We start from the raw sequence: 72,089 nt of genomic DNA, 5'->3' as shown, positions 1-72,089 counted from the left end.
CTGATCTTGCTGTTTCTATCATGTTTGAGTATTATATTCTCTAATATTGGCTCGAGATTTAATCTCTGATAGGAAAGATAAAAAGTAGTCATAAACATCTTCGTCTCATCGTTTGTGATTCGACAATATCTTGTTTCGCTACCATACCATTAAGATTATTGTGAGGTGATTGATATTTCTAGGCTTTTCTTCGGGAATATAAGTCAGGTATATCAATTGCTTCATGTTCACCTTGATTTATCTAAAGACGGAACAAAACTCGTAGGTATTTCTGTGGGAGACATATTTATCTATTCCTGTAGATTTTTCTGTGCAAGACAGATTTATCAAGTCTTCGACTTTGAGTCGTAGCAACTCTTGGTTGTGGGTGAGATCAGCTAAGTGAATCAAGTGCGTAGTATCCTGCTGGGATCAGAGACATAATGAGCGCAATTGTACCTTGAATCAGTGTGAGATTGATTAGGGTTTAACTATAGTCCAGTCCGAAGTTCATTGGTAGTAGGATAGTTTCTGTAGCGGCTTAATACAGTATGGTGTTCAAATCTGGACTAGGTCCCGGGGTTTTTCTGCATTTGCGGTTTTTCTCATTAACAAAATTCTGGTGTCTGTGTTATTTCTTTTCCGCATTATATTTTGTTATATAATGGAAATATCACAGGTTGTGCGTTGAATCGATCAATTGGTAAATCCAAATCTTTGGTTGTTGATTGAAATTGATTGATACTTGAACATTGGTCTTTGGTACCGTTCAAGTTATTTCTCTTATATTCAATCGGGCTCGTAAATTCCTATTTGCTGATTGCAGATTGAATTGAGAGATAGAGATATAAAACTCTTTGATATACTTTTCTCTAGATTGAGTCTAACTATCTAGTTGATTCTCTTTAAAGTATAATGGAGTTTGTATATTCAGATTGCCAAACGAAATATTAGGTGTGGTTGTTAGACCATCGATTTTTCAGTTAGTATCGGAGCAGGCCTAATAAGTCTGTGTTTGTAGCAATCTGATTTCTGTAGACCTAAGAAGTATCTCACAAATTACGTACATAGAGATGTCTTCCAAAGTTTCTGATTATGCCAAAAATCTTGGGTTTTACTCAAAGGATAACTCCTTAGCAAATTCTTCCGAGTCCAGAGAGAAAAACGAGAAATTTGATATCGTATCAGCATCTGAAATGGAACTCACTAGATCATTAAAAAAAATTGTTGATATCATTGATTTCCAAGGTTCTGAAATCAAGACTCTTGAAGAGAAGAATGATCATCTCATTGACGAATTCGAGAAATCGCTTGAAAGAGAATGTGAACTCTATTGCTTTATTGAATCTCTCTCTAACAATATCGAAATTGGCTCAAGAAACTACTCTACAGCGTGAAAAGATTAGTATACTTGAAGATACTGTTAGAGAGGACTCGATTAGAGAAAAACTTTTAATCAAGGCCCATTCATCATAAATAAATGGTCATCGTGTTGAAAAAAAGAAACTTGTTGCATCTCTTCGATGTGCCCAAGAACAGCGTAACACCTTGAAAAAGTAAAGCTCTGTTTTGATGATTAAGTCATCCTTTGTACCTTCCTCCGATACTCCCAGCGTGAAAAAAATTCCCTCCAAGGAATTACCCACTGTGAATCACTTGTAAAATTCGCATGTGCCGGAAAAGGTGATGAATCAAGGCAATTATGTTTCTAATCCACGATGTTGTTCCTTTTGTGGGAAAAACAATCACTTTGCTCTTCATTGTTTTACTAGAAAGAAACAAATCTCACATTTCATTATTTGATTTTTTCTAATGTCAATGGAGTAAATCGTTTGACGACATCTACAATGAATTTCCTTCCTACAGAAAACCAAAATTCTTATAAGAATGATCTTTTTTCAAGAAATCGTCACAGGTTGCAAGTTTCTCTTAATGGTATAAACTCTTGTGCCACAAATGAACACCTTCCATGTTATTATAAGAATAATTCTGGCAAGTCTAAATCGAGAAGATAGAAATCCCTCAACTCTTCTCCTCTGGAACCGATCTCTAGAGGTCCTAGACTTAGTCTTCAGAAAAATCCTTCTGATGGACTTTTAAAAGGGATTATCACTAATTCCTTTGGGTTAAGTTACAATCAATGGAGAAAGGGGAATACTCAATACAAACACACAAAATATTTGTACAACTCGTCTCCCATAATTCACAATCAGAATACTTCTCACTTCTTTACCTGATTCCAGGTAATTTCGTCTTTGTATCTATCTTGAGAGTTGCAAGGATGATGATGTGGGAGTCTCAAGAATAGTTGTATGTTTTTATGCGTCTTTACGTTAATTTTATTAGATCCTGCTGATCGTATCTCGGGCTCTAATTTGAAAAGAAATTTTCTAAACTATTGAGCCATGATTAACAAGTATTGTACTTTCTCTAGTTGGATTTTTTTTATCCTTTCCTCTTCTGTCACCGGTCCATGAACTCCTGCGTCCCCTTCATATGAGTTCATAGGGTTTCCATAATGAGATTTTCCTTCTCCTGTTTACAAACACACACATATATATATATATATATATATATATATATATATTCTATATTGTGTTATTCCATCCCTAACAAAAACTTATATGGAGAACTCCTCAAAATCTCAAGAGATTGTGAGTCTTGACATGGAGGAGGACACTCAAGGACGTGATTCGATTCAAGAACTTGTTCTGAAGAAGATGCTTGCAAGGAAAGAGCACAACTCCTGGATTGATGAATCTGTCAAGGATTTAACTCGTTTTCAGGGTGATTCAAAGGTCGAGTTTGAAAATCTTCAACTGCAAATAAATCATCTCTTGGATGGTCAGGCCAGAATCCTTGCTAATCAACAGATCTTGATAAGGAATCAGAAAAAACTCATCATGGACTGCGTTAAAGCTAGACAACTTGCTCGTGTTGTTGATCGTAAAGTTAATGTTCTAACTCATGATCACGGGGTTTCCATGGTCAAGAAAATCAAGGAAATCAGCGACACCTTCTATGATGGATTCATTGAAAGGCATAAAGTTATCAAAGAGAACTTCTTATGAATATTTATTCTTGTGTTTTTAAGAAGGATAATTAGGGTTTGGAATAGCCATTATTGTGAGTACACATAGCTATTGCCAACGTTTTCATCTTGCAATGTTTTTAGATTTATTTATTTAAGTTCTAATGTTTATTTGGATGATGATTTTTGCAGTATTAATCTTTATGGTTTTATATATTACAAATTGTTATGGGATATGTTGTTTACGTCCGTGAACCTTGACTGTCCCATACTTGTTCAAAAGCTAGATCTATTATATGTCGGTATGAAAGTATTGATAAAACATAATAATGAACTTTTGACTACAAAGGTTAAGCCTTTTATGTCATTATGCAAATATTGATGGAAGAAAGGATGAGCTTTTGTTTACAAAGATTAAGTCTATTATATGTCTTGCAAATAGTGATGAAAAATAGAATGAATCTTTGATTATTCCGCAGTATTGGTCTTTCCCTAATCCACATCTTTGTGCGTATAATGTGATGCTCTGTAAGTTCTCTTATGTTGAGCATAACCAATTGAAGTGATCATTTTATGAAAAAGCGTGGGTCTAACAACCTCACCCAATATTTCGCTAAGCAATCTGTATGGACTAACTCCAATATACTTTCAATAGAATTAACTAGATAGTCAGACTCAATCTTAAGAAAACTATATCAAAGAGTTATATCTCAATCTCCCAATTCAATCCGCAATCAAACAAATAATAATTTCCGATCCCGATTGAATATAAGAGAGATAACTTGAATGGTACCAAAGACCAATGTTCAAGGATCAATCAATTTCAATCAACAACCAAAGGTTGGATTTACCAATTGATCGATTCAACACACAACCTGTGATATTTCAATTATATAACAAAATACAATGCGAAAAAGAAATAACACGGACACCAGAAGTTTTGTTAACGAGGAAACCGCAAATACAGAAAAACCCAGGACCTAGTCCAGATTGAACACCGCACTGTATTAAGCCGCTACAGACACTAGCCTACAACAAACTAACTTCGGTCTGGACTGTAATTGAACACTAATCAATCTCACACTGATTCAAGGTACAGTTGCGTTCCTTATGTCTCTGATCCCAACAGGATACTAACACTTGATTCCCTTAGCTTATCTCACCCAAAACTAAGAGTTGCTATGACCCAAAGTCGAAGACTTGATAAACAAATCTGTATCACACGGAAAAGTCTACAGGAATAGATAAATCTATCTCCCACAGGAATACCTACGAGTTTTGTGATGTGATTTCAAATTGAGTTGTAGTAAAAAGCTCGTTGAGACTTTTGAAAGCAAAGATTTTAGATTTAATGAAATTTAAAAACAAACAAAACTTAATTCAAGATTATTAGGAATAATCAAGACACTGATTCCACTATCACACATGAATAAATTATGGAAAATAATCCAAAACTCTATTTATCTTTTAAGTCCCTTATTTCTTAATTCACAATTAATCAAACATATTCTCAAATATTAATTGTATTCCCCAAGCATAGACTATCAATTGATTAAACAAAGTATAATCTATCAAATTGAATCACAAGTAATTAAGAAAATTATATAAACATTTAAAAACTCTGCAAGAGCAGTGATTGAGTGAATTATAATTAAAAATTAGAGAAAATGAAATAATTACCCATTATTCATGCGTGAATAACTTCCTCATTGCCTTGGTTGTGGGAGAATTAGCTCATCATCATGTTGGAAACACACTCAAAATTTATTTTTATTGCTCAAAGGGTGTTTACAAAGATGAAATGGAGAAAAACTATTAAAAACCGGGTTTGCAATAGTTATAAGTGTTACAAACTGAAAAGAACGATAGAACAGAGTACTGTCGCTGATTCTCGACCCTCGCCTGTGTGTCGTTTCCACTGTTTAGAAACGACTGTTGTTGCACGCCTAATGTTCTTGGTGTTCTTCACAGCAGCAGAAATGGTGATTCTTCTGCAACTCGACTTTCACAGCTCTGTAATCTCCCCCAAACTCTCGTCACCCTTACTGGCTCCCGTAGATCCTTTATATACCCAACAGTGACAAGAATCTTCGCTCATTACTCCGAAAAATCGTTCCATAGCTCGGCAGTAAATAAAAAATAATCTCGGACAATTTTCTTTCCTTTCTCGCCTCTTCATGCGTCTGCAACTGTATGATTCGTGCAAAATATTGCTGCACATTTCTTCAGCATTCCAACATGATCCAAACACAAGCAAAACACGTCTATCCTTGTTGTAATCCATTGTTATCTCCTCCGGTCACGTACTCTCCTGTGTAAGATACAAAGATTATACGGCCCAAATAAACACATATGAACACCCATACCAACTTTGTTTGGACAAATCCCGTTCATCCCGGTCAAAACCAGTGATTGAGTCTCAATGAAACTCCTCAAAAATCCAACAGAAAATAACGCAATGAACTGCATTATTTTCCAGCCAAAACAACTTCAAAGGAGGAAGGAGATGGGTGCCCTTATCCAACATCCAGGGTGCCGAATAAAACAATGGGTGCTAAAGATGAATATGGGCTACACATAGACGTGGGTGCTCCTTAGCAAAAGTGGGGGTCCGTATAGAAATTGTCCTCCGGGGGTGCTCCGAGCAACTTTCCGGACCGCAATTTCCAACAATATTTATTTCTGAAAAATACCTACAAACACACAAAACACCATAATAAGTACGAAATTGAGTACAAACATTGTGTCTATCATTTTGTTTCATCTTTTGATAAATCAAGGTGAACAAGAACCAATTGATATATCGGACTTATATTCCCGAAGAAAAGCCTAAAAATATCAATCACCTCACAATAATATTAATCAATGGTAGCGAAACAAGATATTGTGGAATCACAAATGAAGCGACGAAGATGTTTGTGACTACTTTTTATCTTGCCTATCGGAGATTAAATCTCGAGCCAATCTTAGAGAAGATAGTACTCAAACACGATAGAAACAACAAGATCATATGACACAACTATAGAGAAAATAGTTGGGTCTGTCTTCACAATCCCAATGGAGTCTTTAAGTCGTTAACCTACATGGTTTCTTGAAAACCTAAGGTTAAAGAAGAATCGACTCTAGCTTATACAACTAGTATCACACAGGAGGTGTGGGGATTAGGTTTCCCAGTTGTTAGAGTTTTCCTTTATATAGTCTTCAAATCAGGGTTTGCAATCTAAGTTACCTTGGTAAGAAAGCATTCAATATCCACCATTAGATGAAAACCTGATTAGATTCAAGCTAATATCTTTCAACCGTTAGGTCGAACTTAGCTTGTTATACACAAATGAAATGTAACTTTATTTAGGTTTGAGTAACCGTACCTAAACATGTACACTTAGTTGGTTCAACAATAGTTAACCAATGATTAGCCATATGAACACTTTCATATCAACCTTATTCATCTTCACCACAACTAGTTCAAATGACTCAAATGAACTAGTTAGAGAGTTGTTCAATTTCTTATATCTTATAGAAGTATACAAGACACAATCGAAGCAAAATCGGTTTTGATTCACTCAGATCGATTCATGAATATTATAGCCACGGTTTGCAAAGATTGCATTCCTTAATATATAAATGTTTTAGTTCATGAACAAACCGATTTTAGAAAGTAACTTACCTAAGTATGCGAATGGGTACGCGTACTTAAGTAACCGTATTGAGTTTTTTTTCACTTTCAAACTCCAGCAGAAATTCACGGACGTGAACTTTCCGCCAGTATGCATACGGGTACACATACTCACCCGAATTTCCGACAACCGCCACTACGCGTACGGGTACGCATACTTTCGGTTCCTAGTTTTGGACTTTTACACAAATGTGAGAACACTCTACGTTTATATACAAAGATGGTTACATGTTCTAAACTCTCATTTCAATAATTGAAACTTTCTTAGAGGATGTTATATAGTTGTTATTCATAAACTATTTTTCATCAAAGCGATTTTCAAGTTATTGAAATAATCAACATGACTTTCGTCACGAGTAAAGATGAACTTGGCCAAAGCGAAAGCTTACCAACACATATTTCGAGAAATAGATAAGTGAGATAAACTCGGCTCGAAATAGCAAATGTGTATAATCGAAGTCTATATAGCAATACGGCTTTTGTCTCAAAATAGGAGATTGTGTAGATATACTTTTGAGTGATAGATAAGTTGAAGTCTCTACATACCTTTTGTCGATGAAGTTCCACAAGTTCCTTGAGTAGTTCTTCGTCTTCATATGATGAACGTCGTGGAGTCTAGAGCTCAACTACACTTACTATACTAGTCCGAGACTTATCTATAAGTAGACTAGAAATCATGACTTATAGTTTTGGAAACTAAACTTGACAAACACGCTTGAGATAGCAACGCTTGCGAGTTCTACCGAGCAGTGCTCTAAAAATCTCCCATTTTGTCAATTTTAGTAACAAAACTATCAATTCATATGGAATACAAAATAAATAAACTTTGTAGCTTCTCATCCAAATGCTTGATCTCCTTGGTGCTTCAACATTACTCGAAATCTTCGTCATTTCCAAGTACTCCAATGATTCTAAAGGTATTGAATTCAGCATCATCGTTGTTGAAGTTCCGTATCCATAACAATGAGAAAACAATAGCTCTCGATCATTGAAATACAGTGTCATAGTATTATTACACAGCATCAAAGATCAATTGTATCACAACTTTGACAACAATACTATCGTGATATGTATCACTCCCCCTTAGTCAATATTTCATATCACATGAAAACCACTCCCCCTTACATAATGATCCGAAAACCATATGCATTTGTAGTTTGAACTACACTTTAATTCTCCCCCTTTTTGTCAATAAAATTGGAAAAGGTACGAAAATTTGTAGGATCCTAATGAAATTTCCATAGAGATACTTCATGACCAAAAGAAAATCACATATAAACTTTTTTAGATGCAATCATATAGCCGAAACTAAATGCATTCATCAAGGAGTTCATAAAGATACAAGATAACTCCTATAATATTCCACAACAGCACTCCCCACAAAGATTTGGAAATTAAGCACAAGTTCAATTAACAACTCTCCCCCATGTAATGTCATTATCGAAAGAACAGCAAGAGCGACCTTACTTTCACAAGAAAAGAAGGATTTCTTTGGACATTAACAAATCACATAAGAATATGAATTTGTATCCAAAAATCTCAATTAAATTAACCACAAGAGAACCCATTCAATCGGAAATGCTCACATAAGAAAACTTAAGGAGCCGCACAATATTTACATAAAAATATGGATCAGGGAAGATCAATACTGCGGAATAAACAAAGATTCATTATATTCTTCATCACTATTTGCACAATGACATATAATAGACTTAATCTTTGTAAAGAAAAGCTCATCCTATCGTCCATCAATATTTTCATAATGACACATAATAGGCTTATCTTTTGTTTGTCAAAATTTCATTCAATCTTTTATCAATACTTGCATACCGACATATGAAAGACTTAACTTTTGACCACGTGTGAGAAAATCATAGTTCACGGACGAAAACTGATAGACACATTTTTGTGTCTGATTTAATCTCAATTGTATATTTTGTTAGTGCTCGATTTTCTATTTACTATGGATTTTTGTGTCTTTGTAGGTGTTTTTGAAGAAATAAACTTTTGCGGGGAAATTGGCTCGAAAAGTAGCATTTGGACTCCCTGGGGAAAATTATTAAAGGCAGCCAGAAGACGTACCACACGCACTGGAAGTATGTTGGACACGCCCCGAAGAAGTGTTATATTTACACCCAAGAGAAATGATAAAGGCACCCCCAGACGATAAGTGGCATCTCACTGCTATTTACACCCCTCTTTACTATTTGCACCCACTTCTATGGGCACCCCCCAAGTTGTTATGGGGAACATCTTCAACGTTTGAACTTTAGTTTTTGGCGGGAAGTTCATTTTCAACAGCGATGTTTTTCTCGAATTATTTTGGACAAGATATTACGGGATTTCTGTTGGATATGGACTGGAAGAGTCGTATACATCAAAACAGGGTTGACAAGAGAGTTCGTTATAGAAAGAAAATTTATCTCTGCGTATATCACGAAACATGGAAAATGCTGTTGAAAGTCCGAGACTTTCAAGGGAGAATTCAAATAAGATTTTTGTGGGTTCGTTAACGGATTTGGGTTTCTCTAGGCCTGTTGACCATAACATGGGAGGAAATTGGGCCGGATAATGGTTTCTCGACAAAACAGAGTTGGGAGTTTTACTCGGGTTTTATTGGAGATTTTGGAGAAGACGTGGAGTAAAAGAAGAGATAAGCTCTCTGTATTTGATTCTATATTTGGAAATAGTTTGGATGAGAATCTGAAGACGCGAAGACGAAGAAGATAGAGGGAGATTTCAGTATACAGAACCGAGAATATTCCGATGTTGGTTTTGTTATTTATGGAAGATACGTGGGACCTTAGGGAAAATAATATGTACTGCGATTTGTTTCTATACATTCTTGAGAGTTTTGACAACTAAGAAACCGCGTAGAGAGATTGCAGGAGATTTCCTCGCAACTTGCCGTGGGGGAAAAACAAGGATTTACTCACAAGATATTCGATCCTGTTATGCATAAATAAAGTTGGTTGAGGTTCAGAAAGGAGTCGAGAGTTGGAGGCAATAAACGGAGACTTTAGGGACCGAGCAGAGGTGTTACGTGTAGCTGCAGGTGGAGTTGCAGGGAAGCTGCAGGCGAGATTGCCGGAGAATAAGAAGAACACGAAAAACAGATCACAGTTCATAAGAAAACAATCATCTTTTCTTTGTAACAACCAACCAACAGTAACAGTGACGTCGGTAATAGTAATACAGCGTTGCGAAATTCTATATATTATATTTTCTTCAATAAAACACCTATTCAACCATGAGTTATTATTTTGAGCGTGTTTTTGACATGAAGAGATAAACCCCAACGCTGGGACGACGGAGGAAACCTTATTTCACAATCCTTTGGTAACTATAATTGATTTTCTATGACTTTTGCATTGTTTTTAATCGATGTATTACTTTTATTAATTAGGTGTGACTTCGTTTGATGATGTATGCTTAGACTTAGAGCTTTTGATGCATCATTCTTGTGATCTACAATTAATATTTTACAAAATCTACTATTGGCAAAGAAAAGAGTCAACAAAAGAGCTAGAATTGTTATGAATCATTATATGAACCAATTGAATGTGATTAGTGGTGAAATCCTAAGTCCCAGTACCTCTCGATATTGTGATACTCTTTTATATATTTTCTATTTTTAAGTCTGAAATCAATCTCAACAAGTCCGAGTTGAACGAACTTTACTATCACTTTCAAAACTACATCAATTTTTGGCGCCGCCGACGCGGACTTTTATTTAGGTTTTAGGTTTTAGATTTGTTTTTATTTTCTTTTTATTTTATTTTTTTTTACTTTTTGTTCCTTTTTACGCCTTTGGTATTTTTGATTTTTTTACAGATTTGGAGCGAAGCTAAAAGAAAAGAGAAATTGCTATAAAAGAAAAGGAAAGCCAAAGAAGGAAAGAAAAGAGGAATCCAAAAGGAGTAAAGAAGAAGATTTTGTATATAGTTTATTTTATTTTTAGACTTTATCTCCTTTTATTTTTAGAAACTGGTTTAATTGTTGTAATCTTTTCTTTTTGGAATTTTTGAACTTTATTTTTGGGACGTTGGACTTTATTTTATTTTTAAAACCCCAAGGAAGGGTTAAAAATTAAATAAACTGTTTGCAGGGAAGGACGACAGTTACGATACTGTCTCGGCCCCTCGGGTTCGTACACTGACATAGGAGTCGGTGGCTTGAGTCGACTTCAACGGTTCATCGCCCGTCTGGTACGGGGGGTAAGACTCTATCCACCCACGAATCCCCTGTCAGTGGGTTTTATTTGACAACACAAACCCGTGCAAAAATAGAATGTCGAACTGGTATTACGATAGCCAATACAATGAATATCCGACTGAGTTTCAAAATGGACATTACAACTTTGACCATAGTGTGAATAGTAGTTGGGAACATCCACCTTTTCAAGGTTATGACTCATACCATGGTGAGCCTAATTACTATACACACACGGACCGGTTATACGATCAAGAAAATAAGGAATATGATAGTACTAGTTCCTTGTCTTTGGACAATATAATGAAAATGTTGAAAACTAGTCCTTATTATGATCCTTCTAAACCTGTTATTCCTCTAGAAGAGTCTCTCAAACAATTAAATGAGAATACAAATAGGTTTGTGTTAGAAATGAATAAACAAAATGCACCCATAAGTGAACCTTCTATACACGATACCATAAGGAAGTCATGTGAGTCGAGTCATGATAACATAAGGAAGTCATGTGAGGCGATTCAAAAGCTTTTGTTAGAGGACCAGGAAAGAACTGCTCAAAATAATATTAATTTCCAATATAGTGTTTCCAATAGTACCTTTGAAAATGATGATAATTATTTGCATAATCAAGATGACGAGGTTAGAATTTGTAACACGATGATTATGATGATGATAATGTTGATGAAGAATTCGAAATTTGTAGGCATAGTGATCAGGAATTTGTTACTCCAACTGAGCTTTATAGTGATCATGTTATTTCTAGTTCAAATCCAAATAATTTTAATAATTATTCACCTATTCAAAAGGACGAGGATTTGACTAGAGATACCCCCATTTTAGACGATGTAGTATTTCCTGTTTACGAAGCCGATAATGGTTTAGAGGAACGAGTTTATTCTGAGAATAATGTTTTAGAGTCTAGTGATTTAGAAACAATAGTCTTAGATGAAGAAGATGAACTCGTAGAGCATTTAAATATGTGTGAGGAGGCATCACCTGAGTATAACCTAGAAGAAGCAATTTACCATTTTCAGGATTTTGATGATCTAGAAATTAGGGAAATTATAGCTAGTCTATCTAGAGACACCCAAAACTCTAAGTTTGGGGGTGATTATCATTCATGTGCCTTACCTTTAGCTCTTACAGAGATCCCTCACTTGGTACTTGACATATATACCTCTACCATTTTATAAGATCATCTTCAGACACGTTTTCCTGAACCTAGTGATGTCCAGGAAGAAGTTCAGTTTTTAGAAACCCATCCTCTGGTTGATGTGGTTTTCCCAGGCGACAATACCCAAATTGATTTTGTTTTCCCACCAAATATTTTTCAACTAACTGTGGGAACGTATAAGTTTCAAATGTGCCAGTTATTAAGTTCTGAGACTAAACCTAAACACTTTAGGAAAATAGAAACGACACATTTGCTTAAGAATGACCACCACTTTCATTGCGGTTAACTGTTTGAGTCAAATATGATTGACTATGAGGATCCTCAATTATTCAGGTTATTATTATGTGATTCTAAATTATTATTTGAGTTTTTGCAGACTTTACAACCTGATATTTCAGTCTTACTTATGAGGAGGTGCAGCCCGTGAAAATATTTTATTTAGACCCTTTTATTAAACCTGAATCACAGCTAGATGTAGTTGTCTTAAACAGGAAGCTAGATAAGGTTGTGCTTTATTTGTTAATTTTATTGGCATGTTGCAGATTCCTTTTACTTGTGATAACTCTATTTGGTTTTGATGACCCACAATTGTTCCGGCTATTACTTTATGATTCCATTAGGTGATTAATCATCTATTAGTCTGGCTGAAGACGTTAAACTTAGCACTTCTTGGGAGGTGACCCAATCTCATGAAACACGGTAATATATTTCCTTAACTCTTAACTCTTTGCTTCAAATGGTAACAGTTTGTCCTTGTTCATGTTTTTAATTTTATCTTTAGAACATTGAGGACAATTTAGATTTAAGTTTGGGGGTATGGGAGAAACTTTTTAGTTGCATTAATAAATAAACTCCAGAGCCTAGTAATTTACGCCTATTAAGGATGGCACTAACCAATCTAAGTGGATGTAAGCATCTTGGTTGTAGGAGTTGAGGAACCAATCTGATTAGATGGAAACATCTAAAGAGTCTATTCATAAAAACACAGAGCTCAGGTGTTAGAAATAACATGATAGTTTCACCATAACTCGTTGAGTCCTTTTCAATTCTGTTTTTGATTTGTTTTCTTTTTAAAATATGTTTCTCTAAGTGATTAGGCGGGGCTCACGAATCAAGTTGTTACCACTGTTATGGTGAAATAGAGTGATTGAGATACAAAAAAAAAAAAGATGAAAAAGATGAAAAAGAAAAAATTATTATTATGAAAAAAAAGACCTGACCAACCGGAAAAAATACAATAAAGCCCACCACTAGTACCCTTGTATATGCCAGTTGTGTTGACCTAGAGTTAGGATTATCGATCCTGGTTCCCTTGTATATGCCAGTTATATGGATATTAGTCAGACTAGTATCTCAGTCCATTAGGATAGGTTCATTTTGGCGGAGGCCTTCAGACAGATATGGGAAACACCGTTCACCTAGTAAACATCAAAACCATCTATGTTTTTCTCTATATCCATATTCTTGATATATCCATGTGACCAGTTTGACTCCGGATATTGATGTCCATAGTGCGACTATCAAAGTAGAGCTATGTCACTTATATATGAATTTTAGTATGTTTGAGTACAAACTCACGTACAACAATTGGAATTTCGGATCAGGGTACTTCCTCTTGTAGTCAATAAGTATGCCAACCAAGGAGATTCTTTAGTGCCTTCCAAGGTTCTGCGTATATAGCTAGGGTCCGGAGTAAAGGTTTTGTGGGTATATCTCTTGTAAGCCCTCTCGAGACTATAACTCGGCCACTAGGGCCACCTAGGGGTTTAAAGGCTTGTTGCATACACTAAATGCAACCGATGATGCCTGCGACGGTGAGTTAGGATTTTATTTTCTATTTTAGATTTGCTTGAGGACTAGCAAACAATAAGTTTGGGGGTATTTGATAGACACATTTTTGTGTCCGATTTAATCTCAATTGTATATTTCGTTAGTGCTCGATTTGATATTTACTATGGATTTTTGTGTCTTTGTAGGTGTTTTTGAAGAAATAAACTTTTGCGGGGAAATTGGCTCGAAAAGTGGCATTTGGACTTCCTGGGGAAAATTATTAAAGGCAGCCAGAAGACGTACTACACCATTGGAAGTATGTTGGACACGCCCCAAAGAAGTGTTATATTTACACCCAAGAGAAATGATAAAGGCACCCCCAGACGATAAGGGACATCTCACTGCTATTTACAGCCCTCTTTACTATTTGCACCCACTGCTATGGGCACCCCCAAGTTGCTACGGGGCACATCTTCACCGTTTGAACTTTAGTTTTTGGCGGGAAGTTCATTTTCAGCACCGATGTTTTTCTGGAATTATTTTGGACAAGATATTACAGGCTTTCTGTTAAGTATGGACTGGAAGAGTCGTATACATCAAAACAGGGTTGGCAAGAGAGTTCGTTATGGAAAGAAAATTTATCTCTGTTACGGGTAGCTGCAGGTGGAGTTGCAGGGAAGTTGCAGGAGAGACTGCCGGAGAAGAAGAAGAACACGAAAAACAAATCACAGTTCATAAGAAAACAATCATCTTTTCTTTGTAACAGCCAACCAACTGTAACAGTGACGTCTGTAACAGTAATACAGCGTTGCGAATTTCTGTTTATTATATTTTCCTCAATAAAACACTTATTCAGCCATGAGTTATTATTTTGAGCGTGTTTTTGACATGAAGAATAAACCCCAATGCTGGGACGACGGAGGAAACCTTATTTCACAATCCTTTGGTAACTATAATTAATTTTCTATGACTTTTGCATTATTTTTAATCGATGTATGATTTTTATTAATTAGTTGTGACTTCGTTTGATGATGTATGCTTAGACTTAGAGCTTTTGATGCACCATTCTTGCGATCTACAATTAATGTTTTACAAAATCTACTATTGGCAAAGAAAAGAGTCAACAAAAGAGCTAGAATTGTTATGAATCATTATATGCACCAATTGAATGTGATTAGTGGTGAAATCCTAAGTCCCAGTACCTCTCGATATTGTGACACGCTTGTATATATTTTCTATTTTTAAGTATGAAATCAATATCAACAAGTTTGAGTTGAACGAACTTTACTACCACTTTCAAAACTACATCACAAACACATATATACCATAACAAGTTGCAATATATAAAACCATAAAGATTAATACTGCAAAATCATCTTCCAAATAAACTTTAGAATTCAAATAAATAAATCTAAAAACATTGCAAGATGAAAATCGTTGGAAATAGCTATGTGTACTCACAATAATGGCTATTCCAAACCCTAGTTATCCTTCTTAAAACATAAAAATAAATTCTCATAAGAAGTTTCCTAGACAAAAAAAAACAGACTCTAAAACCAAAAACTGATAAAGCACGAAAAACTAATCATCATCTTCATCACCGGAGACCATAAGAGTGGCTTGAATCTTATCCATGTCATCCTTGATTTCTGAAAACTTAGTAGCAATCACATGTAATTGTTCTTGCACACACCTTACCTTGGCACTAATCTTACCAACACCTTTAAGGATTTGATGAAGAAGATTCATGGAGGAAATATCACATGAGCCATCAAGGGTGTCACATCTTTGTCTCTTGCAAGCATTCTCCTTCATACGTTTGAAAGTACATGGACGAACAATCTTGGGAGTTCCAAAGGAGTTTCCAATTGGAACAATAGAGAAGGCACGAAAAATTTGCTCAATCAATCATGGATAGCCTAACTTCTTGTTGGAAGACGTCATCGACAACATTTGATAAATGATAAAGCCACAAATGTCGAGACTTTGAGTTTCCAACTTAATGAAATAGACCAACCCCGCGAACTCACGGCTCTAACGAGAATTCTCAATCGTGGAGGGACAAAGATTAGATATACCAAGTTTACCAAAGGACATCAAAAAGAGACTAAGATTATTAGTAGGAAATTTTCTCATACTCCAATCAACATTCTTACCACAGAGACTAATACAAATGGTTTCATAAAAAGGTATTTCACGACTAGGTCTTGGTAGGCTTGGTAGGCGAAAACTCCCTAAGGGAATTTTGGTAATCCTTGAAATCAACTCTCTATTTACATGAATCCTTTGTCTATTTATCATGGTCTTGAATTCCATGTCATCACAATTAACATCATAGATGTTAGCATAAAAGATTCTTGTAAGAGTGTCAAAACCTTCACCAAGACCATCAAAGATATTTCCAAGATTGATTTTTTCAAAACAAATCAAATCCTCTTTATGCCCACTAGTAAAATCCAACTTCTTGTCTATAATAAACCTATTAGAAGAAGTTCTTTCAAAACCCTCCCCACGAGAATCATTGACAAATCTAATTCTAATGGAATTTTGATCTATTGGTAAGTTCATGCTAGAAGAAGATGAAGAACCCAAGTTTTTCGAACCCTCTTTTGAAACCTTGAAATTCTTCATGAGATCTTAAAAATCAAAAGATTAGTGGAAGAGATGACTTACTTGATATGTTTCTTGAAAAACCCTTTACACCTTTTGACCTTCAAGGATGATTAATGGAGAAACCACAAAAACCCTAAAACCGTTCACGAACGCGGACAAGGTGAGAGGAATAAGAAGGTACACGTACCGCTTCTTTTATATACCCAAGAGTGGGATTGGAACCGTTTCTGAACCACGACCTGTAAAAGCAATGTAGGATTTCTTATGTGTTCAAACAGAAGGTTATGCAACTCGCGAAAGCACACAAACGTGTGAAAAGACGATGCAGTACAAAGATGTTTTACAATTATCCTGAGGAGGACAAAATAGAACATTAACCCAGATACAAACAAATCAAACCGTTTCTTGCCCCATCTCAAGATACATACAAATGGGGTAGTGCCAAAGAAGTTACCAAGTGGAAAGATGTGCAGAGAGATCCTCATGCACCATTTCCGGTTGATGTTTGTGAAATGTACCAGTGATATAATCATAGTAATTATGATAATCAGGGTTAACAAAGCTTTCTAACTTCCTTTTCATATGATCATAAAGGATATTTTTCCGATATCTTAAACCTGTTTCAAAAACACAAGAACCCGTTTTACTGGACCTGCTTGTGTTGACAACATGTTTAGTTCGTACATAAAGATTGCATGATTTGACATGTACAAAACTTTTATCAGATTGATTCTTATTCTTAACTGAGTTAAGCTTTTCCAAGGATCTAAAAACGTTTTCAAATGTTCTAAATAGTTTTTTGTCAATTGATCCATCACGATAGTATTCCTTATAAAGATTAAGAGTTAATCTAGTGAGATTCCATATCTTTGAGCGTAAAGAGCGTTTTCTAAACCATCCTTCCCTTTTAATTTTTCCTCTAGATTGTTTCTCATCATCTAAGTTTTCCACAGTCTTAGATGGAATGAAATTATCATGAGAAACCAGAGGTCTGGTCCATAATAATCTCCGAACAATCTTTAAAGACATCTGGCGTTCGTTACATATGCCGAGAGCAAGTTTTCCAAAGAAATTTCCCATAAGGGAAAACTTTAAGGATCAGTCAAACACAAAATTATTAGGTTTATAGTGTTTGCCTGCTCTGATACCAATTGAAAAAGCGGGGGTCTAACAACCTCACCCAATATTTCTCTTAGAAATCTGTATAGACTAACTCCAATATACTTTCAAGAGAATCAACTAGACAGTCAGACTCAATCTTAAGAAAATTACATCAAAGAGTTATATCTCAATCTCTCAATTCAATCCGCAATCAAACAAATAATAATTTGCGAGCCTGATTGAATATAAGAGAGATAACTTGAATGGTACCAAAGACCAATGTTCAAGGATTAATCAATTTCACTCAACAACCAAAGGTTGGATTTACCAATTGATCGATTCAACGCACAGCCTGTGATATTTCAATTATATAAAAAAATATAATGGGGAAAAGAAATAACACAGACACCAGAAGTTTTGTTAACAAGGAAACCGCAAATGCAGAAAACCCCCGGACCTAGTCCAGATTGAACACCACATTGTATTAAGCTGCTATAGACACTAGCCTGCTACAAACTAACTTCGGTCTGTACTGTAGTTGAACCCTAATCAATCTCACACTGATTCAAGGTACAGTTGCGTTCCTTACGTCTCTGATCCCAGCAAGATACTACGCACTTGATTCCCTTAGCTGATCTCACCCACAACTAAGAGTTGCTACGACCCAAAGTCGAAGACTTGATAAACAAATCTGTATCACACAGAAAAGTCTATAGGAATAGATAAATTTGTCTCCCACAGAATACCTACGAGTTATGTTCCGTGTTTTGATAAATCAAGGTGAACATGAACCAATTGATATACCAGACTTATATTCCCGAAGAACAACCTATAAATATCAATCACCTCAGAATAATCTTAATCGTATAGTAACGAAACAAAATATTGTGGAATCACAAACGATGAGACGAAGATGTTTGTGATTACTTTTTATCTTGCCTATCAGAGATTAAATCTCGAGCCAATATTAGGGAAGATAATACTCAATCACGATAGAAAACAACAAGATCAGAACATGCAACTACAGAGAAAAAGTTGGGTCTGGCTTCACAATCCCAATGAAGTCTTTAAGTCGTTAACTTACAGGGTTTCGTGAAAAACCTAAGGTTAAAGGAGAATCGACTCTAGCTTATACAACTAGTATCACATAGGAGGTGTGGGGATTAGGTTTCCCAGTTGTTAGATTTCTCTTTTATATAGTCTTCAAATCAGGTTTGGAATCTAAGTTACCTTGGTAACAAAACATTCAATATTCACCGTTAGATGAAAACTTGATTAGATTCAAGCTAATATGTTTCAACCGTTAGATCGAACTTAGCTTGTTATACACAAATGAAATGTAACTTCATTTAGGTTTGAGTAACCGTACCCAAACGTGTACACTTAGTTGGTTCAACAATAGTTAACAAATGGTTAGCCATATGAGCACTTTCATATCAACCTTATTCATCTTCACCATAACTAGTTCAAATGACTCAAATGAACTAGCTAGAGATTTTTTCAATTGCTTAGATCTTATAGAAGTATACAAGATACAATCGAAGCAAAATCGGTTTTGATTCACTCGAATCGATTCATGAACATTATAGACACGGTTTGCAAAGATTGCATTCCTTAATATATAAATGTTTTAGTTCATGAACAAACCGATTCTAGAAAGTAACCTACCTAAGTATGCGAATGGGTACGCGTACTTAAGTAACCGGATTGAGTTTGTTTTTCACTTTCAAACACCATAAGAAATTCACGGACGTGAACTTTCCGCCAGTATGTCTGCGGATACGCATACTCACCCGGATTTCCAACAACCGCCAGTACACGTAAGGGTACACATACTTTGGGTTCCGGGTTTTGGAATTTTACACAAATGTGAGAGCACACTATGTTTATATCTAAAGATGGTTACATGTTCTAAACTCTCATTTCAATCATTGAAACTTTCTTAGAGGATGTTATATAGTTGTTATTCACAAACTATTTTTCATCAAAGCGATTTTCAAGTTATTGAATTATTTAACATGACTTTCGTCACGAGTAAAGATGAACTTGGCCACAACGAAAGCTTACCAAAACATATTTCGAGAAATAGATAAGCGAGATAAACTCGGCTCGAAATAGCAAATGTGTATAATCGAAGTCTATATAGCAATATGACTTTTGTCTCAAAATAGGAGATAGAGTAGATAGACTTTTGAGTGATAGATAAGTTCAAGTCTCCACATACCTTTTATCGATGAAGTTCCACAAGTTCCTTGAGTAGTTCTTCGTCTTCATATGATGAACGTCGTGGAGTCCAGAGCTCAACTACACTTACTATCCTAGTTCGAGACTTATCTATAAGTAGACTAGAAATCAAGACTTATAGTTTTGGCAACTAAACTTGACAAACAATCTTGAGATAGCAAAGCTTGCGAGTTCGACCGTGCAGTGCTCTAACAATCTCCCCTTTTGTCAATTTTAGTGACAAAACTATCAATACATATGGATTACAAAATAAATAAACTTTGTAGATTCTATGTAGTTACGTGATCTGATCTTGCTGTTTCTATCATATTTGAGTACTATCTACTCTAAGATTGGCTCGATATTTAATCTCCGATAGGCAAGATAAGCAGTAGTCACAAACATCTTCGTCTCATCGTTTGTGATTCCACAATATATTGTTTCGCTACCATACTATTAAGATTATTGTGAGGTGATTGATATTTCTAGGCTTTTTTTCGGGAATATAAGTCTGGTATATCAATTGGTTCCTGTTCACCTTGATTTATCAAAAGACGGAACAAAACTCATAGGTATTTATGTGAGAGACATATTTATCTATTCCTATATACTTTTCTGTGTGAGACATATTTGTTTATCAAGTTTTCGACTTAGGGTCGTAGCAAATCTTGGTTGTGGGTGAGATCAGCTAAGGGAATCAAGTGCGTAGTATCCAGCTGGGATTAGAGACGTAAGGAGTGCAATTGTACCTTGAATCAGTGTGAAATTGATTATGGTTCAAATACAGTCAAATCTGAAGTTCATTGGTAGTAGGCTAGTGTCTGTAGCGGCTTAATAGAATGTGGTGCTCAAATCTGGACTAGGTCCCGTGGTTTTTCTGCATTTGCGGTTTTCCTCGTTAACAAAATTCTGGTGTTTCTGTTATTTCTTTTCCGCATTATATTTTGTTATATAATTGAAATATCACAGGTTGTGCGTTGAATCGATCAATTGGTAAATCCAACCGTTGGTTGTTGATTGAAATTGATTGATCCTTGAACATTGGTCTTTGGTACTGTTCAAGTTATTTCTCTTATATTCAATCGGGTTCGCAAATTCCTATTCGATGATTGCATATTGAATTGAGAGATAGAGATATAAAACTCTTTGATATACTTTTCTCTAAATTGAGTCTAACTGTCTAGTTGATTCTCTTAAAAGTATATTGGAGTTTTTCTATTCAGGTTTCCTAACGAAATATTGGGTGTGGTTGTTAGACTCCCGATTTTTCTCCCTTATACAGTCTTCAAATCAGGGTTTGATAGATTTGAACCAAAGCAAACAATATTCACTATTAGATGAAATCCTGATTTAAGATTTAAGCTAAGTTTCCACGGCCACAACTGCTAGATGAAGTTGATGAGCAAAACAATGAACATAGTATGCACTACTATTTTCATTCAAGATAAGTGTTTTCAAATCATTGTACTCACCTTTCATATTGCTTGCCCCTTCGTGACCCTGACCTCGAGCCTTGGAAATGCTTAATCTATGTCTTGCTAAAAAGTTATCGTTTGCAGCTTTTAGTGAAAGAGCTGTTGTAGATGATACATGCTCGATACCCACAAAACGCTCAATTACACAACCATCTTTTACATAGCGCAATACGATTTCCATTTGATCTTTCGAAGATATGTCGCGTGATTCATCTACGAGAAGGGAAAATAATCCATCACCAATTTATTTTGTAATTGAGGAAATAATTTCAAAAGAAATTGCATTTACTATATCCTTTTGAATGTCTGGCGCTATCATTTTCTCATTCCCAGAAGCATTATCCAATATCACATCTTTTATTTCCTCATTGTTGTCCCCTAACCATTTCAAAAATTCGATAAAATTTCCTCGATTTTTAGATTCCCCAGATTCATCATGTCCACGAAACGAAATCCCTTGTCGTAAAAGAAATCTAGCACAGTCAATAGATGCCTCCAACCACTTTTGGTACTGATTGTTTGTCTGATCTTTGTATTTACGCAAAATTGTTGTAATGAACTGACTTTTATTTAAGAGATCTTCACAACTTTGTCTAGCTTTGTTATGGGGACTATTATTGCCACCAACATAATCATGTAATGCTTTTTTATTCTTCCAGTATCTAAAGCCTTCGCCAACAAAAGGACTCTCATTTTTTGGCATGAATAAGCAGCAACATAAAAAAAAATATGCGTCTTTTTCGATACTATAATCCAACCAATCGGGATGTTCATCAAACCACTATGACTTAAAACTTCTTAACTTTGGCTTATTATAATGTTGCGGGAAATTATGACCACGAGGCTGGCATGGACCTCGTAGTTGAAAAGCTCTTCGAATATCATCACGGTCATTAGTGTTATAATCATATCACAACTCGAAGTCCCGAGTCTGCTGGTTAATTTGCCAAATCAATATGCTTATTATGTTTTAAATTCGGATCAAAATCGCTTGTAGTTCGTCCCTGCAAAAAAAAAAAAGCGATCTAACTATCGCATAAGAAAAAAATATAATTTCAAAATAAAATTGTTGTTTCATATTTACTAATCGAAGATTAAAACATATAAATAAATATAGGATGTTTTCACTTATAACATCAAATGTATTAGGATCAGAAATGAGAGATTGTGATAATTCTTTATCTCTTGATATGTTTTCATTTTCCGATGTCTCACTCGTTGTCGTTGGATTGCTTGGTCTTGATGGCGTATCATTTTTTTTAATTCTTTTGAAAAACCTTTCGATTGTCATATGTTGATAAGTAGATTGCTTGGTGACGAATAGAGTAAAAGCCTAAAATACATAAACTTGCAAACTGTAACCTAGGAAAGTCTTAGTTTTTACCTATTTTATAGCTAAAAATATCATATATGCATTAATTACAAATATCTTGTTAGCTAGAAAATATTTTGTATCTGTTTTGAAAACATAAATAGGTAAAGATTTTTTAGCTAAATCTTGTATGGGCACGTGCCTAAGTGTATTTGCACATAGATACGCCCCTGCTCTTAGTACATTGAAAACTTGATTGAGATGCTTTATGTACTAATCTTGAGTTTTTATTGTAGACAAGAATATCATCAAAGTATACCACCACAAATCGTCTAGTGAAAGATTTGAAAACATGATTCATAAGACGCATAAAAGTAATAGGAACATTAGATAACCTAAAAGGTATTACCATCCACTTATGTAGTCCATCTTTTGTCTTGAACGCCATTTTCCATTCGTCTACCAGTCTCATACGAATTTGGTGATACCTGCTATGCAAATCAATTTTACAATAGATTGTCGCACCATAGAATTGGTATGGAATATCATCTATGCAACGAATAAGAAATTTGTACTTGATAGTAGTTCTCTTTACAGCCCGTCCGTCAGCACACATGCGCCACGAACTATACTTCTTTCGAACTGGGAGCATATAAACTGCGCAAGGGCTCATACTTTCTTTGATTAGTCCCTTGGGTGACAACTCATCAACTTGTCTTTGAAGTTCTTCAAAATTCTTGGGATTCATCATGTATACAGCCTTCTTACGAGTTACAAAACCAAGAATAAAATCAATGCAGTGTTGGATAACCCTAATGGGTGGCAATCTACATGGAATTTCTTTTAGGATAAAATATTCAAATTCTTGAAGTATTTGTTGAGACACTTCAGATTTCTCCTCATTCGTTTTTAGTAACACCAAAGCCAAAGTTTCTTTAATCTCCCCTAATGTGAGAAGAAAACCAGATTTAGAAAGTAAATTACTTTCCTTTCCCTTTGAAAATTGTGGACGACTTTCATTTCTTGCTGAACCTAAACCATCTTTTTCAAGGAAGTAAATGTTCTTAAATCCATCATGCACGACCTTTCTATTATATTTTTGTAACCTACCCGACAAAAATATGAAGCATCCACAGGAACAACATCGCACCATATCTCATCTTTATAAATTGTATTGGTTGAAAATTGAACCAAATATTCTTTAGTTATCTTAACTTTGTTCCCCTTCGACAATGACGATAGTTTGTACGAATGTGGGAGCTCTTTTGTATTTAGATCCATTTTTCGATTATTGTAGCATGAATTACATTGTCACAACTACTTCCATCAACGATCACACTGTATATGTTGCCCGGAGAAGTACACTTTATGTGAAATATGTTATTGTGAATCCATTTGTCATCCTTCACGTGAGTAATATTTAAGATTCTCCGAATGGCCAAGCTTTGTTTCTCGTCAGTATAAACAACTTCTCCATCAAATATGGGACCATCATCCTCATTTTAAATTCATCACCTGAAACTTCATGATCTATTTCGGCTAAGTGAAACAATTTTACGAGTTGGATATTGAAATAAAAAGTTTTCATTGAATAGGCTGAGATTGGATCGTACCCGACCCATTTTGTTTAGAGACTTTCAAAGTGGATACCTTTGTAGTTGAAGCTGGCTTATTAATACAAGTAGGGGAAATTAGGGGGAGACCCAAAAAAAATAATATTTTCATTCTCAGGGCCACAATTAATTTTGTATACCGTGACACCCATAATTATATGAAATTATTATATGAATCAATACATAACTGGTTATGCATACTATCTTTTCAGGCATAACTCGTTATGCAGCCTAATTTTTCAGGGGTATAATTGGCAGCGCAACTTGGACATAATATATCTAAAAATCCGCGCCTTAGAATTTTACAAATTCTATATCGTTGGAAATCTTTTTAAAAGAGCTACGCAACGAGTACAAACAAGAATATCAAATTTTTGTTTTTAACGAAAAAATCGGAGGTGATCCTCATTTTAGGGAATTTTTTTGAAAACTTGATACTTAACCATTATGCAGTCACCAAAAACGATGCATAACACATTCTGCAGACGCATAACGAATTATGCAACCATTTTCTCCACTGCATAACAAATTATGCATTTGGATAACAAAATTATGCGTCTATAACAAGTTATATTACCATTTTTTTGGTTGATTTTAGCCGTGCATATAAAAAATTGATGCATAATGCAGTATGCATCCATATTTACGGATGCATATCAGGCTATGCATCTATTTTCTCGATGCATAATGCATTATGTAGCCATATTTTCGGATGCATAACAGGTTATGCAGGTTTTCTGGACTGCATAACAAGTTATGCAACAATTTTGTAGATGCATAACAGGTTATGCATCCATTTCACGAATGCCATAAACATGTTATGTAGCCACCAAAAAAGATGCATAACACATTCCGCAGGCGCATAAACTAATTATGCAACCATTTTCTCGGACTGCATAACAAAGTAGTATGCATTTATAACAAGTTATGTAGCCATGTTTAGTTGATTTTAGTGCGTACATAAAAAAATTGATGCATAATGCATTATCCAGCCATATGTTCGGATGTTATACAGGTTATGCTTCCATTTTCCGACTGCATAACATGATGCATATATTATTATTGGGGCATGAACAAGTTATGCAGTCTTTGTTTTTGTTGGTTTCGATAGTGACAAAAAAGTTGATGCAAATGCTAAGCAACTGTTTTCTGGACTACATAACAAGTTATGCAAAAATTCTGTAGATGCATAATAGGTTTATACAATCCATTTGCACGACTGCATAAACAAGTAATGCACATTTTCTCGACTGCATGAAAGGTATACAGATATTATTGAGGAGCATGAAAACTCTTCATAATCTCTCTTACACCAGGCAGAACACATATAGACCCACCAAAAGTCAGTTATTGCTGTGTTGCTTCTCGGTTGAGAAATTCACCCAAACCCCATTCATGGATGACATGAACACCAACAGTTTTAGTTCGTCTGAAGCTACCAACTCCGAGTCTCAATAACAAAGGAGCGACAGTGGAGAATCCACGGAGGAAGTTAACAGGTAGTACCAGGAGTTCCTGAATTTCTGCTGAAGCAGAAACAAGAATTCCCTTTCTTGAATGGATGGAATGATCCAATGGAGATCATATCAGTAGCAGCAAATAGCTCATTTCCACCAAACCCAAACCTCCAATTAATCTGTACCCATCATTCACCACCAGAGTTGCACACTTTACAGCTCCACCAGAACCATTCTCTAACTGTTCTTTCCCTGTAATCCTTCTCAGAATCTTGATTCAACCACCAACATCACCGGCTTGCATCACTATATGTGGCTTCGCTACTTGTTGTTGAACTATGGCCACCATTCCTTCAATTTCAGATTCATCTCCTCAACAGCATAACCAAAAACCCCAGTCAGTCTCAACCTGCACAACCAAATCTCTCACCTTCTGCTCTAATTACTTCAACATCATCATCTGCTCTCATCTGTAGCTGCACCCACAATTCCATCACCAACACATGTCTCTTCCATTCCAAAATACCCACTGGATCATCCATTATTCAAGCCATCTCCTACTCTTCCTGAAATCAACAACACAATCTCGAGTTCATATGTTGACATTCATTTTCTTCCATTAACAACAACCAGCACCTCAAACCCAACTTCAATCACATCTCTCAAATCCATTGATTTATCCTCTTCAATTTCAGAAACCCGTTCCATATCAAAGTCACTGTAACCATAAATCTATCTCAACAGCACCATGCTTCTTTCATTACTTCTTCTCCTCTTTGTCGATCTCAATTTCAATTTCAACATGGTTGCATAACGTAATTCTTCAATTTCATGCTTCTCTGATTTGTAGACGAACCCTAACCTAATTCAAGCAACACTCAACTTCAATTACATCTTGTATTGAATGAACCCTAGACTGGCGAACCCATCTCTCAGATTCAAACCCACAACTGCTTAATTTTCTCGTTCTCACTGTTGATAGCAGCAACAGATTTAAATTGTTATGAACAACCCTTACTGCCTTGTTCTTCATATAACTCAGCCATCTTCATCTTGATTTCAATTCCGTTAATTCCTTAATTCCATCAGCAGTTTACAACCAGAAACCCCCAATATACGTCTCAGACCCATCCTCTATTCCTTCTCAGTTTCTCAAATCACCAGCAGCAACCTTTGTTCTTCTCTGTCAACCTGATAACAGCTTCAATAATCATCAAGAACCTCATCAATCTCTCGATCTTCATCTTCTCTGCCATCCGACATACCTCGAATCTTCCATACAATCCACAAAACCTAGTTCGTAAAGCTCCTCCAAAGGAAACGAAGACGAAATATGAACGAAAGTATAATTATAGAAAATATGGGCGAGCGAGTAATTTTTGGGGAAAAATTGGGTGCGCCCGTGAAGTTTTTTGTCGGTGGGTTTGACAATGAGAGAAATCTGAAAAATGGGTGTGACTGTAGTTTTCACATACAAGTATTTTCTCGATTTTGTGGTATTTTTTAACCAAGGATTGGACTTGCTACTACGCTTTTCTTTGATTTTTTTTTCCACATTCAATAACAACTTCACAACATCATTATAAGTACAAAGCTGCACCGTATCACAAATATCTGTTCGCGAACCTCCTAGAAAACAAATAATTTTTTGTTCTTCGGGTTCGCTAATGTCACAAACTATAACTAAGGTTATCAAAATTTACAACATATTATTCAACAATCATATTATTTTTTTTAAATTATGAAATTAAAAAAATGACACTTGACGAAAATTTTCGGGCATATATTTTTTCCCATGTACGTATACGTCTTTTACCTTCACGAACGTGTTGCTTCATAAATTTTTCCTACCAAATTGAAGCATGCTTACGTAGTATGAGTTCAACTAATCTTACATTACAATATTCTTCTACATCTTTCTAATTGAAAGTTCTGTCAACGATATCTAGTCGATCAATAAAAACTTATGGATTCGGTTTCCCTTGATATTTTGGAATATCAATCTTCACATCATCTTTTATACGGAAATTTATATCTTGTTAGTGTTGCCTCAAACTAGATGCACACACTACTTGAGTCTTGACCTCGATCACGACCAAAAGGATTAACAACACCATTTTCATTGGCATTATTCTCTAATTGATGACACGACTAATCATGATCCAAGGGTTCGTATCATTTTAAACGCTCCTGGAGTTCCCGCACTTGTCCTCTCATATTACCTATTTCGATTTTTCGAAGATGTCTCTCACGATTTGGAGGGTTTTCGATATTCGAACCTCGACGACGACGACCACCACCACCTCTGCCAACTACACCGTCTCTTGCTCCCCTCTTATACCAAATTCGATATCGGATAAGAACTATTAAATAAATCCACCTAAAAGATAACAACTATTAAAGAAATCACTTATTTAAACAAGTAATGTTTACAATTACATTTATTTCAAATTCAAGTGTCTTTTGTCCAACAACTAGGTTGGATGCCCAGCATATCACCGTACTACTATATTAGTTGAACATGTTGTCGTGTTAGCCTACCAACGAGCCTTCTGAGGAACGAGCCAAGGCAGGATATGGGGATGATTATGTCGCAAGGAGAGCACACTAACTCTGTCTTCCATGTTAAACAGATAATTTTACCTTTCATGTCAAATTCTGCAGTATTGCGTCATCGGAGACTCGAACCTAGGATCTTATGAAGCGCATCAAACCTTTTAAGGAATGGGAGGACTAGCGGAGCTAACTACCCGTTATTAAAATATACCGATGCTTATTAAAATTGTCATTTCCATTTCTATTTATTAATAAGCATGGTTTTTAAAAGCGTACGCTTCACGCTTCAACTTTCAGCATTTCGCTCTGAAGCTGTCATGTGAGGCGCATCTTTCATGAGCGTACGCTTCACTTTAAATTTCAGAATTTCACTCTGAAGCAGTCATGTGAAGCGCATCTTTCAAGAAGCTTAAGCTTTAAAATTTTCGCCTAATTTTTAAAGCTTTTAAAAGAAAGCCAGGTTCTTTGGATCATGGTTCTCTCTCCGGCGATTTTTCTGGCGATTGAAAGCCAGGTTTATTCACCAGATTTTCCATGGTTTTCCTTAGATTTCTGTTAGTTTTAGTTTTCCAGTTGATTTCCCTTCCACGGCTTTCCATTTTTCTTTTCTTGCGGCACCTTGCTTTGTTTTTTTTTTCGTTTTAGGGTTTCAGTTTTTCGTCGTTCTGTTAGAATTTCCTTTTTTTTCGGTTTTCATGGCTAGAACAACCAGAGCTTCCTCTTCCAGGCGGCAGTCGACAACCCTTTTTTCCCAGGGGATTGAGGACTCTTCTTCTTCATCTCCCATTACGTTGGACGCTGCTATCGACAATGGCTACGTCCATTTCCCCTTCAAAGGCTTTGATAGTTGTCCAGATGGTGTTGGTGGAAGGGGTTACACCAAGGGCTCATTTTTGAGGCATTTACATGATCGACACCTTTCTTATGAAGCTAAAAAGGAGAATTGCAGGGATCTGATTGCCAAGAATCTGCAGATTTACCATGCTTAGGAGAATGTTCTTGGTTTTCTTCGGATGTGGCTATGTCATCGGTGTATGCATCTTCACGCCTGGAAAATGCTATGTAAGGGTCGAGAGGGAACAGTTCATGGGGATGTCGTTGCAGGTCCATTCAATGGCGCAGACACAGAGTTTCTCATACATGGTATTGCTAAACCTGATGAGGTAGGTGTTGAGGGTTTGGAAGTGCAATTTGTGATATGGGAGAGGGTTATGGTGCTGTCGTAGAGACTGTGCTTTCTACAGATCTTCTAAATGTTGTTTTTCAGAGGCAGTTCACCACAGTGACGAGTATCCCTCATAAACGCCGGCTACTCTTCTCAAGGTTACTGAAAACCTGCCTCAACAAGGTGATCATCAACTCAACCAACTTGAATGCATGGGTGCAACTTATTCTTTTTCCTATATGCACTTTAGCTTTGTACAGACCGAGGAATTCTGCAGAAGCGAAATCAGATAATTGCAAACGTCTACAAATCGCTGCCATCAACCATTCTCTAACGGTTTGGATGGAGGCCAATGGATGTTTTACCCTGATTACCAAGATGTTACAACTCCCTGTCCGTACAGTGTCTAAACCAATAGATGGGAAGAAGCAGAGCTTATCTAATTTGACAGTTTGCCGCAAGAAAATAAGCTGCAGTCATTTTGCTGCCGCTATCCGCGTGCTTTGAGAAAACTTATGCGGATTTGCAGGATAAACACCCAGCAGCGCCTCCCCCTGCTATTCATTGTGATGATGTTGTAGTTGATCCAGTTGTGGTGGAATTTCAGGAAGTTTTGGGAGCTACTAAAAGCTTCCCCAAGGGTACTTCTTGTGGTCGATATGGCTTGCGGGCGCAACATTTAGTTGATGCGATGAGCTGGGGCGGCGGCAGCACTGGCAGACGACTTACTCACTTCGATTACAAGGGTTGTCAATCTTTAGTTGGCTGGAAAATGCCCTGCGGAGTTGGGTGAATTCATATCTAGTGTTCCCTTAACACCATTACTCAATCCTGGGGGTGGCATTAGGCCAATTGCAGTTGGCACGGTTTGGCGTAGATTGGTCTCTAAAGTGGCTGCTTTCTCTGTCGGAAAGGATATGTCTTCTTACTTGGGTAATTACCAATTTGGAGTTGGTGTAGCCTGGGGAGAGAGTATTTTACATGCTGTAAATGGCCTACTTGAGATGAAAAGTCACTCGGACATGATGTCAATGCTCCTCATTGACTTCTTCTCAGCTCATCAAAGAGGTTCGTCTTCATTGTCCAGGTATTTATCGTTGGGTTGAATTTTGTTATATGCGACCTGCTAAGCTCTACTACGACCAATATGTTTTGTCTTCTGCTCTTGGAGTCCAGCAGGGTGACCCTCTCCGTCCCTTGTTATTTTCTTTGACTCTACACCCTCTAGTGAAGACTATTGCCTCCAATTGCAAACTCGATTTGCATGCCTGGTACCTTGATGATGGTACAATCATTGGTGATACACTTGAGGTGTCCAAAGCCTTGAACATAATAGAAACTGAAGGATCAGGTAGGGGTTTGCATCTCAATATAAAGAAAACAGAAGTCTTTTGGCCTTCTTTTGATCCTAGAAATATTGCTGATGTTGTTTTCCCTCATGATATTGGTAGACCGTCTAATGGTGTTAAACTTTTAGGTGGTCCTGTGAGTATGGATTCGAAATTTATTAGTGATATGATGATAAACAAAGTGAACAAGACTGTTCAACTTATGTCTGCCATCAAAAAACTCAAGGATCCTCAAAGTGAGATGCTTTTACTTTGCAATTGCACGGGTGTTTCTAGATTATATTTTGCTTTGCGAACTACCAATCCGGCATCCCTTCAACAAGACACCGAGCTTTTCGATGATCATTTGCTCAAGTACTTGAGACTTCTTGTTACTGGTGATGGTTCAGGTTTTGGTCCTTTGCAGCAGCGATTGGCTACCTTGCCCAAAGATGGTGGTTTAGGCATCTATACCATGGCAGACACCCGCACCTACTGTTATCTCGCTTCTCAGAGTCAGACGGCTGCAGTGCAAAAGGTGATTCTTGGTGACTTATCCTCAACAAACAAAGGTTCTTCTTATCAGTTTGCTCTTCAGTACTTCATTCAGGCATGTGGACTACCTTCTTCTTATTGTGTCGACGATACTGCCCCCCCCCCCCCCTTCCATGCACTCCCTGGCAGTTACTTACTTTGACGCAATTAAGAAGAAAATCCCCGACCAATTTTCTATGTCTGCAAGAGATTTCATTATGTGGCAGTATAATAGAGTTAAGCATGCACAATATTATTTATTGGTTGTACCTATTAGTGGGCTTAATCAATGCATCGGGCCGAGACAGTTCAGAGCTGTTCTTTGTTACCGCTTGGGTATCCCACTGTTTGTTGAGAATAGTTTATGCTCAAGTTGCAATATCCCTATGGATATTTTTGGAGATCACGCGCTTCATTGTGCTAAGGATGTTGGACCTAAGTTTCGACATGACTTTGTACGAGATGTAGTCGCTGACATTTGTTATAAGGCTGGTGTACCTGCGCGTAAGGAAGTTGCCCTCGGGTTTCTGTCGGATGATGGCAAAGATTTACGTCCTGCTGATATCTTTGTTCCTAACTGGGAGAATGGTCAAGATGTTTGTATGGCTGTTACAGGAGTTTATCCTTTCACAGGTGAAGGTACTCTCTCTTTTGTTCTAGGCAAAGCTATATCTAGTGTTGTTTCGCGAAAACGCACTAAGTACTTGGACAAGTGTGTATCTCATGGCTATGGTTTGGGTGTTTTAGCTTTCTCTACTTTAGGGGAACTTGGGGATGATACTTTATGTTTTTTCAAGCGTATGAAGAATTGTTTAGTTAGCAGGGACGTTAGTAGTGGTTTTGATAGTTTTATTTTTCATAGATTAGGCATTGCTATTCAAAAAGGTGTTGGTGCCTAGATTGTTTCTAGGTTTCCCGCCAAAAGTTTGTAATTGTCTTTAACTAGGAAATGAACCGTGCCGTAACGGCCCGGACTCTAATTTGCTTTCACCATTGCCAACTGCTAACTTGTTCCTTAAAAAAACTGTTAGCTTTTTAACTTAGATTGGTCCTGCTTTAGTAACTACCGAAAAAAAAATCTCAGAAAAACATCTATCATAGTCACTTTTTGTTTCAATCCTTTCAACCAAACATACCCTTAGGACTTTCATTTGGGCTGGATGGATTAATTGTTCACACATTGAAACAACATGGGATTTTGTATTATCCAATTTTAAAGATGTGATTACGCTTGAAAAATAAAAATTAAGCCACACGAATAACAAAAAATGATAAGAGGAGCGGAATATGGATAGAGATAGAGTTTTGCAAAGAATCACGCAATATTGGGTACAATAACATTAGACGCACCAACCTTTCGCCTTTATCATTGTTTCTGGCATTCTAAGTCTGGGATTGGTGTCGGTTTAATATTTCAATAGACTTTAAATTCATCTCTTTTAAGAGGACATGTGTTGCCTAGTACACCACGGTGAAACAGAAGAGAGCGAACTTGGTAACCTCATCGGTCTCCGTGAAGTCTATTTCATTCCATCGTATTGAAATCATGGTCATCCAGGGATGCCCTTTCTCATTTTCAGGCAGCTGGCAGAATCTCTTTGCAGGTGCTTATCGGGAGAATTTGGGAAGCATTGCAGGTTAACTGGGGGGCCACTGGTAGGTCCGCGTTGCAATAGAAAGCATTGCTGAGACACTGGAAACTCAGAAAAAACACAACTTAGCTAGAGACAACATAAAACATTATAGATATCAAATCCATAGATGCGCAATAATACCTTGTCAGAGGAACCTGTAAGCTAAAGTACTACCTGTGAGCAACATTGCGAACTGAAAGCTTTTGTTGGGGAGATGGAAGTGTGAGGCACAAACGTTGTTTTCTAGGGAATTTTAAGTTGATTTATATAGCTTGTCACGGGAATTTCCATGGTGTTTTTCTGACCTGAAGTGTCATCGATACCACAATCAAATGCACCATTATGAGAGACGCAGACAAATTAGACAAAATCTCTGAAGTCACATATTCCAACAGGGGGTTCTTTCCACGCTAAATATCAAAAATCAAACATCAAAGATAACAAAGAAATTATTATCGGCAAAAAAAATTATAATCGTAAAAAAGCCCTACTAAGCGACTAAAAGTGCAACTACAGCAGAGTACCCAAGCATTCTTTGATAATTGTGTTACATGTGAAAAAATACGGATTGCATTCTTTAGTACAGATACATAAATCCTTATTTTAAGATCCCTTCAAACAAAATCCATGCGGGCTGACCAATATTTTTTCGTGCTTCTTCACCTATGATAAGAGAACAACCTCTACTTAAAAGAAGAACGATTCATTAATTGCTTCACCTATGATATAAGACAAAAATTAGAAATATGCACAATGCTAAGCAAAAGAACAAAGAGAAAAAGAGTATCAAAACCAAGCAAATATCTTTCAAGCATCTCGTTTATTAGATATGTTGATACATTGATGTTAATGATGACTCCAATTAGACAATATGAAGAAAAATAACAAAGAATTCTATCAATTATTTATGTTTGTCAAACGTAAATCCCAACAAAATATGAAATCAACATTTTTTTAATAAATATTAACAACAAAAAAAAACAGAAGGAAATGATGGAGGATATATTGAACCATTGAAAAAGATTAAACTGAACTGTTAGATCAATAACTCCAACTATGCTTTTAATCCTTTTGCACGTACTACCTGGTCAGCGATAAGGATTGGTCATGATCAAGATATGATGCCTGGATATATGGATTAAAGAGAGACACAAACAAATTAGAGAAAATTTCTAAAATCACATATATTCCAACAGGGGTTAATATCTTCCCAAGTAATGTGAATTCCTAAATCTGAATCACTTGTTAAGAAAAACACACTTGAAATCTATTCGAAGAAACAAAGAAAAACACCATGAAAAAACTTGAAAATTTAGGTAGGTTATAATTTTTTTTCCGGTGAAAGCCATGCCTACCTCTTTTTATTGCAAAGAGAATCACCCATGAGAGGTGGCATTCTAGTTTCTTCTAAACCCATTGCTAGCTGAAACAAAGTTGTTGTACCTGCAAAAAAAAAAGAGAGAAAGAATGTAAGAAATTACTTAAGAGGAAAATAGTTTCAGAATTTTACTTTTTACAATAGGAAAAATATAGAAATTGACATTAAAAGTTCCATCAACTACGACTCTGTCAAACTCTATAAAATTTCAGAACTATCTCAACGATATGATTTCCACTAAAACACATAGCTCAACCATGTGAAATGAGGGCTGGGCTGCTAACTTACTGCCGAGCCATTTGTATATTAAACTATCTCATAGTGTACTCCCAAATGAATGATTCCTCGCCAAGGAACTACAGACTACTAATATTAAAATAAGGGTCCTACGTTAATCAACAGTTACCTAAGACATTTAGCAGAGCATTTAGAGATGCAAAAGGTCTAAAATTATGCAGGTAGTGAAAGATTTTGGCGAAGACTCGATTTCTTACATACTCGTTCATCCAGGATAACTATATCCACAATAGTGACATCTAAACTCTTCAGATTTCTTGGTAACGCTACATGTGATGGGGGCTTAAAAGGGGGGGGGGGGGGGGGGGGGGGGGGGTTTAGGTTTGAGCCATGATTTATCTTTCCATTTTGAAAGCAATTGCAACCGTTGATCTCTCAAAAAGGCTCATGTGTAGCAGTCAGATCAGACAAAAACCATTTGTTTTTGTAAGTTAGATCTCTTTTATAAACTTTTTTCATCCTTGAATAATATTTTTAAAAGAAAAATATGAAAACTTTAAAAACTTCGCCTAATTATTAAAGCTTTTAAAAGAAAATATGAATGTTTTAAGGGGGAATTGAACACCCCACCTCCCACTCGTTTGGAGTAGGTTGAACTGGTGTACACACGCTTTGTTTTTGATAAAAATTAGACTTATATAAAATTTATATAGCTATTATCTTCCTAATAAATTTATAATTATTAGTTACGACTAATTTATTTATAAGAAAACATCTGCTTCAAACATCAACCATGAAACGCCGCTTCACGTTCCAACATACGCATTGCTTCCTAAAAATGAAAAACGCTTCAGGTTACGCTTCACACTTTCAATACCTTGTCAATAAGGGTATCTCTTATCAGTGTATGCGGGCTGGAAACAAAATAGTATCAGCCCGGATGATATTTGTATCCCCTTATCAATCGTGTTTAAAATAGACAAAAGGCTGATCCTAATGGAAGAGAAACGAAATTATAGTAGTTTATCCAAGTTCGGTGCCAAGTCTTTCTCTCGATTCTGATACCCTCGTTTAGCTGGAGGAACTAAGAATACCCCTTTGAATCCAGCCTAATTTGAGACTGTGTTCGTAAGTTGACAACAGGTTAAACTCCATCTGGTCTACTTAGAATTCCATTTGCGATTAGGAGATATTCAGAGTGAACCCCGTATGAATCTCATTTTTAATTTGTGCTTGATAAATGAGGTGGGATGATAAGCCTGACTCAGGGATACTTATAAGTCGTGCATGGGTACTATAATTTCCAATACGGGGATGAACCAAGTGCCTACATTTTATGTTGACTGTCACTGCCATCACGTTAGGAGACCTAAATAAATATTGAGGATTTTGACTTGATTTTGGAACTCAGCAATCAAGAGTCTTGTACAACACAGTTTTTAAGATCTATGTTTAGTTTCAATGAAATTAGATGGCATCCACAAGAAGACTCCCATTCATCTGGTACAGTTCGTCTATAATACTGTCATGAACTACAAATTATTCAGATAAAACCTGCTTTCAGATCATTATAGACAACAAAAGGAGCATATAAAATCATAACTCGAAGCTAATCCCATTTTCAAGTAAATAACACTGCCAGTTTATAGCATGTCTAATGAGAAACAAACAAATGAACATAAGAGTACTGAACAAATGAACATAAGAGTACTAAATAAAAGTCAGAATCTTAACAAGATTGAGACTGTACCTGCATAGGCTTTAGGAAGTTTTAATAGCCTCTTGCTAAATTTCTTCATCCTTCTCTCTTTATCATCTGAGGGTTTTTTACAATATTTCTCACAATTACAGCTGAAAAGAACCAGTTCTTCCAAGACAATCGAGTTCCTCAGCAAAAGTTCCACAAACATGAGTTCGTTAATGCGTCCTTCGATACCTTCGATCTCAACAGCTTTAAGGAGATTTAACATAGATGGCAATGATAACCCTGCCTTCCAATAATCTTTTACATCTGCTGAGTGCACCTTAATCTACATGAAGAATTCAGAGAGTTATAACTAGGGTAAATTTGTAAGTGTCGCAGATGAAAAGAAAGTGGTTTATGGACTAAGTGGTTACCTCTTCGTCAAAATATGGATACATTGGATGCTTACTGATGCGTTTCTGGGTGACCATTTTGGAATACAAAGACAAAATTCATCATCAAAGTTTCAGGGCTGAATGGGAAGAAGTAATAATGAGAAGAGTTTGTTAGTAGCCGATTTATTACAAGGCTAATGGATTCAATGTTTGGAGAAATCTTGAGTAAGTTTGTTACTGCATTCATGGAGTTTCTTGAAAGGCTTGTATGCAGCTTCAGATATTTCAGATTACGTAACTGAAGAGGCTGAATATCTAAGCTACCAATAGAAGCCGAGGCAAACTTGACACCAGAAGGAAACTAGTTAGGCATTTTATTTACACCTTCAAGACTAAAATTCGACAACTCAATAGCCTAACAAAAAGATAACGTATCTGGTGTTGGTACCAACATATTAACATCTGCAACCAGGTAAAGTCAGATATATATCATACTCCCTCCGTTCTTTTTTAATAGGCCAGTTTCTATAAATAAAAGTTTCAAAAAAATAGGCCAGTTTCCTAATTGGGAAAGTCAAATGTTATTTTAATTTTTTGGGACCACTTTTCTCTTAACTTCTTTTGATGACAAGTGTCATGTGGACCACTTCACTTTACTTCTTTTGCTAACAAGTGTCATGGGGACCATTTCACTTCACTTCTTTTATTGACAAGTGTCATGAGGACCACTTTCAATGATTAGTTCTCTTAATTTCCTTAAATTTCGCTAAAAACAAAACTGGCCTATTAAAAAAGAACGGAGGGAGTATATTAATTTGTTACATCTCCAACAGGTGAACTCAGAACCAAAAGAAGTCAGTATAACAATCAATTATTAGGTGAGATTCCTAAATGTCTACACTGCTACACAATATTGGATAAGAATAAGATGTTTGCCAATCTGTTCCCAGGTTGGAAATATGCACCAAATTGCTTCTTAAGAAGTCGACAAGCTAAAAATGGATCCAACTAATTGACTTCAAATTTCAAGTTCGGTAGAAGCAAACCAGTCATGGAGAGGGAAGTGGTTCTCAAAAAGCAGGGTTGTGTTAGATGGGTAATAGATTCCCAAGCGTCTATCTTAAATGCTTCTAGAATCTGAAAGGCCAAACTCCAAAGTGTGGACGACATGGTACAACAATCAAAAGTAGACTTGTCCAACCAAAAGAATCACTACAACAATCAATTATTAGCTGAGATTCCTCTGCTACACAATATTGGATAAGAACACGATGTTTGCCAATCTGTTCCCAAGTTGGAGATACACAACAAATTGCTCTTAAAGAAGTTGGACAAGCTAAAAATGTATCCACCTAATCAACTTCAAATTTCAAGTTTGGTAGAAGCAAAAAGAATTCAACAGCACACCAATCACTGTAGAGGGAAATGGTTCTGAAAAAGCAAGGTTGTATTAGATATGTATTAGGTTCCTAAGCGTCTATCATAAATGCTTCTAGAATCTGAAGGGCCAAAGTGTGGACTACATGTTACAACAATCAAAAGTAGACTTGTCCAACCAAATTTGTTTTCAGGAATTGACGATTTTGTAATGAGATTATATATGCTTACCACCAAAGAGAAAATAGCCATTAAGATAGATGCAAAACATTCAAGGCTCAATCTATATATGTTTATCTTGCAAAGAAAGACAGATATCATACCTCAAGGGATAAACATGATAATGTAATATCTTCCACGTTATGAACAACTCTAAAAAACTTACTCAGACGTTCAACATACAATTCTTTAACGCCTGCTGGAAGCTCTGTATCTATTTCTGGCGCTTCATCGTCATCATCCACATCCAACTCATAGTTGTTATAAAGATCAGCAACAACTAGTGAAGGCATGTCACCTAGATGATAATTTCTCGACATGTAATCATTGGATAAAAAGTGCTGTAGTTTTGGAACACAAAGAATGATCTTACTATCAACTGATTGACGACCATTCTTAGAAGAACCTGAACACTTGACAAGGTCGAATTCCGAAAGTTCATGAAACGAAAAGTTAAGATCCATTTCAGGAAACTCACAGTTTGTTATGACTAATTGTTCAAGAAGAGGACAACTAGAGAAGAACTGCTTAGTTAACTTTTCATCATCGAATGCTAGTGAATCAATGAACATAGCTTTGAGCTGAGGTAGATCAATTGAACCAGGTAATTTAATCTTCAATCGTCTTTCGTTTCTGTTTACCAAATCTAATTTCGGCAACGATTGACACGTAAAAAGGCAATGAGGAAACAGGAACTGAGAGATGTCAACACTTATGTCTACTTCTTCAACATTACGCCTAACAGCAGCAATGATCCATGTATTAATATGAATTTGTAGATTCTTATACTCTACATTACAGCAAGAAAGTTCAAACCTCTTTAAAGTAGACAAGTCGCGCAGAATGAGCACCTTATCCACAAAATTTACAAAACTATAACCAATTGGCCGTCCTGTCCCAGGTTTGAAGAATGAATATGAATTGAAAGCCAGTGAGGGGAGAGAAGTCCAGACATACCTCCATCTTTTAGACAAAACACTGGTTGGGACAACATACTTCATATCACCAACGAGACTTAAGATGTAATAAATTAGGGTTTCCGGTAAGCTACTGATCCTATCTTCTGCATTACAATGAGGTGAATTTATTGTTTCTTCCATGTTTAATTCTCTCTATACCACGCCCCGGTTCGAGTTAAATCCTTCTAGTAGAGTCTGAATTTAGGGTTCATACGTTCTGGGATGAGTTTGTTTGGATTTAACAAATGATTTCAGATGCAATGAGAATACGAAAGATCATTCAGATTTTGTAAAACCGAGAGAGAGACTGACCTTTAGGCGGTAGCATCCGCATTGAAAGGGAATTGAAACGAAATACTGCCGATAAAAGGATTTTCAAGGGAGGTTTGAGAGGGAAACCTAAACTAAAAAAAATAATGAATTTTCCATGTCCCACGGCCCTGGGTCGGCCACCTTCAGGAGTAGAGTCTAATACAGGTGTATTGTCTGGAGACTGGACTCTGGACATACATAGTCTCGAATTAGGTTAACTAACTTTTTATATCAAGCCCATTATCAAATAACAACATACTGTCACTGTATAACTTTTTTTTTCTCTTTTTTATTTGACAGAGACTGAATAAAACCTTCTCTCCCGCTTAGTGATCATTTCATTGTCTGTCTCGACTGAGGGTCGTTTGATAATCAAGGTTTTGGAGATCAAGTAAGGTAGTTTCGATAAAGGAAAAGATCAATACGGAATGGGTTTAGAGAGTTTAAGGGTTTACAGAAACCTGTTAAAAGCTGTGAAGAAACATATTGGTACTCAAGGTACTAAAAAACATTATACTGATTACATCACTCAAGAATTCAGGAACGCATCATTATTAACAGATCCAAAATTAATCAAACACAAGATTAACCTAGCTTCAAATTATACTTATATGCTCAATAGCATTCACCATCACCAGGTACATACTTGCTGAATTTCTTTCTCTTTTTTTAATGAAAGTGCTATTGAATTTCAGGATCTCAGTTTTAGTTTCTGCCTTCATTTTATTGATAATGTGTGAAGTGCTCAGCTGCTGCTAGATGATTTGTGTAGTGCTCAGCTGCTGTTAGTTAAAGTTATACTTTTGTACTCTATCTGTTTGTTGAATTACCTGTGAGGAAAATAATATTCAATTTGCAATTTTGTTTTGGGTTCTTGCTATAAGATTTTTTCATGCTTAATGATAAGTTTGTAAACTTTTACTATTAGTGGAAATGCCTGTGAACAAAGTATGTTGAGTGCTTGAGTAGGATTTGCTATGAATTAGGTACTTAGAGCGTCCACAGTGGGCGATTAAACCCAAATATTTGGTCTTTTGAACAGACGTAATGGAACGTACTATCGATCAAATTTTGATCGACGACTAAAACCCAGAGTATATTTGGTCTGGGACCAAGACTAAACCCAAATATAGTCGAGCGTTGGTATAGTCCACGCCCCACCACCAGGCGGACGTATAGTACACGTCCCACACCAGGCGGACGTATAGTCCACGCCCCACTGTATAGTCTAACGCTCCACATGGGGCGTACGCCCCATTTTTTTTTTTTTAATTTTGTATGGGGCGGGCATTATACCCCGCCCCATTCTTTACAAATTCAAATTGCATGGGGCGGGCTTAATACCTCCGCCCCATTTTTTCTATTTCTTTTTTATTATTTTTCTTTTTGAATCTTTTTTACCCGGGCGAACGTATAGTCCCCGTCCCACACCAGGCATTGGTATAGTCCACGCCCCACACCAGGCGAACGTATAATGTACGTCTGACCAAATTTAGGCTTTCCACCGTAGCGTCACACACCAGACTAAACCCAAAATTTGGTCTTTTTTTCCCTCGTTGGTCTTTGGTTATACTCGCACCACTGCAGTTGCTCTTAGGTATATATATGCTGTTGATAAAAGTGACTTAAAAGTTCTAGTTGAATAAAAATATGGAGTTTTAGGTGGTGTAGTCCCATGCCAAGCATAAAGGGGATTGATTTCCGATCAATTGGTCATATTAGGTATTAGCAACCTGTCATATTGGTTACATAGAATGAGGTAATTGTTTAATTAGATACTGAAATGAAATCGATTGATATTACGTGTATATACCTCAGAAAAAGAATAAATTTATGTAATAGAGTTGGGGTTTTCTGCGGTTTTGGGTCAGTATGTTTAGGCTATATGCATTTTCCACCTTAGCGCACTCTTTTTGTCATGCACTCGTGAAACTTTGACGCGCCAACACAAATGGTTGAGAAGATAAATATTTTTCACTCAATATGCGTATTTAATGAGAAGGAATCATACCATCATTAAGTGTTGGCACACTAATCAGTACGGGGAACATTTCTACTGTTACTATTACTGTGGCATCCAACCTTGCCCCGACGAGAAGAGGTAGTATAGGTGTGTGGGAGTTAGAGGAGAGAGCAGAATGGATCCACCTTGGAAAGAGAGAGCCTGAGCAGAAACTTGAGGTAGGAGAATAATTGGAAGAGACAGAAAGAGTGAGACATAGTGATATCCCAATAGTGATACAACTTCTGGTAGCACAAGTCGTATCTTAACGTTCTTTTTCCCTATATATTTCGATACTTATCCATATTTATAGGGGTTGCAAGAGAGAATTAATATCCCTTCCCGGTAGTCAAACCAGTGGTATAGTTAAAGGAAAAGTCATTCTCCTTACAGCTTCGGAGCACCACTCTCATGACTTTGTTCATATTGAATCACAAGGATTTTTCCTTACCTGCATTCACTTACCTTTGAACGCTAGTTTGCTTTTGGAGACGGTGGTTGGTGATTGACAAGCAGATTGCTGATAGGCCAATCTAGCTTGATGTTGTGCATTTGTGTTTTATTTGTGATGCCTTCAATTTAAGCTTGTAACTGTAAACTTTTGACCTAATTTAAAATATCTTGTGTAGGGCCTCCTTTTCTCTTACAACATTGCTGTAGATAGATCCGAAGAAATGACGAGGACACTAAGAAAATCTGCGGGAAGTGTTGGTCTTCAGCTTCCTGAAATCTATCGAGATTGATCTGTAATGGGCCTCCAGTTCGTTTCAATCTGCTATGCTTTTCCAAGAATGGGTAAGTTAGTTCTTTTGGTTTTCACTTGGAAGTAATTATGGGAAATTTATTAGCGTTTTTTTCCCAAGAGAAAAAAATAATAATTTACAGATCAATCTAATAATTTACAGATCAATCTAAGCTTTCACTACACCACTGTTCTTTTTCCTAAAAATTGTTGTTTATGATTCATCGAATAGTACATACTATTCTTTGCAGTGTTATTTCTGTTGCGATCAGTATATATAAATGCAGTTTGAAAAGCAAATACTATAGTAGAACTGAAAGTTTGAAGTTCAGAATGAATAAAGAATGTATGTCTGTGTTTCATTGTCTTACATTAAGGTTTGCCATCTATATGAATAATGATATATAAATATGACATTAGGAAGGATTAGTGAACATCCATGTATCTTGTTATATACTGTGATGGTTGTGATTTATTATGGAGAAATCTTACTGTGACATAGGTGAAGTAGTGAGTTGCTGACCGATCGTGTACCAAAACCAAAACTTAAATTATTTATCTGTATAAAGTAGAGATGATTACTCATATGAGTTCAGATTAGGCTTGTAGAGAGATGAACGGCAAAACTCTCCAACGGGTTTGTTCATGTTTAAACTTCTCAGGTGTTAATAGATACTATCTTTCACCTAGTCATCGAGAGTTTTGAGATGCTTATCTTATCCTCGCAGGAGGAATGTAAAGCTTTGGGTTAGGTGGTTTGGTTGGTGTTGCACTGAGAAATACAAAATGTGTATCAACTGTAAACACTTATTAGAGAAAGAATCTCAACCTACAAGGATGACCTGTTGGCCATGATCACAACTAGTGCTTATATAAAACGGGAACTAGGGTTATTACTTATTAGGTTCTCTGGATTAAGCAGCAAAAAAGACTACCCACTCTCTTCCGCCATGTCTTATTGATTAACGGAAAGCAAAATAAAAACAGAAGACTTTGTTGTTGGTGTATGTCCGTCGGTAGTATGAGTGTGAGTTGTATCAAATCATTCTTCTCTTTTTCTTGTTTTTGTTGCGGAATGTGAACGGATATGTTCTTTTTTTTTTATAAGAATCCTTTTACTATATTGTTTTTTATATGGTGTTATAGTGTAGATAGCAGGAAAAAAACGGACATTACTGTGCAGTAGTAGATTTTGTTATTACTATTTTTGTTTTTAGCTGTTATATAGAGTCGAGAACAGCTGCAAATATTGCGCAACATGTGATCGATGTCAGTGACGGATGTCCCGCTGCCGACTGAGTAGAAAATGCTTGTTCTAGTGTACATGTTTGCACTGTTGTTTCTCGTTCTTGGTGAAAATCTAATGCTGGATTAGCCACCCGTGGTCTTCTTGTTTTCCTGAAATCTTATTCAAAATTGAAAAACAACAATAATCTCGATTGACTTTTTGATTAATTAATCTTCCTTCTGTACATTAATTTAAATTCTCAATGTTTATGTTTCGGATGGTAGAGTCGGTGTTAATTTTGTATAAATGATACTAATTCCCTCAAATGAGGCTCTAATTGTTGTTTAGGTTAACCCTTATGGACTAGATTGAACTGATAGATTGGCCAAAAAGTGTTGTAAATCATAAAAAATGTGTGGGAAAAAGTTAACACTAGCATTGGATAGTTCTCTCCTAGCAAGTACTCGCAGTTCAACTATCAGTGAGATTGAAACGCTCTATAATGGTACCATATGACGTGGTACCATATGATCTAACGGCTGAGATTTAAAACGCTCTATAGTGGTAGCATATGATCTAACGGCTGAGATTTAAAACGCTGAACCAAACATCGCCGAACCAGACATCGTTTTATAGTGGTATCATATGACGTGGATGACCAATCTAGCTGCTAGATATCTAGCTCATAGAACTTAGAAAGTTGCTCATACTGACGTGGATGGCCAATCTAGTAGCTAGATATCTAGCCCGTAAGACTTCGCCTTATGGTCAAAAAAATGTCCAGTTAGGACTTAGGAGTGTGTTAAACCAACTAATATGATGATTAGTTAATGGAAAACCAAAAGGAACCTCATAATGGAAGAGGTTAAATTGGAGCAAGTAGTGGAACCCATGAAACAAGAAAACCACTGGGAAAGTAGAGAGTAGAGACTAGAGAATGATCCCCTCTCCTCTCTAGAAGAAAGCGAGAGGGAGAAAGTAAAAGGTTTCTAGAAGAAAAACAGATTTTTATTGAAACAAGTCACATCTAACTTTCTGGACGTCAGGACTTTTTAGTCTTCCGGAAGAAATTATGCTAAGCAAAGGAGGTTTGTTCAAGTCTTCTAGAAGTTGTTTGACTTTCTAATTGTTTGTACCATCCATACCTTCTCCATGGAAAATACGTTTATAATCATCCTCTAAAACATTAAATAGCTGTTAGTAATGTTTGTTTTTGTGATCAATTTTGCTGGTGATGTTATTCCTTGTAGAAAGCTTATCACGTGTAAACTAAAGTTTTCCTTTTGATTCTTTATCTTAGAATTAGATAGAAAGGTACATGTTAGAACTCAGTGGGAAACAAGGAAAATGGTTGTTCTTTTGGAGTTAATGGGATGTTTCTTTTTTCATCACTATTTTTTGGCTCACCCTTGCCCTGGACATAATACTAAGATATTTTCACCATTGTGCTGTCTTAAGCCTCTGCGAAGTTGTGGTGACACTGTATAATTGAAATCTGGGGACGTTTGCAGAATACGTAAGTTAACTAGCTCCATTCGGGTTTAGGCAGACGCTTTTGTTTATGTTTTATGTGGTGGGACGTCTTTTAATTTTATAGACCGCCGAAGGCAGTTGCATTTGTTTACAGTTGGAAAGGTTATCTACTCTTAGAATCTTCCAACCTGTAAAACTACATCTCTTCCGGCTCCAGCTAACTCTGATTTTGGTAGGATGTGATTAACCACTTGCAACTTAATGTAAAGTTTATCATCTAGGTGCTCCATATGATTGACAAGTTTAGTCTTATTCCTGGGGCTTGATAAGGGCGAAAAACTATCGCATGGGTGCTTAACAAAGGGAAGATTGATAAATAAAACTGTTACATAACATGTGTATTCGCCTGGATATCCTCTTGAATCCATTCAGGCGGATTTTGGCAAACAACTTTACAAAATTTAGGGCTTCTTCTATGAGATTATAGTTTGTACATTCGCAACATTGTTAAGTGTACCAGTTTTCTAGAAAGGGTACATCAAAATCCTATAGAAGACGAACCAGAAATACTTTGACAGTCATGTCCCCATTAACAGTGTTTCACTTGACCTTTCACCTTACTCGTAAACCACACAACAAATGAACAAACCGTGTTGCCCGTTGACTCTCTCTTTCTTTTTCCTCCTCCCTTATAAATATTCGTTCTCTCCATCTTATTTCCTCTATCTCTTCTTCATCCATCTAAAAATGTCTGGAATCCAAATGAAAACCTCATTTCAGTTCTCTCCAGAGTGTTACTTATCAACTAAAACCCCGAATAACAAGTCCCAGAGATCAACATCTATTCCAACAGGAAAACCCAAGAAATTCTCAATTAAATCTTCTGTTTCCTCGGAAACTCTTCCAAGAACCAACACAAGATCATCATCAAGTCTGTACGAGATTCTTAGAGTGAAAGAAAACGCATCAGCAGTTGAAATTAAGACAGCTTACCGAAGCTTAGCGAAGAGAGTTCATCCAGATGTAGCTACTTCTGAATCTGATAGCCGTGATTTCATGGAGATTCACAAAGCTTATACTACTCTATATGATCCTACAGAGAGAGCTAATTATGATCTCTCCATTGCCCGCACCTCCGCTCGATATGGTTACAGTACCGGATTGGGAAGTCGATCGGATTTTGCAGTTGTTGGTCAGATGAGAAGGTGGGAAACAGATCAATGCTGGTAATCGTCTCTCATTGACTCTGAGGCGCCACCTACTTGCCAAATTGAGCAAACCTCGATATTCCTAAAACTGATCGATGGAATTCAATCCCATTTTACCTCATTGGGTTTCAGTTCAGATTGAATTGAACCAAGGGGATGCACATTCTTGTGACTACTTCAATTAAATTAAATGTCCTATTCATGCTATGGCAGATTGTATCGTCAGTAAGGAGAAGGAATTTGAAGCATCTCCTCTAAGGATGACTTTAAGATCAATTGGCTCGTGCCTAGAAAGCTTATTCCACGTTTGGCCACAGCTTGGCATGTGATGGAAGATTTTCGGATCACTATATTAAAGATTTGGTGCAACTCACAAAGTCCGATTTCTAGTGCTCTATTCTGAAAACTAAGCCAAGTTGAACTCAATCATCACTTACAGAGCAACTTCAGGAGGTTAATAGCTATGTTGTTACATGTTGCTCGGATATTGAGAGGCTTGTCTGTCGCGATCAATAAAATGCCGTTCTGGCAAACTGTAGACCAGAAGTTAATCAATCAATAACTTTCCATTCTACCTTATTCTTATTAAGCAAGAAGGCCTCAAGAATCGATAAGAAGGTTGATTGGTGAAACTAGTGTAACTTCCATTTGCTTTGTGCAAGAATATGTAACTGTAAAATTGTATCCTCATTCAAATACATATGCTTTATGGGATTTTCTTACTACAATATTGATGTGGGTCTTCAGCTTCCTAAAGTGTATCAAGTTTTGTTAGTAATTGGCCTCCACTCTGTTTCACCCTTCTTCATACAGTTTTGCGCAAGTTGTTTGTCTTGGAACCTAACATCCTCCCGTTGGAGTTGCTCTATGGATTATATAGTAGTACCATCTATACACAATCACTGGCGGAAAAAGAATCTCAACCTGCAAAGATGATTGATTACAACTAGTGCTAAGTCTCAAAAATAAGATTCGAAGAAAACCCCAACAGCAAACAAGAATACCCCACTCTCCTCCATGATTTCTGAATGATTACAAGAAAACAAACTAAAAACAGAAAACTTTGTTGTTGGTGAATATACATCAGTACTACTACGAGTGTGATGTATGAGTTGTATCAAATCATTATTTTCTCTTTTTCTCGTTGTTGTTGTCGTGGGAATGAAAACGGATATATTCATTTTTTTTATTAGGAACTATTGTACATTTGTGAACACGTAAATCACGAAGGCATCTATATGTTCACAAACAATGTTCGCATTCTATACACATGCTCGCACTGATGAGACAATTGCATTGATTCCTTGGCTCAAAACCTTCGGGTTTATCATTGCCTCGTCTAATATCATCACCAGAGGCGTTCACATAGAGGAAGATAAAGAAAACGAAGTGTAAAAGTAAAACTCGTGGAGTGTTAAATGGATGTATAGTGCTGAAATGTAAATAAGACTGGGATTTACGTGGTTCAGCACTAAGGCCTACATCCACGGGGTTGTCGTTTTCACTATGCATTTGATGATTACAGAGGTAGTCGAATGACTTTGGAGTTTACATAGGTCTGCCAATTGTAAAAGGTAAACTTACACCAACAATTCTTCTCTCTCGACTTCTCTCTACCCTCTTCCTTTCCGATCCCCCTCTCTTGGTGGAGAGGGGTATTTATAGGGTTAGAGTGTGGGATCCGTTTCTGAGAGCCGTTGGAACCTTATCTTCTTGTGCTTTGTGTCCATCACGCAGAGGCCTTCGTTCATTGCTTGATCACGCAGAGTCATCCTCGTTCGTTCCACGGGTTGATCGACACGTACACTGCTCAGAGTGTTTAATGCGGGTAGTTGAGACGCATGCTCGTGTCAGACAAGTGTCTTCTGCCCCTGTCACGTCCATGTCAGTCAACCTTCTCTTCACCGTTGATCTTGGCTTCTTTTGGGGATGAGATAAAGTAACTCTTCGGGAGTTATTTGGTGCCCGCAGTACACCGTGCTTTTGGTACATCTTTTAACTTCTGCCCTTGGATTTGTTCGGGAAGATCCGACGTCGACGGGATGGGCTTCTTGGATGTGGGCGTGTGTCATCATGTTTGATGACTTGGTCCGCATGCTCTCCACGTGTCTTCTCACATACACGTGTTTGATGATGAAATATGTACACACAATTTGCCCCTTTTCTTCGGGCTTGAGTGTTTAGTGGGAGCATTGAAGAAAACAGACGTTACATATTCCTCCTCTCTCCTAATAACTTCTCCTAGATACTTGGGTACGTTTCTTACTCGTGCATTAACTGCTCATTTAATGGGCACGTTTCCCATTCCTCCATTAACTTCCTTTCTTTCGAGTATAAAGGAGAGGAGAAAAAATTAATTTCATTCTCCTTGAAAATTAATTTCATTCTCCCTGTCAGACTTCATCCTTTGTTCTTCAACCATTAAATTCTCTCTCCCTAGCATTAATCACGCTCGTTTCTTTTTGTTTCTGGTTTGTTCTCTCATTTGTCTTCTTTTGGGATTTTGTTTGTGGTGGTAAGGTTTCTTTTCTTCGTTTCTGTTGTTTTAATTTGTTTGTTGATTGTAAATTTCCTGCTTGTTGTACCTTGTTTGTGATGAAGAACATCTTTCGATGCATGTATGCTAGTTTGCCCCTGTTCTTCTTCTCAAGTCGAGGAGGCCAGTGTTTCAATTGTATTGATTGAACTGTTAATTTTAGGGTTTTAGGGTATACATGATGTATGCATGTATGCTAGTTTTAGGGTTTCTGGGCTATGTTGAGATGAACTGTTAATTTTGTGGTTTTTTGATCTTTGGTGATGCCCTCGTGTTTGCTTCTAACTTGTTTTTTGTACCTCCTCGCAGCCATGTCTGACCGTCCGCGGCTTCCTTATCAAACTCCGCTTCCAGTCTGCCGAGATCCCCTCCGCGTAGAGAGTCTGTACATCTCCACATGGGGGAGATCTCTCTAAATTGTCGCAATGGATCCCCGCGGTAATAAGTTTCGTCTTCTTCTGGGACGAAGGCTTCCTCCTAGGAAGGGGGATCCATCGAAGGGCCCTTCCGGGTCTCGATACGCTGCCAGCCGTGCTCCTTCTCGTCCTCGTGATGACTCCAGGTGTACGCAGACACCTCCTGGTGCACCTTCGATATTCCCCTCTTCGTTCTATAGTGCCCGTGCAGAACCCTCTGCCGCCGCCTCCAGTACTTTCTTTCAAAGGGAAGAACTCCAAAGGTGTGTGCCGAGAGCTGAATCATCTAAAAATCCTTCTTTGAAAAGAAAAGCTTCCGAAGCTTTTGTTGGTTCGTCCGATCCCGCGGAAGAAGAGGAGGATGTCCCGGTGATACGCAGCGTTTCGGTTAGCAAGAAGAAAGTCACGTTTAAGCACATTGACCTTGAATATTTCAAGGAAAAGCATGAGCTCCAAGCCTTCGAGGTTCGTTTCTATGCCCCTGAGGATGATATTACTTACGAGCTCATCTCGAAGTATCATTTTGATGAGTTTCATCTGTTGACTATGGTTGGAGCCTTCGAGGCGGGTCTTATGCTGCGTTGTATAAGTCTGGTGATTCCTTTTATTATGACGTGTTGGCTGGTCGCGAAGGCTCTTCCACCAATACTCATAGTCCTTCCGTGTCGCAATTATCGGGGAACTATCTCCATGCACTGAGGGAATGTTATATTCGGAGTAAGGGGGAGACGACGATGACATGTTACGTTCAAAATCCCGCTGAGAGGGAGTGGTATACTCCTGAAAACTTCAACAACTCCTTTGGGGATTATGTCAATAGTAGGAACCGTAAACCGTGGAGTGTTAGTCTTCGTAACCTCGCTGCTCCTCGGGGAGAAATTCGTCTCTTAAGTGAGGTGAGCGATGCCAAACTGAAATATGTTCCAGGCACCGAGGGGTCGGCTCAGCGGAAACTTTTTCCTGCTCGTGAAAGGATCAAGCGTGACCATGATTATGAGTGGCATGCCACTGTCATTGAAATTGTTGGTCCTTGGGCGTATGGTTGGATTCCCGGTCCGCGCGGTTGGCGTCCTTCTGAGAGTAGCAGGCCTCGTGAATCTCCTCCTGCTCGTTATGGAGATTTCTGTCCCTGGCGTTTAAATTTCGAGGGCATGAACTTTCCTTATGCTCTCGACGTTGTTGATGGAGACGAGGAAGAGGGTTCTGGTGCTATACTTCCACCGAAGAGTGCCGCTACTACCAAGGTATGGTTATTGCAGATGGCCGCGCCCCTCCTTTTTTGAAAATCAAACTTTGTGAGGAAATAACTCTTTTTGTGGAACGTGTATTGGTTTGCAGGTGTCGAAAAAGAAAAAGATTGGGCCCAAGCAGTCTTCTACCATTGTGACGGGTGAGGCTGAGGTTCATGAAGAAGTTACCAGTCCAGTGAACGAAGAGTTTGCCGAGGATGAGGAAATGTCTGATGGGGAAGAACGCACTGATACTTCCCCTCCTGATGTCGAGGAAGAGGTTGGTGCGGGTTGTGATGGTGTTGATGGGGGAAATAATACCGCGGTGGCCGAGGGAATGTTACCGCGGAAATGTCTGCTCCTGCTGGTGATAACCCTGGTGTCCGGAATTTATCGGAGGGGTGAGGCTGCGGAAACTCTCCCCACCATTTCTCAAGGTTCTCCTTTGACAGGATATATTCCGCAAGGGAACTCTTTGATGATGCCCTCGGTTTTCCCGAAGATTTTTCTTTGCTTTCCCCCAATGATAATTGGGATGTGCTCGGGGATTTTGGTAAGGAAAATGCTGTTGTTCAGAATGGGCGCGGATGACATTGCGCGTGGGATGTCGAGACTTGTGTGATGGGGAAATGACACAAAGGGGAAGTCTGTGGTTGACTCACCTTCCGAGGATTTCCCTCACTCGCTGATGTTTGAGGGTGAGGATGCCATAATGGATTGGCTCAAGAAAAAGAGTCTGTTGTTTGTTCCCCATCCTGCCCCGGTGGTTGCTGGCGAGAAAGATTCTGATGCTTATACTCGTCGGATGATGGACTATCTTCCGAGGCGCGTGTTGCCGAGATGTGGGGGAAAAGCTTGAGTGTTCCAGAGGCTACCCTCGTAGCGGACCCTCCATCTTCTGTTGCTGAAATGATGGCCATAGCCGATGGGTACCAATATGGTTTTCCCCAGCAGCGTGTCTTGGAGGTAAGTCCTCGTACATATCTCTTCGTGACACTCGAATCCTTCGGTGTAATAATGTTTGCCGTTTGATGTGTAGATGATGAGGAGTGAGCATTGTAACCATGTGTGTATCAATTCTTTAAAGCGAAATCTTTGAATGGAGGCTAAGCTTCGTCACAGGGAAAAGGCATTATCTGCGGCTGAGGTGGAGATAGAAGAACTGAAGAATAGCCTTAAAGAGAAAGAAAGGCTGGGTGAAGCGGAGGCTGGTCTTCGTTCAGAGCTTGCCACCGTTCGCGCTGAGTTAGAGCAAACTCGCGGCAAAGTTTCAGCTTTCACAGGTTTAGTTCTTCTCCATCTTTTATCCCTCGTAATTCCTTTCTACTACTTGTTGTTCTGTCTGAGTCTCCCCACCCTATCTTCAGTGGGTGGAGTCCCCGAGCTGATATGGCTTCGGAATGAAAGGGCACGACAAAAATCTCGTATCAAAGAGTTGGTCGAAAAAATTAAGAGCGAAGCCAAAAAGTGGGACGCTCGGGCTGAGGGATGGCGCGCAAGGCATGTTCAGATGGTTGATATGCAGAATCTGTATAACCATGACCGTATTTTGTTCAATGGTACGCTGCTGTGGACACGTGAGAATCTGCGGGAATCCCGTGAGCGTACTTCGTTGTTAGAGGCTAGAATACATCTTCTGGAAGAGGAATTACGAAAGGCTCGCTCCCTTCCTTTTCCGGGAATTAGGGAGAGTATGCTGTGTCTTACCAGAGAAAGGGACGATGCCAGAGCCGAGGTTGGGGCTCTCAGCAAAGCCCTTGCTGCGTCTCGCGCTGAAATAGCCCGCCAGGCTGAGTCTGAGAGAAATCTCGAAGTATATGTACAGACTTACAAAGGGGTAACAGAGATAAACAACGAAGTCAACCATCTTCGTCACATGGATTCGATGAAGCAGGTAGAATTAGATGCAAGTCAATTTACTCTCACCAACCTTCAACTAGATTATAAGAAATTATCCGAGGAATATGACTATCTTGATGAAGCGCGAGACGTGGTTGTTAATGAGTATGAAGAGGCTTCGGCTTGTGTCGAAGGTATAACCTCATTTCGTCGAGTGTGATTTGTCTTTTCTGTGCTAACTCCCTTGTGTTGTTTTCAGAGCTCGAGGGACAACTCCCGCTGCAAATGAAAAATTTGAAAAGGCTCAATCTTCCTTAGCAGCAGGAAGGACAGACTAATTATTTTAAGAGTCTGGGCATCCCGCGAGGAGGCCGTTGGTGCTGCTTCTAAAGAAGTGAATCGTCTATCTCGTTGTTATCTCAAGCCCACCAGCGAACGACAGTTATTATGCATAAGGCTCGGTGTCAATTGGCGGAGGAGACAAACAAGATGCTGGAGAAGATTGAGCTTGGCCTTAAGACCGATCATGGCCTCGTCAAGAGCTATCCGCGTCGTCCTGTACCTGCCTCCTTGCCTGGCTCCTCGGGACCCTCTTCTGGTGGGAGCGTCCCTTCAACTCTTCGGAACAACCCTGCTGATGGGGCGGCACTTCCAAGTAGAAACCACGACATTAGCCTTCAGTTAGATTTTGCTAGTATTTTGTAAAAGAATGTTTTTGATGTGTTTTTTTCCTTGAATTGGCCTTGCCGCTTTGTAACCAACCTTATGAAATGGATCCTTCTTTTGGTATACCTGCAGTATCAGTTTGTTTTTTATTTTAAGCATTGTGAGGAAGGACATTAAAAACAAAAGAAGAATGTTTTAAGTGTTTGGGTGCGATACCGAAGGGAGGTACCTTCGTGATCGTCTGTGAGACCTTCACCCCCCCGCTGGAGAACCTGGGCCCAGAGGATTCCCAGACGGTGGGGGCCGAGGCAACGTTCTAGGATATGGGGTTAAAATATTTACATACAACCCATTCCGTTAAGATTGGTTGGGTATCTCTTTCTGCTGGGTGCCTTCCCCCTGGTCTTACACTCATACACTGATGGGGGAGCCCTGAGAGATTGTAGATTAACTACTTTCCCCAATATTTGTTGATAAGTTTTTTACTTGAATTTCAAAAAGCTTGTTTGATTGATAGGTTTAGCCTTCTACTCCTCGTCCAGAGATAGAACATGTAAGCGGTTACGCTGCCTTCTTCTTCTGGTATTCTTCACGCAGATGCAAAGCTGCGTTGCTCCTATGGGTAGTACGGTTTGAGCCACTTAGCATTCCAAGGATGCGGAGACCTCGCCTTTCAGATTGCGAAGATAGTAGGAACCGTTTCCCCGCAATGTCGTGTATTATAAAAGGTCCTCCCCATGTAGGTGCTAACTTTCCCCTTTCTTCTCGTTGATACTGTGGGATTGTTCTTAGCACATACTTCCCCTCTACAAAATTTCGAAGCTTTACCTTTTGTTGTACTCCCTCGCTAGTCTTCGTTGATAATTTTCCATCTTCTGCAATGCTGCTTCCCTCCTTCCTTCAGGTCGTCCAATCTCTCTAACATCATGTCTGTTGTGAGATTTTTCTCCCATGCTTCGGTCTTTGTGGTTGGCATGAGGATCTCTGTTGGGATGACTGCTTCAGCTCCATAAGTGAGGAGAAACGGGGATTCCCCAGTGGCAGATCTTCGTGTTGTCCTGTATGCCCATAACACATTGTGCAACTGTTCACACCATCGCCCCTTATGTTCGTCTAATTGCTTTTTGAGGATAAGGGCGAGGGTCTTGTTAGTGGCTTCCGCTTGTCCGTTGCTTTGAGGGTATATGGGGGTGGATTTGTTCTTCCTTATTTTGAAAGTATCGAAGAGCATGTCTATATTTTTCCCCCTGTAATTGCTTACCATTATCGGACACGATTTCCGCTGGTATGCCGAACCTGCAAATGATGTTTTGGAATATGAAAGTAAACACATCCACGTCTCTGATCCTGGCTAAGGCTTTAGCTTCCACCCATTTACTGAAGTAGTCCGTGGCTACTATCAAAAATCGTCTTTTCCCTGATCCTTCGATGAAAGGCCCGACGATATCTATGCCCCATTTTGCAAATGGCCACGGGCTATCTACAGAATTTAACGTTGTTGCTGGCGCGTGTATCTTTTTGGCGAAACGCTGACATTCTTCACATCGTCGGGACATTCTTGCGGCATCCTGTATCATTGTGGGCCAGTAATATCCTTGCATTTTTGCTTTGTCGGCTAGTGATCTCATGCCGCTATGATTCCCTGCGTCACCATAATGGATGTCGTTTAGAATTCGATGCCCCTCTTTTCTGGACAAGCAACGTAGTAACGGTCCGAGGAAGGATTTCTTGTACAGGACCCCATCCCGAAGATCATATCTTCCTACTTTGGAGAGTATTTTTCCTGGCTTGTTTATGATCCGCGGTAAGGTTCCCTTTCGAGAAACGCATGGATCACCATTCTCCAATCATCTTCGTTGCTGAAATCTTCGTCTTGATTTGCTCTTGACAGGATATCTTCTTCGTCAAAATCGTTATGGATGTCTTCTCCTACCTGATCTTCGATATTTTCTTCCACTGTATCTTGATTGGTAGCGAAGGAGAATTGCGATGCAATTGAAGGCTCGTATACCCTTGTTATTTTAATAGCTTCGATGCTTTTGTCCTTCAGCATGGATGATATATATGCTAGGGCATCCGCGTGCCTGAGATCCCTTCTGCATAAGTGCCGGAACTTGATGTTCGGAATTTGTGATGCCAATGTTTGGACCAAGGCCATGTAAGCTGAGAGGGTGTCGTCGTACACATTGTACTCGAGCCCTATTTGCCGTATGACAAGCTGAATCACTTGTCAGTCTTACATCGGTTACCCCATCTCTATTATTAAGCGGAGGGCATGTACGACTGCCTCGTATTCGACGATGTTGTTAGTATGCTCTTTGAATTCTAACCTGAGTGCCTGTACGATCCTTTCTCCAGTTGGGGTGGTGATGACAATGCCTATTCCTGCCCCTTCCTTATTTTTGGAACCATCGACGAAGACTTCCCATTGTCTTTGACTCGCGGGTTCGAGGACATCCATTGGATCCTTGCTTTCTTCCGGCTTCTGGTATTCCCTTAATCTCTTCGTCGTTGTCCAGGAGGTCTGCTAAGAAATCCGCCAAAACTTGGGATTTTTGGGAATGTTGAATTTCATGAATGATGTTGAATTGGTCCAGGTGGGTGTTCCACTTGGCTATTCTGCCTACTTTTCCCGCGCTTTTGAGGACTGCTTCCAGTGGTGCTTTGCATGGGACGCGGATGAAGTGAGTTAGGAAATAGGTTCTCAGCTTTTGAGTAGCCCATACCAATGCCAGGATAAGTTGTTCGATCTTCGTGTAGTTCCTTTCCGCAGAATTGAGGGTCTTACTGACATAATAGATAGGTTTTCTATCTTCGTATTGGTTTTGACCAACACTGCGCTAACTGCGTCTTCTGTCGCTGCTATGTACAATGCCAAAACCTCATCAGGATCAGGCTTCTGCAGGATTGGAATTGAAGCCAGGTGTTCTTTGATTTTTGGAAGGCTTCTTCGCATTCTGCGGTCCATTCAAACTTACTCCCTTTTTTGAGAATATTGAAAAAATGTTTGCATTTGTCCGAGGATCGGGCAATAAATCTGCCCAAGGCTGCTATGGACCCATTGAGCTTCTGCACTTCTTTTAAATTCTTCGGGATGGCATTTCTACTATGGCCTGAATCTTCGCTGGGTCTACCTCAATGCCCCTTTTTGTTACCAGATATCCGAGGAATTTCCCTGAGGTGACACCGAAAGTGCATTTTTCTGGATTTACTTTCATGTGATGTTTCCTCATTGCTTCGAAGATATCTCTCAGATCCTGGTGGTGATCTTTGCGCAGCTTACTTTTGACGAGCATGTCATCAACGTAGACTTCTAAGGTACTACCAATCCATGGCCTGAAGATAGCATCGACCATTCTTTGGTACGTGCCCCTGCGTTTCGAAGTCCAAAGGATTCTAGTGTAGCAATAAAGGCCATGTGGGGTGTAGAATGCTGTGTGTAGTTGATCTTCTTCTGCCAGGGCTACTTGGTTGTAGCCAGAATATACATCCATGAATGACAGCTCTTCGTATCCTTCTACTGCTTCAACCAGCTGATCTATGCTTGGCAGGGGATAGTTGTCCTTTGGACATGCCTTGTTGAGGTTAGTAAAATCGATGCATATCCTAACCCTTCCATTTTTCTTAGGAACGACGACCATGTTGGAGATCCATGTAGGTTACTTGACTTCCTTGATGAACCCTGCTTCTAATAGTTTCCGAAGTTCTTTTTCCACTGCCTTATGGTACTCCAGTGCAACTTTTCTTATTTTCTGCCTGAAAGGTGGTGTGCCTGGTTTGATGCGCAGCTCGTGTTGGATTATTTTCGGGTCAATCCCTGGCATATCTCCTAGCTTCCAGGAGAATACATCCGCGTATTCTTTAAGTAATTTGGTTAAGGAATCTTCTTTTCTTTCGTCCATTATGATCCCTACTTTGATCATCTTCGGTTTTTCTTCCGTTCCTATGTTGATTTCTTTTACGGGCTCTACTGGTGTGAACACCGGCTTCGGATCCCCGAGGACTGGGGCGTTCTTTCATTGCTATTTGGTATGTTTTTGTCCTTCGTTGGCTGCTGAAGTACATGTTTCTGTGTTTAGGACATTATCATCTTTTGTCAAACCCCTCCCTGTGGTTTCCTTGAGGAACAGGTCTATGGTCTTTTCTTTCGCGGCTTCTTTATTTTTAATTCTTCGGGTTTTTCGTTGCTCTTCTTGTTCATTGTTGATACGATCCTGAGTGGTCTGGCACTCTCTTGCAGAGACCCGATCTCCCTTGATTTCCATCACTCCCTCAGGTGTAGGGAATCTGAGATATTGGTAGTAAGTTGCCGCCACTCCTTTGAGTTTATGTAACCACTTTCGTCCAATAATGGCGTTATAGAGGGATGGGGCGTCAACCACGCTGAATCGTGTTTCTACTTTCATGGGTCCGGCGTTAACCTGCAACACGATGTCTCCCAATGGCTTCGTGGGTGCTCCGTTGAATCCGTAGATGGTGTAATAAGAAGTCATTAGCTGTTCTTCATGGAGCTTCATTCGTTTGAATGCGTCGTAGAATAGAACGTTTACTGAGCTTCCCCCGTCTATGAGGATCTTTTTGAGGTTACATCCAGCCACTAGTAGTGTTAGGACCAAAGGATCGTTATGATCTTCCATATCTTCTTCGATATCTTCAGCATCGAAGATAATAGGTGAGTCCATCCACTCTTTGTGCTCGTCCACCTCTACACCATCAATCTTATATAATTCGCAGTGGTCCTCGAACTGCTTCCGTAGCCTCTTTCCTATCAGCGCTGTAAGGGAGGGCCCCGCGGCTTCGGAACACGAGATGGTGTTGATTGTGCGGTTTCCCTCTGGAAGTTGGACTGGCTTGGTCCGTTTGGATCTATCCTCGGCGACCTCCTTTCGTATGTAATGTTGGAGTTCGCCAGCATCAATCAGTTTTTGGATCATTATTTTGAGTTTTTTACATTTCTCGGTCTGGTGTCCATTGAAGCAGTGATATTCACAGTAATCTTTAGAATTCTCGGTTCTTGGGGGCTGTTTTCCCTTAGACCACGGCCACTCCAAATTTTCCCTTCCTTTGATCTCTCGCAAGATCCGAGCATAGCTAGGATTGAGTTTCGTGTAAACTTGATCTTCGAATTTTCGATCGTCTTTTCGCCGTTCATCTCTTCGTTCCTTCCTATCTTCGTGAGGTCGTTCCACTGAGCTATTTATTTTGGCCCCATTGGTTTGTTCTGCGGAATTGGTACGGTGAGACCTCTGCGGGTATGCCCTCGGGTTCTCACGGTGGATTTCTTCAAGACGAGCGTGCTTTTCAATAATTATTCGAAGATCTCCTTCTGTCTTAGGAACGCTTCCATGAATCTCAACAAATAGTGGACTCATTCGGTCTAATCCCCACTTGTAGCAGTTGATACTTACTACTGGGTCCACACTTCCTATGGCTTGGCAGATTTTGTGCCATCTGTTAGTGTATTCCCTGTTTCTAGCGCCAAATTGTGAACACGTAAATCACGAAGGCATCTATATGTTCACAAACAATGTTCGCATTCTATACACATGCTCGCACTGATGAGACAATTGCATTGATTCCCTGGCTCAAAACCTTCGGGTTTATCATTGCCTCGTCTAATATCATCACCAGAGGCGTTCACATAGAGGAAGATAAAGAAAACGAAGTGTAAAAGTAAAACTCGTGGAGTGTTAAATGGATGTAAAGTGCTGAAATGTAAATAAGACTGGGATTTACGTGGTTCAGCACTAAGGCCTACATCCACGGGGTTGTCGTTTTCACTATGCATTTGATGATTACAGAGGTAGTCGAATGACTTTGGAGTTTACATAGGTCTGCCAATTATAAAAGGTAAACTTACACTAACAATTCTTCTCTCTCGACTTCTCTCTACCCTCTCTCCTTTCCGATCCCCCTCTCTCTTGGTGGAGAGGGGGTATTTATAGGGTTAGAGTGTGGGACCCGTTTTTGAGAGCCGTTGGAACCTTATCTTCTTGTGCTTTGTGTCCATCACGCAGAGGCCTTCGTTCATTGCTTGATCACGCAGAGTCATCCTCGTTCGTTCCACGGGTTGATCGACACGTACACTGTTCAAAGTGTTTAATGCGGGTAGTTGAGACGCATGCTCGTGTCAGACAAGTGTCTTCTACCCCTGTCACGTCCATGTCAGTCAACCTTCTCTTCACCGTTGATCTTGGCTTCTTTTGGGGATGAGATAAAGTAACTCTTCAGGAGTTATTTGGTGCCCCGCAGTACACCGTGCTTTTGGTACATCTTTTAACTTCTGCACTTGGATTTGTTCGGGCGAAGATCCGACGTCGACGGGATGGGATTCTTGACTGTGGGTGTGTGTCATCATGTTTTGATGAGTTGGTCCGCATGCTCTCCGCGTGTCTTCTCACATACACGTGTTTGATGATGAAATATGTACACACAACATCGTTTTCTTTTAGTTGGTGTGTCCAATATATCTTACAACATGTGATCAGTTACGGTGATGGAAGTGCAATCCACTGCTGCACTGCCTACCGGATAGAAATGCTTATTTTACTGAGTCTATCCAAAAATTGCAACATAATAAAACCTCCATCTTGATCATTCATAACATAAGCTTGTAGAGGAACAGCATCGAAAACAGGAGCAGGCAAGGTGACAATCACTTGTTGAGCTTCTTGATCATAAAACTCTTGAATCGTTTGCTCTATTTCAGCTAATGGTATTTCACAGAATATGATTACACCGGTAGGCAAGGTAAATTGAAATCGGAAGACGGGTTGAGCGATTCTTGGTTCTGTTGATTTCTAAAAACACCTTCAGAGAATAGATTAAAGAGTCACTATCGATTACACTACTTATAGCACTTACACATAGGGTGAGGGGGATGCACCTTGTTTTCGAATTGAAATTGAAAGTCTGATCGTCTTTTTTTCTTGCTTTTATTATAACAAAAACAACGCAAAATCGTTTTAACTTCTACATCTTTTGTGCTTGAGAGGGTATCGTTAATTGTTATTTCGCAATACGGAATGCTAAACATTTCATTTTAGATTGTCGAGAAGACTAGTAACAATAACTTTTCCGGTAATCCGGATCTCTTTCTCTGTTTTCCGCCTTTTCAATCTAATCTCCGGCAGGTTTGTTCTTGGTTTCAAAAATATATATTTTTAAGGGGCCTTATAAAAATTAAAATGATATTTGTCTCAACGATTTCAAATTTGAAAGTCTATTAACATTGGAGGGGGTAGAGCTGGCAAACAAGCTGAAACCCGCGGATTAACCCGTACCCGGCCCGTGAAAACCCGAGCCCGGCTTGGCTTGGTCCTAAACAAGCCGGGCGCGGGTTGGAGAAATAGCGGCTTGTGAGAAAACGGGTTTATCCGTCCCGGCCCGTAAACCCGCGGGTTAAACCCGTCAACCCGTCTACAACACCTAATTAATAAGTTATATTTAATCCCTACCGTCAGATTATTCTAGGGTTAATCTTATCCGTACGTTAAAGGTATAAAAGGATATATACCCGCAGTGGGGTCGTATGAGGATGTAATTTTCACCAAAAGAGCTAGACTTCGTCAGCGGCAGGCGGCAAGAATCAAGCGTGACAAAGCCCAGAAACAAAGGGGTGATAATGTGGAACCTACGGTGAAGCCTGAGTCCCTTGTCCCAGTTGCTCGGTTTCAGGGCTCTCGTCTTGCTTCTGCTCCGTTGCCTTCTCCATATGAACGAACAGGAAAGGTGGCAAGACACACTTATTCAGGGGGATCTGTCGGTGCAGCCATTGTTGAGGCTGAAAATAGCTTAGAGCTGGAGACACGTGACAACAAAGAGGAGCTGAAGGCGAAGCTTAAAGACTTAATTCGTGAGAAGTCAGACCTTTTGAATAGAGATGACCAAGAAGAAGACAAGGTGAGATTGGGTGAGGATGGGTGGAAGGAAAGGTACTACAAGGAAAAGTTCTCAGTTGAAACCTTTGATGAGATTGAAGCAGTACGAAAAGATGTTGTTCTAAAATACGTACAAGGCTTGTGCTGGGTGATGGAATATTATTATGAAGGTGTTTTTCCAGCTGCAAGTTCCCATGCGCTACCTGAGCATTATAGGAAATTGATGGCTGGCCCAACTTCACCGATTATTGATTTTTATCCGACTGATTTTGAAGTTGACATGAATGGCAAGCGGTTTGCATGGAAGGGTATCGCTAAATTACCATTCATTGATGAAAGTCGTCTTCTTGCTGAGATAAAAAAAGTGGAACATACTTTGACAGAGGAGGAAGCAAAAAGAAACAGCTTCATGGAAAATATGTTGTTCATCTCGACATCTAACTCGCTCTCTCCATACATATTTTGCCTCGCTGATCAGTTGTCTAACAAAAAAGGGGCTGAAGTGAAAGAAAAAATTGACCCCAAGGCCAGTGGCGGGATGAATGGATATATATCTCTTTGTAATGGAGATCGTTGCCCACCGGTCTTTCAATCGCCTGTTCCCGGAATGGACGATATTATGAATAATCAAGTCATCTGTGCTATTTACAGACTTCCTGATGCACATACTCATGTCGCTCGACCTTCAGCTGGTGTTATCTTCTCAAAGAGGATGGTCGAAGTAGAAGATTTGAAGCCACCACCTACTTTATGGCATGAAGATAATGGAAGGAAACCATGGGAAAATGTCAGGAAAAACAACCACCACGGAAATGGAAGGGGTTCTGGTCGACATCTTGGGGAGGCAGCACATAAATTTGTCAATAACAGTTTACAGTTTAAGATAGACCATAAACGGGTTAACCCGTAAACCCGCAGGTTTAACCCGTTACGGGTGCGGGTTGAAGAAATGACCACCCGTGAAGAATATCAACCCGCGGGTTTTGATCCGTGTTAACCCGAACCCGTGTAACCCGTAACAAGCCAGCCCCGGCCCGCCCGTTTGCCAGCTCTAGGAGGGGGTAATGTTTACTTCTCCAATTTGCGCGTTTATCTTAAAAGTTTTACTGTGCGGCGGACAGCCCTTATCTAAAGAAGGGTCCCAATTAATGGGTTAATGTATTGCCACCTTTTGTTTGCGGATTTGTCAGGATCTTCTCTATATCATGTACTTGTCAAAGAGACTCCTAATAAATGGGGAGTACAATACGTGGCTTAAGATGATTCGTTGGTTTATTAAATGCATTTTTTAACCAAAAAATAAGTTTTTTTTCTAAACTGGAGATAAATTTCAGTTTTACAGCCTAGCAAAGACACGCGTTGAGTTTGTGATGGTGTACATCACTCTAGCCAGCTGATAAGCCATCATATCGTAGCTTATTAGTTTTTTTTTCGAAATTCTTTTATAAAAAAATTACGAGAAGTTAAAGTCTTATTCTCATTCCGTCTTTTTCTGCTTTATGGCTCTTTGGCTCTGAGAGGTCTTTTTCAATTTGCATCTGAAAGTTAAAGTCTCTGCCTTTCAAGAAGGTTCTTCTTGACAGAGTTTCTTTTACCAAATCTTTTGTACTTCTGTTTTCTTCTTCATTATGGTGTCACCGCAACAACTCATCATTTTCGGTCGCATGAGTTCGGAACCCATAAAGACGGACTGAGCCACCAATAAAAAGGAAATGCTTTAAACCTCAACTACTTCCCTTTCCGGTGCCTCTCCTAAAAGGTTTTACCAATGAAAACTCGATTGTTGTTAGGATATTCTCGACAACTTTTTTTTTCGAAAACTAACATTGCAAAAGCTCTCGAGTGGAGATGGGGAAAGAAAAAAGTTTTTAAAACTAAACAAATTGGCTGCAATGTTTTCTTAATCTCATTCTCGGACAAAGAGGCCATGTTCAACATACTTGTAAATGCACCATGGCATATGTATGGGGATGCCTTTCCTGTGGCAAGATGTGTCCGGGAATGATAATCGAGAAAAATATATTGAAAACTATTGCTGTCTGGGTTAAACTGCTTAATCTCCAACCTTTTCATTTTGATGAGTTTATTATAGCACAGATAGGCACTCACCTAGGCTTTGTAACAAAGATTCACCCTATAAATGCACACCCTGAACCGGGTCAAGATGTCTTTGTAAGGATAGACATTAACATTGAAAAACAGTTAATAACTTCTACTAGAGTTAAAGTCGGTCATCACCCGGAATCAATCATTAGCTTCACTTACATGGACCTGCCATATCGTGTGTGTAATCATTGTAAACGACTAGGACATACAGAAGAAATATGCGCTGTTAAATACAACTTTGGCTTAGAAGAAATTTATGACGAAAGTCCTAAATCGGAATCGGAGGTCGAATCACAGAGTTGGGCATCGGGTTTTAAGGTGCTAACTAATGACCAGATAGATAGAGATACGGTTTCTGATGCAGGCAACGATTCGTTTGTTTCTTCTCTATCTCCCTCTTCAGTAATCCCTTCTCAGCACATACCTATCAATATTTCATCTTCAATTTCATCTTTAGATCCGACAATCTCCGATGAGGCTTTTCAATCATCTAATCGCAATGACTCGATCTTGGGAAAACGCCTTAGGATTTGGGAATCCCCTCCTCCTCCTCTTACTTTCAACTCCAATCAATACCAAGACATCTCAGATTCGGATTACAAAATAAGGAACTCAGGATTACTCCAGGATGTTGTAAATCAGATTTGGTCTTCTCCAAATCAAGACGATAACTACATCCCTCTCGGTTCAGGAAACATTGATTTAGAGGATTCAATTGAACAATTCTTCACACCTGAAGAGGCAATTCAAGAACACTGCAAGTACCCTAAGCCTGCTTTCTGTATTACTTTCTCCGATTCGTCGACTTCTGCTAATCCGAGCGAATCTAGTGGTCAAAGGATGGTAACCCCAAAAGGAAATGCGGCATTCTCAATGTCTTTCTCTGATTCTGATATCTCCCCTTTCAGTTCGATGGTATCTAATGATTTTTTCAATGCTACTGAAAATGAATTTCAAAACGAAAACGTTTTTAACCAATATGGCAACTTCTCACTGATTCCAAATCAAGACACCGTAATTCCCATAAATGAAATGATTGAACATCTCCAAATCCAGGCTGCTGAAAAAGGAAAACAGAAGGCCCAGATATGTCTTCATTTATTGCTTCTCCTTCACCCTAACTCAAATCCTAGTAATCTTTTACACTATACATAGCCTTGTTTATAAGTCTGCAATTCTTTGTTAATTGATTTTGTCTGCTTCCCTTCTCTTTGGTTTTTTTTTAAAATTCTACCGTGCTTTGTTTATATTTGGGATAACAATCTAAATTACTGAAAGTCTGCTTAAAAGAAGCAGCATCAAGAATCACAGCAATAGGGTACCTTTCAAGCAGCATAATGTGGATGGTGCAGGACCTTCTCAGCCCAAGAGGCAGAAGTTGTAGCACTGCTAAAGGCGGTGTAATGGGCCAACATACATAATATTCATTATCTGGCGATAGAAGGGGATAACCAGGCAACCATACAGTATTTACAAGGAAAGGCAATCATTGTAAACTGGCAATGCATAGCAATCTTGGAAGAAGTTAAACTAGTAGCAGCTAAATTAGTTTGTTTTAAAGGCTTTCAGTACGTAGATAGACGCGCAAACAAGGTGGCAAACTTGTTAGCAAAAGAAGGGCGACGATCAAATAGCACACTTTCTTGGACTGACCAACCTCCTAGATTTTTATTTCCTGCATTGCTTTTGACACTGTCAAAGCATATGAAGTTTGTAATTTTAATGACTCTACCAATGTATCTTGTCCTGCCAGGATTAATCCAACAAATTCAGCCATCGAACGAGCAACTCATCAAGAGTTAGTCTCTGCAGAGCCTGAATTGACAGATTAATGTTGGCCTAGTAATATCAATCCAAAAATTGCAACGGCTAAAATAAAAATATTTGCCCTACAACCACATGCTTAGGATTCAATGTACATGTTTGCTCTATGTTTTATGTTTGGAATGGCAGTGACCAGCCGTTGTGATCTCTGTAAAGATTTGTTTTGGAATAGCCCTACTCTTCTTGTTTTTCCAGAAAATCTGATTCAAAATTGAAATACGACATAACTTGCATGCTTTAGAGAAAATTAAATCTCTTTTCTATTGTCATATGATGTCCTTTTCTTATCTTCTGTATATATCATTTTCTCAACAAGTGTTTGGCTTCGTGGGTCGGTGATTTACTGATTCTAACTTGGAGATTTTTTTTAGATTGCAGGCCTGCTACTGATTTGTCACCGTAACAATAAAATCGACGGTGCCTCCTGTTCCTGCATCCTAGTTAGTTTTGTTTTGTGGGTTTGTTTATTAATTTTATTACGAGTCAATTGAGTATAATCCAACAAAAAATTAACGGTGATGTATATGTTAAGTTGGAGTACGAGTAGTGGGCACCCATGAAACAAGAGAGTCGCCGGAGAAGAAGAGAAATTAAGAAGAAAGAGAGTGGAGAAAAGAGCAAAAGGTTTCTGGAAGCATCTAATAAGATTTTGATTGAAACAAGTCACATCTGACTCACTTAGTTATTATCCTTCTCTACACATATGTCAGGTCTTTTTTATCTCTTCACAAGAAATGATTTCTAATGCCAAGGAAAAGTGGGGCTAGTCTTCTAGAAGTTCGGCTTTCTAATTGTACCATCCATACCTTCTCGAGAAAAGGATCACTGATAATCATCTCCAAACTTGGTGTGTTATTCCTTCTGGAAGGTCTATCAAGTGTAAATTACTTTTGATTCTAATTAGACAGAAAATAATGTTGAACTCGGTGGGATACAAGGAAAATGATTGTTGATTTGGAGTCGATGTAAAGAGATGTTTCTGTTTTCATCGCTCCTTCAGCAAAATAGAACTAGATAGAGAATGATGTTAGGACTATGATAGAAACCAATAAAAATAAGTCGGACCAGTGTAGTTATATCAGATATCGATTTGTCTCGACCGGGATCGATATACTGATATAACTTTGTATCGGGGATATTGTCGTTGAAATATCGACGCGATATCGGTTCTAAATTTAATACTTATAATATTTATACCAAATATTATTCACACATAAACAATATCGATTCTAAACTGGAAATATCGGTGATATGTAGGCCGAAGGGGTGTATACTGACCGAGATTGTCGGTCATATTTGGTATCGCCAATATAGTGGCTTTCGTCTTGCACAAGTGCCGAAACCAATAATATCGACATATATCGGCCGTAGTGGCCGAAATTGACTACACTGGTTGGACTGCATTTATTTGTAGATTTTATAGCCTAAATCGTTGCTTATTATAAGCATATCATTGTACACATTTTATCATACATATTGATCTAAAATTCGTTATTTGATAATATTTTCTTTGAGTTTTTCATGTCATCATTTAGGTGTGTGTTGGAGAAAGAAGCAGACGTACAATCTCAAAAAAAAATTAAAAATTAAAAAAAATCTTCCGTCTAATCTTAGAGATCAAAAAAACAGAAACATAATCTTAGAGATCTACCACAACATTTCCAATTTCTTCTGTCTAATCTTAAAGAACAACTACACAATCAAACAACAAATCAAAAAACAACAACAACTAAGCAATCAATGTACAAAGGAAAAAAAAAGTAAAACAACAGTCAATCTATTCAGAAACTTTGATCACCCTCAACTCTCAAAACCCTCCCCTCCAAATCTTAAATTTCTCCACCATCCAAGCATTTTCAAAAAGACTTTGGAAAGACAATATCATGCATATTCCGCCATGGATGATCCTCCGAACTCTCATTCTGTTCTATCTAGTAATACTTTCTTTTCTTTGTCTCCATCTTCTTTTAGCCTCAACATTACTTGCTTTATGATTTTGAACAACTCTCCTGGCAATAGTATATCTCCCTCCTCATCATTAGAAATTTCTATGTCTTGAGCAATAGGGAAAACATTCTCCTAAATCTCCTTTACGTATATCTCTTCATTGGGATTAGCAATCATCAAAAAGCTTACCATATTTTATCCTCTCCTTCAAACATAAAAAAGAAAACTTCCCATGTTGATTTTATATACTCCTCCATCTTGCAGCACCCTTTCAAATATCCCTCAAATCGTATCCAGATGTTTCATATAATTTCCTTATATTTGATCTATCTTATTTATTTCACATACATTTTTATTAACCTGTATTATTTCCTTATTGTGCATGTATGAAAAGGCGAGGGTACCCAAATATACCTCAAGCTAAAACTTTTCCTATCTATAAGTCCTTTCTCCGAAAGTGATTGTCTATGGACTGAGTCGAGACAATACAACTAATCGGTTCACACTTCATGTGATCGTCTACGGATACGAGATTGAGACAATACAACAACGAAGTATGTTTAATTGATAAGAGGTTCGGACTTAACCAACCACAATAGGATTATTATCAAGTAAAATAGGAATTAATGTTTGTGTAATTTACTTTAATTATAATAAAACAATTATAATGGGGAAAATAAAAGTAAATGACACGACAAGATTTTTTTAACGAGGAAACCACAAATGCAGAATAATCCCGGGACCTTGTCCAGAATTGAATACTCTCAGGATTAAGCCGCTACACAAAATTAAACCAACTTCGTATAGTTGAGACCAAGCAACTAAACCTATAGTTCACCTAGTTCCGTCTGTATTCCCACGCCTCCAACTTATGAATAAGTCACGTACTTGGAACAATTCCTTTGGTTCATATTCCAAACAGTAAAGGAACAACAAATCTGTTTGGTAGCAACTCTCTTCAACCAAGTGATGTGAGTTCGACAAAGGCTCTTCTGTATATCTCGATAAACTCCTTCGTCATGTTCTTAGATCTATCTTATTCTCAACTACCAAAGGTAATTGTTAAGATTTTGCAATCAATACTTTTAATCACCAAGAATTGTATTGATGCCGATCTATACAACTAATCAATCTAATCTACCACAAGGATAAACCGATTATAGTTGGATCCTCTACACCGAAACAAGTATTGTGCACACCAAAGATTATGAACCTCAAATCAGAAATCTTCAATATCTTCTTTGTCTTCAAATCTTCTTAGATCTTCAATAAATACCTGCACACAACAACTTGAATCTCTTATGATCAATCATGCACAGAACGGAGTCTGTTAACAATGGATTATCACAAGAGTCTTTAGATCTACAAACAATCTAAAGATCCCTTTCGAGATTTCGATATAGTTTGAGTGAATCTTATATCAGAAGAAAAGATTCTCAAGCATAAACAAACTAGGTGAAATCAAAGTTCAACCACCATTAGTCAATCAAATCAATAGAAAACACAAGATAAACCGCAATTATCTAGTTTCCCACCATCGGTACTAATAGAGATTCTCAATCCCAAAGAAGACTTTAAACTGAGCGGTCGTAAGAGATTTCGCCTAATTAGGTTACTTTCCTCTCCGAATAGGCGGCTTCACCAGTAACAACACAACCGAGGAAGTTTGCTGTCAAGAAGGATTAGTTTGCTATAAATGCAAACTTCAAGTATTATACAAGGAAGTTTGGACACCAAGGAATTTCCAAAACCGAAAATATTCTCAAGATATGCAATATATTCCAAATTCGGTTTCCATAATTCCTGGAAATGCTATGTCCAAAATAATGACCGAAAATCTCTTTGGAAAATCTTCAACTAGTAAATGCACATTACTAATTCTAGGTTTCCTAAAATAAAATTAAAAACCTTAAATAAAAGATTCTTAACTTATTTATGTTTCGATCCTGGGATTTTCTTCCTTTAGCTATTAAGGAATAACTTTGAACAATTAAAGATAAGCGTTATTGCACGTGTTCAAAGTATGTCGACATCCTTACTCTGTAAGTCCTCTTTCATACTTACAATCTTGAAACCAATTTTCCACACTTCCAAACAAGTTTAGAATTGGTTCATATGACTTTCAAGAACTATGTGATTGATCAAGAACACTCAATCACCAATCATGGGTTTTACGGTTCTACCAAAACAAGTTTCGGTTCTATCTCCATGTGAGTATTGTGCATAGTCACACTAGCTTTCCAAAGTTCGGTTTACTAGGTACTGGGATCGGTTCCACACATATATATGGTAGCTAACTTGAATGTGTTGCACATTGGTGTGCCAATGGAAAACACACAGAAACTTGCAAGTATACAAGGCCAAGTTTATAGAATAGAAGGAAAGCAGGGGAAAGTCCACAGGGAGTGGGAGCACTATAAGAGAAACCTAAGCTAACAATGAAGACAGTGAGCAAGACAAAGCAATATGGCATACAAAGTGGCAGAAGTAAAGAACCAAAGCAGCAAGGTAAGGCAAAGCAGCAAAGAAAACAGCTAAGAACCAAGGCTTGGAAGCCAAGGGCAGAGGTGAGTTTGTGCACTGACTTCAGTGCACAATAGGCTTCAAAATGCAAGAACTAAGCAAAACAGTATAGGAATGTAACTAAGCAGTGAATAAAAGCAGAGCAGGAATTGTAAATGACTGAAGAAAGGAATTGTGGCTAAGCTAAGGCTTAGATTCCACCTTGTGTCCTAATCAAATAGCATATTCCTAGGTTGAGTTGAGTCCTATGCATACAATAGAAAGGAAAGAAAAACAGCTTGCTAACAGAAATACCCCTAGTATTGACTGTCTTTTGACAGCACAATCAATCACAAGCAATCATAGCACTGCTTTCTTCCCAATGCACAAGAAAAACAAGCATATGGCATCCTATCCTAGCAATTTACCATTTGACAGTGCACCAAGGCTTCATCAAAGCCTTAGCTTGTTGCTAATTAGCTCATACTACTCATGATAACAACAATAACATTCATAATATATGATAAATGAAACAACATTCTCAACATTGAAGATAAAAATCAAAACATCATATAACATTCACTATCAACTGTCATGCAGTAACTGAAATTGAAATTGTGACATAAAACAGAACAAATGTTTTTCTGGCTAGTCCAGAGATCATCCCCCTCTACCCCTCTACATCACCCCCTATTTATATCACCAAATACCCAATTTTTCCGAAACCCTAGAATTGAAATTAGGGTTTTCAATTTCCGAAATTTACTCACCAAAACTTTGAATTGACGTTGCCCCATGTCTTCTCTGCCTCTCTCGGTTCTTCTCCTGCTCCCAATCGCTACAATTGCTCCCTAATTTGAGGTGTTTTATCAACCCTCACCTAGGTCAGTTGGTGAGAGAGGTTAAAGCGCTTCGAATTAGGGGGATGGGTCGTGTCGGGTAATGATGGAGATGGTGGAGTTGGTGTAGGTGGTGGCGATGGCAGTGGAAGTAGTAGGGTGGTGGTACGGCAAGGTATGGTGGTTCTGTTGCAGAGAGGGGGAGAGGAAGAAGAAGGTGGTGCTCGATATGGGTTAGGGTAGGGAGCTGTTTGGCTAGGTCATAGGGTTCGAGTATTAGTGTGTTAGGCGGGTGTATCAAGATGTGTGTACCACGAGCTGAAGCCGCTGGATATGGAGATGGTAGGTGGATCAGACGGCTAAGAAAGAAGCATCTTGTAGCGACCGTAGGATGTAAAATACAACGAAGTCTACGGTGCGAGATTAGGTTAGGTGTTGTAGTGTTTAGCGGAATCATCGGGATTTGATGCACAGGCATAGGAGCGACCGTAGGATGCTGAAATGCTTCGATTTGACGGCTGAAATCCGAGACGGGCTTGGATATAGAAAATGGGTTTGGGTGAGGGTTTTGGGCCTTGGGTATGCCAGGCCCATATCTTCTTTAAGAACAATTCTTCTTCTTCAAGCCCACTTCTAGCCTTTTGGTCTTGTGCACGACATTCTTCGCGGCTTCCTTGTGTAATTCCTCCCGGCTTTTCACTACTTTTCTTCTCTTTTCGCTCCGCAATTCATCCAAACTTTATTTATTACCTAAAAATGCAAAATTAAGTAAGAAAAATATTTATTCTTGAAAACAATGAAAATACAGAATATGGGATAAAATGTAGAATTACTGCGCAAAAGATGAGTTAAAGGCCAACAAAAAGGGATAAATATGTACATTATTTGGCACTCATCAAATACCCCCAAACCTGAATTTTACTTGTCCTCAAGTAAAACAAAATTAAGGAAATCCTAACTATACCACTGTCGCTGGTCTCTCGAATGCATTTAGCGTATGCACTAAGCCTTTTAAACCACTAAGTGTCCCTAGTGGACGAGTTGAAGTCTCGTGAAGGTTTGCTTAGAACGTACCTACAAAGTTCTAGGTCAAAATATAAGCTCAGATTCCATCAAATGTGACATGTGCAAAACAGTTTAAGCTCACAGCAAAATGGAGATGTCAATCTAGCTATCAAAGGCACAATCCTAGCACTGATAACAAAAAAAAAACATGTGATAAGAGTGTAAAGTGTATCTACACATGTGTAAAGAAAGATCTGAAGTTATGACTACTAATCACCAAGAGATAGTTTCTCAGGCTAAGAACCGAGGTCGAAATCTAGCTAGCTGTCCGGACTTTACGAGAATTGTGAATGAGTTGGAGGTATTTCACAATTACTCGCGTTGTACATCAATTGCATACACCCTCCTTGCTTATTACAATGAAACAACAAAATGACTATTTACATGACTCTTATTTACATTGACTATTCTCTTTTTATTTTTGGAACAAGAGATGATGGAATTGATAAATACTTGATTTTTTTTGTATTTTTCTGAATATATACATCGTTTTTTTTTTTTTTTTTTTTTTTTTTTTTTTTTTTTTTTTTTTTTTTTTTCAAAAGAGGGAGGAGTTTTGTTTTCAATTATAGCATGTTATAAGGGTATATACTGATTATCACCCCTAAACCTAAATTAAACAGTGTCCTCAATGTTTAAAAGTGCAAAAAAGAACTGTACAGAAAAGGAAAAACATAAAATAAAATGGAACGTTCAACCTGGTTTATGTACAAGGGTGGACCAATCAGGACCATAGACGGGATCCTCCAGATCGGTTGCCTCAATGTCAGGCGGAAGTGGTTCAAGGAACGGTTTCAATCGCTGCCCATTCACTTTGAAAATGTTCTTGTTGGAGACATCTTCAAGTTCCACAGCTCCATGAGGGAATACCGTGCGTACTAGGAATGGGCCGGTCCATCGGGACCGCAATTTTCCTGGAAAAAGATGCAGCCGAGAGTCGTATAAAAAACTTTCTGACCCGGTGTGAATGACTTGCGCAGAATACGCTTATCATGAAACAACTTCATCTTTTGCTTATACAGCTTGGCACTGTCATAAGCCTCATTCCTTAATTCTTCTAACTCATTGAGTTGAAGTTTCCGTTGTGCACCCGCCTTGTCGAGAGAAAAGTTAAGTTTCTTGATAGCCCAGTAAGCTCGATGTTCTAATTCCACAGGAAGATGACATGGCTTTCCA

General features: G+C 38.3%; 4 protein-coding genes and 1 long non-coding RNA gene across 12 annotated transcripts; 4 read left to right on the top strand and 1 right to left on the bottom strand.

Annotated features, from left to right (window-relative positions):
• Nucleotides 1-28,665: 28,665 nt before the first annotated feature.
• LOC113285825 lies at nt 28,666-32,165 on the top strand. Its single transcript, XM_026534575.1, has 2 exons — nt 28,666-30,705; nt 30,832-32,165. The coding sequence occupies exons 1-2, from the start codon at nt 30,471-30,473 to the stop codon at nt 31,377-31,379; spliced, it is 783 nt and encodes a 260-aa protein (XP_026390360.1). The 5' UTR covers nt 28,666-30,470; the 3' UTR covers nt 31,380-32,165.
• Nucleotides 32,166-32,615: 450 nt separating this feature from the next.
• Nucleotides 32,616-37,086, bottom strand: LOC113288246. Of its 6 annotated transcripts, XR_003330535.1 has the most exons (6): nt 36,584-37,086; nt 36,216-36,495; nt 34,206-34,293; nt 33,935-33,975; nt 33,025-33,155; nt 32,616-32,909 (listed from the first exon to the last, which is right to left on the bottom strand). XR_003330535.1 is itself a non-coding variant. In XM_026537219.1 (5 exons), the coding sequence occupies exons 1-4, from the start codon at nt 36,638-36,640 to the stop codon at nt 33,939-33,941; spliced, it is 462 nt and encodes a 153-aa protein (XP_026393004.1). In that variant the 5' UTR covers nt 36,641-37,086; the 3' UTR covers nt 32,616-33,155; nt 33,935-33,938. The 6 variants fall into 6 exon arrangements, 5 of the variants coding, with proteins under 5 accessions (XP_026393004.1, XP_026393005.1, XP_026393003.1 ...); XM_026537219.1 differs by having other exon boundaries at nt 32,616-33,155; XM_026537220.1 differs by lacking the exons at nt 32,616-32,909; nt 33,025-33,155; nt 33,935-33,975 and adding an exon at nt 33,280-33,569 and having other exon boundaries at nt 36,584-37,081.
• A 618-nt stretch (nt 37,087-37,704) lies between these two features.
• LOC113288247 lies at nt 37,705-42,525 on the top strand. Of its 3 annotated transcripts, XR_003330538.1 has the most exons (4): nt 37,705-38,744; nt 39,042-39,182; nt 39,712-40,049; nt 42,043-42,525. It is a non-coding gene; the product is annotated as an uncharacterized LOC113288247 (long non-coding RNA). The 3 variants fall into 3 exon arrangements; XR_003330536.1 differs by having other exon boundaries at nt 37,733-39,182; XR_003330537.1 differs by lacking the exon at nt 39,042-39,182 and having other exon boundaries at nt 37,738-38,744.
• A 2,755-nt stretch (nt 42,526-45,280) lies between these two features.
• LOC113288245 (chaperone protein dnaJ 11, chloroplastic-like) lies at nt 45,281-46,792 on the top strand. The gene has a single exon (XM_026537217.1). It carries the CDS (start codon nt 45,496-45,498, stop codon nt 46,084-46,086), a length of 591 nt encoding a protein of 196 aa, XP_026393002.1. The 5' UTR covers nt 45,281-45,495; the 3' UTR covers nt 46,087-46,792.
• A 12,283-nt stretch (nt 46,793-59,075) lies between these two features.
• On the top strand, nt 59,076-61,644 carry LOC113291007 (5'-3' exoribonuclease 3-like). The gene is made up of 2 exons (XM_026540589.1): nt 59,076-59,094; nt 60,249-61,644. Exons 1-2 carry the CDS (start codon nt 59,076-59,078, stop codon nt 61,538-61,540), a joined length of 1,311 nt encoding a protein of 436 aa, XP_026396374.1. The 3' UTR covers nt 61,541-61,644.
• The last annotated feature ends 10,445 nt before the right edge of the window (nt 61,645-72,089 follow it).

This window comes from Papaver somniferum, chromosome 6 (assembly GCF_003573695.1).
Source record: "Papaver somniferum cultivar HN1 chromosome 6, ASM357369v1, whole genome shotgun sequence".
NCBI classification, from domain to species: Eukaryota; Viridiplantae; Streptophyta; class Magnoliopsida; order Ranunculales; family Papaveraceae; genus Papaver; species Papaver somniferum.
Note: the sequence above shows the minus strand (reverse complement) of the source record. Positions and strands in the feature narration are given on the sequence as shown.

Excerpts from the sequence above, each read along its gene's own strand:
- LOC113285825 (XM_026534575.1), top strand. The coding sequence starts at position 30,471 with ATGCGACCTGCTAAGCTCTACTACGACCAATATGTTTTGTCTTCTGCT. Across the intron at positions 30,706-30,831 it reads AATAGAAACTGAAGGATCAG|GTGGTCCTGTGAGTATGGAT; the intron begins GTAGGGGTTTGC and ends TTAAACTTTTAG.
- LOC113288246 (XM_026537219.1), bottom strand. The coding sequence starts at position 36,640 with ATGGTCACCCAGAAACGCATCAGTAAGCATCCAATGTATCCATATTTT. Across the intron at positions 36,496-36,583 it reads ATCCATATTTTGACGAAGAG|ATTAAGGTGCACTCAGCAGA; the intron begins GTAACCACTTAG and ends TTCTTCATGTAG. Across the intron at positions 33,976-34,205 it reads TCTCTTTGCAATAAAAAGAG|GCATCATATCTTGATCATGA; the intron begins GTAGGCATGGCT and ends CCATATATCCAG.
- LOC113288245 (XM_026537217.1), top strand. The coding sequence starts at position 45,496 with ATGAACAAACCGTGTTGCCCGTTGACTCTCTCTTTCTTTTTCCTCCTC.